Genomic DNA, 71,008 nt, shown 5'->3' with positions numbered 1-71,008 from the left:
AGCAAAAATCTGAAATTCTCCAATTCACTCAAAAATGGTGCTAAACTGTTGCAAATACTCCCCTGAAAGGTTTGGTGGTGGAAACAGAAGGCTTTTTATCATAGGCCAAGAAATCAACCCTCGACAACTTAACCTGTGAAAAAAAAAAATTCTAAGCCCCGGGGTCACAACTTCAGCAAAAATCTGAAATTCTCCAATTCACTCAAAAATGGTGCTAAACTGTTGTAAATTCTCCCCTGAAAGGTTTGGCGGTGGAAACAGAAGGCTTTTTATCATAGGCCAAGAAATCAACCCTCGACAACTTAACCTGTGAAAAAAAAAAATTCTAAGCCCTGGGGTCACAACTTCAGCAAAAATCTGAAATTCTCCAATTCACTCAAAAATGGTGCCAAAGTTTTGCAAATACTCCCCTGAAAGGTTTGGCGGTGGAAACAGAAGGCTTTTTATCATAGGACATGAAATCAACCCTCGACAACTTAACCTGTGGAAAAAAAAAATTTCTAAGCCCCGGGGTCACAACTTCAGCAAAAATCTGAAATTCTCCAATTCACTCAAAGATGGTGCCAAAGTTTTGCAAATACTCCCCTGAAAGGTTTGGCGGTGGAAACAGAAGGCTTCTTATCATAGGACATGAAATCAGCCCTCGACAACCTAACCTCTGAAAAAAAAAATTTCTAAGCCCCGGGGTCACAACTTCAACAAAAATCTGAAATTCTCCAATTCACTCAAAAATGGTGCTAAACTGTTGCAAATTCTTCCCGGAAAGGTTTGTCGGTGGAAACAGAAGGCTTTTTATCATAGGCCAAGAAATCAGCCCTCGACAACTTAACCTGTGAAAAAAAAAATTTCTAAGCCCCGGGGTCACAACTTCAGCAAAAATCTTAAATTCTCCAATTCACTCAAAGATGGTGCCAACGTGTTGCAAATACTCCCCTGAAAGGTTTGGCGGTGGAAACAGAAGGCTTTTTATCATAGGACATGAAATCAGCCCTCGACAACTTAACCTGTGGGAAAAAAAATTTTCTAAGCCCCGGGGTCACAATTTCAGCAAAAATCTGAAATTCTCCAATTCACTCAAAAATGGTGCTAAACTGTTGTAAATTCTACCCTGAAAGGTTTGGCGGGGAAAACAGAAGGCTTTTTATCATAGGACATGAAATCAGCCCTCGACAACTTAACCTGTGGGAAAAAAAAATTTCTGAGCCCCGGGGTCACAATTTCAGCAAAAATCTGAAATTCTCCAATTCACTCAAAAATGGTGCTAAACTGTTGTAAATTCTCCCCTGAAAGGTTTGGCGGTGGAAACAGAAGGCTGTTTATCATAGGCCATGAAATCAACCCTCGACAACTTAACCTGTGAAAAAAAAAATTCTAAGCCCCGGGGTGACAACTTCAGCAAAAATCTGAAATTCTCCTATTCACTCAGAAATGGTGCTAAACTGTTGTAAATTCTACCCTGAAAGGTTTGGCGGGGGAAACAGAAGGCTTTTTATCATAGGACATGAAATCAGCCCTCGACAACTTAACCTGTGGAAAAAAAAATTTCTAAGCCCCGGGGTCACAATTTCAGCAAAAATCTGAAATTCTCCAATTCACTCAAAAATGGTGCTAAACTGTTGCAAATACTCCCCTGAAAGGTTTGGCGGTGGAAACAGAAGGCTTTTTATCATAGGCCAAGAAATCAACCCTCGACAACTTAACCTGTGAAAAAAAAAAATTCTAAGCCCCGGGGTCACAACTTCAGCAAAAATCTGAAATTCTCCAATTCACTCAACGATGGTGCCAAAGTTTTGCAAATACTCCCCTGAAAGGTTTGGCGGTGGAAACAGAAGGCTTTTTATCATAGGCCAAGAAATCAACCCTCGACAACTTAACCTGTGAAAAAAAAAAATTCTAAGCCCCGGGGTCACAACTTCAGCAAAAATCTGAAATTCTCCAATTCACTCAAAGATGGTGCCAACGTGTTGCAAATACTCCCCTGAAAGGTTTGGCGGTGGAAACAGAAGGCTTTTTATCATAGGACATGAAATCAGCCCTCGACAACTTAACCTGTGGAAAAAAAATTTTCTAAGCCCCGGGGTCACAATTTCAGCAAAAATCTGAAATTCTCCAATTCACTCAAAAATGGTGCTAAACTGTTGTAAATTCTACCCTGAAAGGTTTGGCGGGGGAAACAGAAGGCTTTTTATCATAGGACATGAAATCAGCCCTCGACAACTTAACCTGTGGGGGAAAAAAATTTCTAAGCCCCGGGGTCACAATTTCAGCAAAAATCTGAAATTCTCCAATTCACTCAAAAATGGTGCTAAACTGTTGTAAATTCCCCCCTGAAAGGTTTGGCGGTGGAAACAGAAGGCTGTTTATCATAGGCCATGAAATCAACCCTCGACAACTTAACCTGTGAAAAAAAAAAATTCTAAGCCCCGGGGTCACAACTTCAGCAAAAATCTGAAATTCTCCTATTCACTCAAAAATGGTGCTAAACTGTTGTAAATTCTACCCTGAAAGGTTTGGCGGGGGAAACAGAAGGCTTTTTATCATAGGACATGAAATCAGCCCTCGACAACTTAACCTGTGGAAAAAAAAAAAATTCTAAGCCCCGGGGTCACAATTTCAGCAAAAATCTGAAATTCTCCAATTCACTCAAAAATGGTGCTAAACTGTTGCAAATACTCCCCTGAAAGTTTTGGTGGTGGAAACAGAAGGCTTTTTATCATAGGCCAAGAAATCAACCCTCGACAACTTAACCTGTGAAAAAAAAAAATTCTAAGCCCCGGGGTCACAACTTCAGCAAAAATCTGAAATTCTCCAATTCACTCAAAAATGGTGCTAAACTGTTGTAAATTCTCCCCTGAAAGGTTTGGCGGTGGAAACAGAAGGCTTTTTATCATAGGCCAAGAAATCAACCCTCGACAACTTAACCTGTGAAAAAAAAAATTCTAAGCCCTGGGGTCACAACTTCAGCAAAAATCTGAAATTCTCCAATTCACTCAAAAATGGTGCCAAAGTTTTGCAAATACTCCCCTGAAAGGTTTGGCGGTGGAAACAGAAGGCTTTTTATCATAGGACATGAAATCAACCCTCGACAACTTAACCTGTGAAAAAAAAAAATTTCTAAGCCCCGGGGTCACAACTTCAGCAAAAATCTGAAATTCTCCAATTCACTCAAAGATGGTGCCAAAGTTTTGCAAATACTCCCCTGAAAGGTTTGGCGGTGGAAACAGAAGGCTTCTTATCATAGGACATGAAATCAGCCCTCGACAACCTAACCTGTGAAAAAAAAAATTTCTAAGCCCCGGGGTCACAACTTCAACAAAAATCTGAAATTCTCCAATTCACTCAAAAATGGTGCTAAACTGTTGCAAATTCTTCCCGGAAAGGTTTGTCGGTGGAAACAGAAGGCTTTTTATCATAGGCCAAGAAATCAGCCCTCGACAACTTAACCTGTGAAAAAAAAAATTTCTAAGCCCCGGGGTCACAACTTCAGCAAAAATCTTAAATTCTCCAATTCACTCAAAGATGGTGCCAACGTGTTGCAAATACTCCCCTGAAAGGTTTGGCGGTGGAAACAGAAGGCTTTTTATCATAGGACATGAAATCAGCCCTCGACAACTTAACCTGTGGGAAAAAAAATTTTCTAAGCCCCGGGGTCACAATTTCAGCAAAAATCTGAAATTCTCCAATTCACTCAAAAATGGTGCTAAACTGTTGTAAATTCTACCCTGAAAGGTTTGGCGGGGAAAACAGAAGGCTTTTTATCATAGGACATGAAATCAGCCCTCGACAACTTAACCTGTGGGGAAAAAAAATTTCTGAGCCCCGGGGTCACAATTTCAGCAAAAATCTGAAATTCTCCAATTCACTCAAAAATGGTGCTAAACTGTTGTAAATTCTCCCCTGAAAGGTTTGGCGGTGGAAACAGAAGGCTGTTTATCATAGGCCATGAAATCAACCCTCGACAACTTAACCTGTGAAAAAAAAAATTCTAAGCCCCGGGGTCACAACTTCAGCAAAAATCTGAAATTCTCCTATTCACTCAAAAATGGTGCTAAACTGTTGTAAATTCTACCCTGAAAGGTTTGGCGGGGGAAACAGAAGGCTTTTTATCATAGGACATGAAATCAGCCCTCGACAACTTAACCTGTGGAAAAAAAAAATTCTAAGCCCCGGGGTCACAATTTCAGCAAAAATCTGAAATTCTCCAATTCACTCAAAAATGGTGCTAAACTGTTGCAAATACTCCACTGAAAGGTTTGGCGGTGGAAACAGAAGGCTTTTTATCATAGGCCAAGAAATCAACCCTCGACAACTTAACCTGTGGAAAAAAAAAATTCTAAGCCCCGGGGTCACAACTTCAGCAAAAATCTGAAATTCTCCAATTCACTCAACGATGGTGCCAAAGTTTTGCAAATACTCCCCTGAAAGGTTTGGCGGTGGAAACAGAAGGCTTTTTATCATAGGCCAAGAAATCAACCCTCGACAACTTAACCTGTGAAAAAAAAAAATTCTAAGCCCCGGGGTCACAACTTCAGCAAAAATCTGAAATTCTCCAATTCACTCAAAGATGGTGCCAACGTGTTTCAAATACTCCCCTGAAAGGTTTGGCGGTGGAAACAGAAGGCTTTTTATCATAGGACATGAAATCAGCCCTCGACAACTTAACCTGTGGGAAAAAAAATTTCTAAGCCCCGGGGTCACAACTTCAGCAAAAATCTGAAATTCTCCAATTCACTCAAAGATGGTGCCAAAGTTTTGCAAATACTCCCCTGAAAGGTTTGGCGGTGGAAACAGAAGGCTTTTTATCATAGGCCAAGAAATCAGCCCTCGACAACTTAACCTGTGAAAAAAAAAATTTCTAAGCCCCGGGGTCACAACTTCAGCAAAAATCTGAAATTCTCCAATTCACTCAAAGATGGTGCCAACGTGTTGCAAATACTCCCCTGAAAGGTTTGGCGGTGGAAACAGAAGGCTTTTTATCATAGGACATGAAATCAGCCCTCGACAACTTAACCTGTGGAAAAAAAATTTTCTAAGCCACGGGGTCACAATTTCAGCAAAAATCTGAAATTCTCCAATTCACTCAAAAATGGTGCTAAACTGTTGTAAATTCTACCCTGAAAGGTTTGGCGGGGGAAACAGAAGGCTTTTTATCATAGGACATGAAATCAGCCCTCGACAACTTAACCTGTGGGGAAAAAAAATTTCTAAGCCCCGGGGTCACAATTTCAGCAAAAATCTGAAATTCTCCAATTCACTCAAAAATGGTGCTAAACTGTTGTAAATTCCCCCCTGAAAGGTTTGGCGGTGGAAACAGAAGGCTGTTTATCATAGGCCATGAAATCAACCCTCGACAACTTAACCTGTGAAAAAAGAAAATTCTAAGCCCCGGGGTCACAACTTCAGCAAAAATCTGAAATTCTCCAATTCACTCAAAGATGGTGCCAAAGTTTTGCAAATACTCCCCTGAAAGGTTTGGCGGTGGAAACAGAAGGCTTTTTATCATAGGCCAAGAAATCAACCCTCGACAACTTAACCTGTGAAAAAAAAAAATTCTAAGCCCTGGGGTCACAACTTCAGCAAAAATCTGAAATTCTCCAATTCACTCAAAAATGGTGCCAAAGTTTTGCAAATACTCCCCTGAAAGGTTTGGCGGTGGAAACAGAAGGCTTTTTATCATAGGACATGAAATGAACCCTCGACAACTTAACCTGTGAAAAAAAAAAAATTCTAAGCCCCGGGGTCACAACTTCAGCAAAAATCTGAAATTCTCCAATTCACTCGAAAATGGTGCTAAACTGTTGCACATTCTTCCTGGAAAGGTTTGGCGGTGGAAACAGAAGGCTTTTTATCATAGGACATGAAATCAGCCCTCGACAACTTAACCTGTGAAAAAAAAAATTTCTGAGCCCCGGGGTCACAACTTCAGCAAAAATCTGAAATTCTCCAATTCACTCAAAAATGGTGCTAAACTGTTGCAAATACTCCCCTGAAAGGTTTGGCGGTGGAAACAGAAGGCTTTTTATCATAGGACATGAAATCAGCCCTCGACAACTTAACCTGTGAAAAAAAAAATTCTAAGCCCCGGGGTCACAATTTCAGCAAAAATCTGAAATTCTCCAATTCACTCAAAAATGGTGCTAAACTGTTGTAAATTCTCCCCTGAAAGGTTTGGCGGGGGAAACAGAAGGCTTTTTATCATAGGACATGAAATCAGCCCTCGACAACTTATCCTGTGGGGAAAAAAAAATTCTAAGCCCCGGGGTCACAATTTCAGCAAAAATCTGACGTTCTGCAAATCTGCGGAAACAGATGGGTTTTTATCACCGGAAACAGAATTAGCCCTCTACGTCTGGACACCTTTTTTTCACAATTTCAGCAAAAATCTGACGTTCTGAAATTCACTCAAAAACGTTGGCAAACTGTTGCAAACGATCCCCTGAAAGGTTTTTTGGTGGAAACACATAGGTTTTTATCACTGGAAACAGAATTAGCCCTCGACGTTTGAATAATTTTTTTTCACAATTCCAGCAAAAATCTGACGTTCTGCAATTCACTCAAAAATGGTGCCAAACTGTTGCAAACGAACCCCTGAAATGTTTTCGGTGGAATCAGATAGGTTTTTATCATGGGAAACAGAATTTGCCCTCGACGTCTGAAGAACTTTTTTTGAAAAAATCCCTAAGCGGTCACAATTTCAGCAAAAATCTGACGTTCTGCAATTCACTCAAAAATGTTGGCAAACTGTTGCAAACCATCCCTTGAAATGTTTTTCGGTGGTATCAGACGGCATTTTATCATCAGAAACAGAATAAGCCCTCGACGTCTGAACAACATTTTTTGAGAAAATCCCTAAGCCGCGCGGTCACAATTTCAGCAAAAATCTGACGTTCTGAAATTCACTCAAAAATGGTGCTAAACTGTTGCAAACGATCCCCTGAAATGTTTTTCGGTGGAATCAGATGGGTTTTTATCATCGGAAACAGAATTAGCCCTCGACGTCTGAACAACTTTTTTTGAAAAAATCCCTAAGCCGCGCGGTCACAATTTCAGCAAAAATCTGACGTTCTGAAATTCACTCAAAAATGGTGCTAAACTGTTGCAAACGATCCCCTGAAATGTTTTTCGGTGGAATCAGATAGGTTTTTATCATGGGAAACAGAATTTGCCCTCGACGTCTGAAGAACTTTTTTTGAAAAAATCCCTAAGCGGTCACAATTTCAGCAAAAATCTGACGTTCTGCAATTCACTCAAAAATGTTGGCAAACTGTTGCAAACGATCCCCTGAAAGGTTTTTTGGTGGAAACAGATAGGTTTTTATCACTGGAAACAGAATTAGCCCTCGACGTTTGAATAATTTTTTTTCACAATTCCAGCAAAAATCTGACGTTCTGCAATTCACTCAAAAATGGTGCCAAACTGTTGCAAACGAACCCCTGAAATGTTTTTCGGTGGAATCAGATAGGTTTTTATCATGGGAAACAGAATTTGCCCTCGACGTCTGAAGAACTTTTTTTGAAGAAATCCCTAAGCCGCGCGGTCACAATTTCAGCAAAAATCTGACGTTCTGCAATTCACTCAAAAATGTTGGCAAACTGTTGCAAACGATCCCCTGAAAGGTTTTTTGGTGGAAACAGATAGGTTTTTATCATGGGAAACAGAATTAGCCCTCGACGTCTGAACAACATTTTTTGAAAAAATCCCTAAGCCGGGCGGTCACAATTCCAGCAAAAATCTGACGTTCTGCAATTCACTCAAAAATGGTGCCAAACTGTTGCAAACCATCCCTTGCAATGTTTTTCTGTGGAATCAGATGGCATTTTATCATCAGAAAGAGAATAAGCCCTCGACGTCTGAACAACATTTTTTGAGAAAATCCCTAAGCCGCGTGGTCACAATTTCAGCAAAAATCTGACATTCTGAATTTCACTGAAAAATGTTGGCAAACTGTTGCAAACGATCCCCTGAAAGGTTTTTTGGTGGAAACAGATAGGTTTTTATCATGGGAAACAGAATTAGCCCTCGACGTCTGAACAACCTTTTTTGAAAAAATCCCTAAGCCGCGCGGTCACAATTTCAATAAAAATCTGACGTTCTGAAATTCACTCAAAAATGGTGCTAAACTGTTGCAAACGATCCCCTGAAAGGTTTTTTGGTGGAAACAGATAGGTTTTTATCATCGGAAACAGAATTAGTCCTCGACGTCTGGACACCTTTTTTTCACAATTTCAGCAAAAATCTGACATTCTGAAATTCACTCAAAAATGTTGGCAAACTGTTACAAACGATCGCCTGAAAGGTATTTTGGTGGAAACAGATAGGTTTTTATCATCGGAAACAGAATTAGTCCTCGACGTCTGGACACCTTTTTTTTACAATTTCAGCAAAAATCTGACGTTCTGCAATTCAATCAAAAATGTTGGCAGACTGTTACTAACGATCCCCTGAAAGGTTTTTTTGTGGAAACAGATAGGTTTTTATCATGGGAAACAGAATTAGCCCTCGACGTCTCAACAAGTTTTTTTGAAAAAATCCCTAAGCCGCGCGGTCACAATTTCAGCAAAAATCTGACGTTCTGAAATTCACTCAAAAATGGTGCTAAACTATTGCAAACGATCCCCTGAAAGGTTTTTTGGTGGGAACAGATGGGTTTTTATCACCGGAAACAGAATTAGCCCTCGACGTCTGGACACCTTTTTTTCACAATTTCAGCAAAAATCTGACGTTCTGAAATTCACTCAAAAACGTTGGCAAACTGTTGCAAACGATCCCCTGAAAGGTTTTTTGGTGGAAACACATAGGTTTTTATCACTGGAAACAGAATTAGCCCTCGACGTTTGAATAATTTTTTTCCACAATTCCAGCAAAAATCTGACGTTCTGCAATTCACTCAAAAATGGTGCCAAACTGTTGCAAACGAACCCCTGAAATGTTTTTCGGTGGAATCAGATAGGTTTTTATCATGGGAAACAGAATTTGCCCTCGACGTCTGAAGAACTTTTTTTGAAAAAATCCCTAAGCGGTCACAATTTCAGCAAAAATCTGACGTTCTGCAATTCACTCAAAAATGTTGGCAAACTGTTGCAAACCATCCCTTGAAATGTTTTTCGGTGGTATCAGACGGCATTTTATCATCAGAAACAGAATAAGCCCTCGACGTCTGAACAACATTTTTTGAGAAAATCCCTAAGCCGCGCGGTCACAATTTCAGCAAAAATCTGACGTTCTGAAATTCACTCAAAAATGGTGCTAAACTGTTGCAAACGATCCCCTGAAATGTTTTTCGGTGGAATCAGATGGGTTTTTATCATCGGAAACAGAATTAGCCCTCGACGTCTGAACAACTTTTTTTCAAAAAAATCCCTAAGCCGCGCGGTCACAATTTCAGCAAAAATCTGACGTTCTGAAATTCACTCAAAAATGGTGCTAAACTGTTGCAAACGATCCCCTGAAATGTTTTTCGGTGGAATCAGATAGGTTTTTATCATGGGAAACAGAATTTGCCCTCGACGTCTGAACAACATTTTTTGAAAAAATCCCTAAGCGGTCACAATTTCAGCAAAAATCTGACGTTCTGCAATTCACTCAAAAATGTTGGCAAACTGTTGCAAACCATCCCTTGAAATGTTTTTCGGTGGTATCAGACGGCATTTTATCATCAGAAACAGAATAAGCCCTCGACGTCTGAACAACTTTTTTTGAAAAAATCCCTAAGCCGCGTGGTCACAATTTCAGCAAAAATCTGACATTCTGAATTTCACTGAAAAATGTTGGCAAACTGTTGCAAACGATCCCCTGAAAGGTTTTTTGGTGGAAACAGATAGGTTTTTATCATGGGAAACAGAATTAGCCCTCGACGTCTGAACAACCTTTTTTGAAAAAATCCCTAAGCCGCGCGGTCACAATTTCAATAAAAATCTGACGTTCTGAAATTCACTCAAAAATGGTGCTAAACTGTTGCAAACGATCCCCTGAAAGGTTTTTTGGTGGAAACAGATAGGTTTTTATCATCGGAAACAGAATTAGTCCTCGACGTCTGGACACCTTTTTTTCACAATTTCAGCAAAAATGTGACATTCTGAAATTCACTCAAAAATGTTGGCAAACTGTTACAAACGATCGCCTGAAAGGTATTTTGGTGGAAACAGATAGGTTTTTATCATCGGAAACAGAATTAGTCCTCGACGTCTGGACACCTTTTTTTTACAATTTCAGCAAAAATCTGACGTTCTGCAATTCAATCAAAAATGTTGGCAGACTGTTACTAACGATCCCCTGAAAGGTTTTTTTGTGGAAACAGATAGGTTTTTATCATGGGAAACAGAATTAGCCCTCGACGTCTCAACAAGTTTTTTTGAAAAAATCCCTAAGCCGCGCGGTCACAATTTCAGCAAAAATCTGACGTTCTGAAATTCACTCAAAAATGGTGCTAAACTATTGCAAACGATCCCCTGAAAGGTTTTTTGGTGGAAACACATAGGTTTTTATCACTGGAAACAGAATTAGCCCTCGACGTTTGAATAATTTTTTTTCACAATTCCAGCAAAAATCTGACGTTCTGCAATTCACTCAAAAATGGTGCCAAACTGTTGCAAACCATCCCTTGAAATGTTTTTCTGTGGAATCAGATAGCATTTTATCATCAGAAAGAGAATAAGCCCTCGACGTCTGAACAACATTTTTTGAGAAAATCCCTAAGCCGCGTGGTCACAATTTCAGCAAAAATCTGACATTCTGAATTTCACTGAAAAATGTTGGCAAACTGTTGCAAACGATCCCCTGAAAGGTTTTTTGGTGGAAACAGATAGGTTTTTATCATCGGAAACAGAATTAGCCCTCGACGCCTGGACACCTTTTTTTCACACTTTCAGCAAAAATCTGACGTTCTGCAATTCAATCAAAAATGTTGGCAGACTGTTACTAACGATCCCCTGAAAGGTATTTTGGTGGAAACAGATGGGTTTTTATCACCGGAAACAGAATTAGCCCTCGACGTCTGAACAACTTTTTTTGAAAAAATCCCTAAGCCGCGCGGTCTCAATTTCAGCAAAAATCTGACGTTCTGAAATTCACTCAAAAATGTTGGCAAACTGTTGCAAACGATCCCCTGAAAGGTTTTTTGGTGGAAACAGATAGGTTTTTATCACTGGAAACAGAATTAGCCCTCGACGTTTGAATAATTTTTTTTCACAATTCCAGCAAAAATCTGACGTTCTGCAATTCACTCAAAAATGGTGCCAAACTGTTGCAAACGAACCCCTGAAATGTTTTTCGGTGGAATCAGATAGGTTTTTATCATGGGAAACAGAATTTGCCCTCGACGTCTGAAGAACTTTTTTTGAAGAAATCCCTAAGCCGCGCGGTCACAATTTCAGCAAAAATCTGACGTTCTGCAATTCACTCAAAAATGTTGGCAAACTGTTGCAAACGATCCCCTGAAAGGTTTTTTGGTGGAAACAGATAGGTTTTTATCATGGGAAACAGAATTAGCCCTCGACGTCTGAACAACATTTTTTGAAAAAATCCCTAAGCCGGGCGGTCACAATTCCAGCAAAAATCTGACGTTCTGCAATTCACTCAAAAATGGTGCCAAACTGTTGCAAACCATCCCTTGCAATGTTTTTCTGTGGAATCAGATGGCATTTTATCATCAGAAAGAGAATAAGCCCTCGACGTCTGAACAACATTTTTTGAGAAAATCCCTAAGCCGCGTGGTCACAATTTCAGCAAAAATCTGACATTCTGAATTTCACTGAAAAATGTTGGCAAACTGTTGCAAACGATCCCCTGAAAGGTTTTTTGGTGGAAACAGATAGGTTTTTATCATGGGAAACAGAATTAGCCCTCGACGTCTGAACAACCTTTTTTGAAAAAATCCCTAAGCCGCGCGGTCACAATTTCAATAAAAATCTGACGTTCTGAAATTCACTCAAAAATGGTGCTAAACTGTTGCAAACGATCCCCTGAAAGGTTTTTTGGTGGAAACAGATAGGTTTTTATCATCGGAAACAGAATTAGTCCTCGACGTCTGGACACCTTTTTTTTACAATTTCAGCAAAAATCTGACGTTCTGCAATTCAATCAAAAATGTTGGCAGACTGTTACTAACGATCCCCTGAAAGGTTTTTTTGTGGAAACAGATAGGTTTTTATCATGGGAAACAGAATTAGCCCTCGACGTCTCAACAAGTTTTTTTGAAAAAATCCCTAAGCCGCGCGGTCACAATTTCAGCAAAAATCTGACGTTCTGAAATTCACTCAAAAATGGTGCTAAACTATTGCAAACGATCCCCTGAAAGGTTTTTTGGTGGGAACAGATGGGTTTTTATCACCGGAAACAGAATTAGCCCTCGACGTCTGGACACCTTTTTTTCACAATTTCAGCAAAAATCTGACGTTCTGAAATTCACTCAAAAACGTTGGCAAACTGTTGCAAACGATCCCCTGAAAGGTTTTTTGGTGGAAACACATAGGTTTTTATCACTGGAAACAGAATTAGCCCTCGACGTTTGAATAATTTTTTTTCACAATTCCAGCAAAAATCTGACGTTCTGCAATTCACTCAAAAATGGTGCCAAACTGTTGCAAACGAACCCCTGAAATGTTTTTCGGTGGAATCAGATAGGTTTTTATCATGGGAAACAGAATTTGCCCTCGACGTCTGAAGAACTTTTTTTGAAAAAATCCCTAAGCGGTCACAATTTCAGCAAAAATCTGACGTTCTGCAATTCACTCAAAAATGTTGGCAAACTGTTGCAAACCATCCCTTGAAATGTTTTTCGGTGGTATCAGACGGCATTTTATCATCAGAAACAGAATAAGCCCTCGACGTCTGAACAACATTTTTTGAGAAAATCCCTAAGCCGCGCGGTCACAATTTCAGCAAAAATCTGACGTTCTGAAATTCACTCAAAAATGGTGCTAAACTGTTGCAAACGATCCCCTGAAATGTTTTTCGGTGGAATCAGATGGGTTTTTATCATCGGAAACAGAATTAGCCCTCGACGTCTGAACAACTTTTTTTCAAAAAAATCCCTAAGCCGCGCGGTCACAATTTCAGCAAAAATCTGACGTTCTGAAATTCACTCAAAAATGGTGCTAAACTGTTGCAAACGATCCCCTGAAATGTTTTTCGGTGGAATCAGATAGGTTTTTATCATGGGAAACAGAATTTGCCCTCGACGTCTGAACAACATTTTTTGAAAAAATCCCTAAGCGGTCACAATTTCAGCAAAAATCTGACGTTCTGCAATTCACTCAAAAATGTTGGCAAACTGTTGCAAACCATCCCTTGAAATGTTTTTCGGTGGTATCAGACGGCATTTTATCATCAGAAACAGAATAAGCCCTCGACGTCTGAACAACTTTTTTTGAAAAAATCCCTAAGCCGCGCGGTCACAATTTCAGCAAAAATCTGACGTTCTGAAATTCACTCAAAAATGGTGCTAAACTGTTGCAAACAATCCCCTGAAAGGTTTTTTGGTGGAAACAGATAGGTTTTTATCATCGGAAACAGAATTAGCCCTCGACGCCTGGACACCTTTTTTTCACACTTTCAGCAAAAATCTGACGTTCTGCAATTCAATCAAAAATGTTGGCAGACTGTTACTAACGATCCCCTGAAAGGTTTTTTGGTGGAAACAGATAGGTTTTTATCACTGGAAACAGAATTAGCCCTCGACGTTTGAATAATTTTTTTTCACAATTCCAGCAAAAATCTGACGTTCTGCAATTCACTCAAAAATGGTGCCAAACTGTTGCAAACCATCCCTTGAAATGTTTTTCTGTGGAATCAGATAGCATTTTATCATCAGAAAGAGAATAAGCCCTCGACGTCTGAACAACATTTTTTGAGAAAATCCCTAAGCCGCGTGGTCACAATTTCAGCAAAAATCTGACATTCTGAATTTCACTCAAAAATGTTGGCAAACTGTTGCAAACGATCCCCTGAAAGGTTTTTTGGTGGAAACAGATAGGTTTTTATCATCGGAAACAGAATTAGCCCTCGACGCCTGGACACCTTTTTTTCACACTTTCAGCAAAAATCTGACGTTCTGCAATTCAATCAAAAATGTTGGCAGACTGTTACTAACGATCCCCTGAAAGGTATTTTGGTGGAAACAGATGGGTTTTTATCACCGGAAACAGAATTAGCCCTCGACGTCTGAACAACTTTTTTTGAAAAAATCCCTAAGCCGCGCGGTCTCAATTTCAGCAAAAATCTGACGTTCTGAAATTCACTCAAAAATGTTGGCAAACTGTTGCAAACGATCCCCTGAAAGGTTTTTTGGTGGAAACAGATAGGTTTTTATCACTGGAAACAGAATTAGCCCTCGACGTTTGAATAATTTTTTTTCACAATTCCAGCAAAAATCTGACGTTCTGCAATTCACTCAAAAATGGTGCCAAACTGTTGCAAACGAACCCCTGAAATGTTTTTCGGTGGAATCAGATAGGTTTTTATCATGGGAAACAGAATTTGCCCTCGACGTCTGAAGAACTTTTTTTGAAGAAATCCCTAAGCCGCGCGGTCACAATTTCAGCAAAAATCTGACGTTCTGCAATTCACTCAAAAATGTTGGCAAACTGTTGCAAACGATCCCCTGAAAGGTTTTTTGGTGGAAACAGATAGGTTTTTATCATGGGAAACAGAATTAGCCCTCGACGTCTGAACAACATTTTTTGAAAAAATCCCTAAGCCGGGCGGTCACAATTCCAGCAAAAATCTGACGTTCTGCAATTCACTCAAAAATGGTGCCAAACTGTTGCAAACCATCCCTTGCAATGTTTTTCTGTGGAATCAGATGGCATTTTATCATCAGAAAGAGAATAAGCCCTCGACGTCTGAACAACATTTTTTGAGAAAATCCCTAAGCCGCGTGGTCACAATTTCAGCAAAAATCTGACATTCTGAATTTCACTGAAAAATGTTGGCAAACTGTTGCAAACGATCCCCTGAAAGGTTTTTTGGTGGAAACAGATAGGTTTTTATCATGGGAAACAGAATTAGCCCTCGACGTCTGAACAACCTTTTTTGAAAAAATCCCTAAGCCGCGCGGTCACAATTTCAATAAAAATCTGACGTTCTGAAATTCACTCAAAAATGGTGCTAAACTGTTGCAAACGATCCCCTGAAAGGTTTTTTGGTGGAAACAGATAGGTTTTTATCATCGGAAACAGAATTAGTCCTCGACGTCTGGACACCTTTTTTTCACAATTTCAGCAAAAATCTGACATTCTGAAATTCACTCAAAAATGTTGGCAAACTGTTACAAACGATCGCCTGAAAGGTATTTTGGTGGAAACAGATAGGTTTTTATCATCGGAAACAGAATTAGTCCTCGACGTCTGGACACCTTTTTTTTACAATTTCAGCAAAAATCTGACGTTCTGCAATTCACTCAAAAATGTTGGCAAACTGTTGCAAACCATCCCTTGAAATGTTTTTCGGTGGTATCAGACGGCATTTTATCATCAGAAACAGAATAAGCCCTCGACGTCTGAACAACATTTTTTGAGAAAATCCCTAAGCCGCGCGGTCACAATTTCAGCAAAAATCTGACGTTCTGAAATTCACTCAAAAATGGTGCTAAACTGTTGCAAACAATCCCCTGAAAGGTTTTTTGGTGGAAACAGATAGGTTTTTATCATCGGAAACAGAATTAGCCCTCGACGCCTGGACACCTTTTTTTCACACTTTCAGCAAAAATCTGACGTTCTGCAATTCAATCAAAAATGTTGGCAGACTGTTACTAACGATCCCCTGAAAGGTATTTTGGTGGAAACAGATGGGTTTTTATCACCGGAAACAGAATTAGCCCTCGACGTCTGAACAACTTTTTTTGAAAAAATCCCTAAGCCGCGCGGTCTCAATTTCAGCAAAAATCTGACGTTCTGAAATTCACTCAAAAATGTTGGCAAACTGTTGCAAACGATCCCCTGAAAGGTTTTTTGGTGGAAACAGATAGGTTTTTATCACTGGAAACAGAATTAGCCCTCGACGTTTGAATAATTTTTTTTCACAATTCCAGCAAAAATCTGACGTTCTGCAATTCACTCAAAAATGGTGCCAAACTGTTGCAAACCATCCCTTGAAATGTTTTTCTGTGGAATCAGATGGCATTTTATCATCAGAAAGAGAATAAGCCCTCGACGTCTGAACAACATTTTTTGAGAAAACCCCTAAGCCGCGTGGTCACAATTTCAGCAAAAATCTGACATTCTGAATTTCACTGAAAAATGTTGGCAAACTGTTGCAAACGATCCCCTGAAAGGTTTTTTGGTGGAAACAGATAGGTTTTTATCATGGGAAACAGAATTAGCCCTCGACGTCTGAACAACTTTTTTTGAAAAAATCCCTAAGCCGCGCGGTCACAATTTCAATAAAAATCTGACGTTCTGAAATTCACTCAAAAATGGTGCTAAACTGTTGCAAACGATCCCCTCAAAGGTTTTTTGGTGGAAACAGATAGGTTTTTATCATCGGAAACAGAATTAGTCCTCGACGTCTGGACACCTTTTTTTCACAATTTCAGCAAAAATCTGACATTCTGAAATTCACTCAAAAATGTTGGCAAACTGTTACAAACGATCGCCTGAAAGGTATTTTGGTGGAAACAGATAGGTTTTTATCATCGGAAACAGAATTAGTCCTCGACGTCTGGACACCTTTTTTTTACAATTTCAGCAAAAATCTGACGTTCTGCAATTCAATCAAAAATGTTGGCAGACTGTTACTAACGATCCCCTGAAATGTTTTACGGTGGAATCAGATGGCATTTTATCATCAGAAACAGAATAAGCCCTCGACGTCTGAACAACAATTTTTGAGAAAATCCCTAAGCCGCACGGTCACAATTTCAGCAAAAATCTGACATTCTGAATTTCACTGAAAAATGTTGGCAAACTGTTGCAAACGATCCCCTGAAAGGTTTTTTGGTGGAAACAGATAGGTTTTTATCATCGGAAACAGAATTAGTCCTCGACGTCTGGACACCTTTTTTTTACAATTTCAGCAAAAATCTGACGTTCTGCAATTCACTCAAAAGTGTTGGCAAGCTGTTGGAAACGATCCCCTGAAAGGTTTTTCGGTGGAAACAGATGGGTTTTTATCACCGGAAACAGAATTAGCCTTCGACGTCTGGACACCTTTTTTTCACGATTTCAGCAAAAATCTGACGTTCTGAAATTCACTCAAAAATGTTGGCAAACTGTTACAAACGATCGCCTGAAAGGTATTTTGGTGGAAACAGATAGGTTTTTTATCATGGGAAACAGAATTAGCCCTCGACGTCTGAACAACTTTTTTTGAAAAAATCCCTAAGCCGCGCGGTCACAATTTCAATAAAAATCTGACGTTCTGAAATTCACTCAAAAATGTTGGCCAACTGTTGCAAACGATCCCCTGAAAGGTTTTTTGGTGGAAACAGATAGGTTTTTATCATGGGAAACAGAATTAGCCCTCGACGTCTGAACAACTTTTTTTGAAAAAATCCCTAAGCCGCGCGGTCACAATTTCAATAAAAATCTGACGTTCTGAAATTCACTCAAAAATGGTGCTAAACTGTTGCAAACGATCCCCTGAAAGGTTTTTTGGTGGAAACAGATAGGTTTTTATCATCGGAAACAGAATTAGTCCTCGACGTCTGGACACCTTTTTTTTACAATTTCAGCAAAAATCTGACGTTCTGCAATTCACTCAAAAATGTTGGCAAGCTGTTGGAAACGATCCCCTGAAAGGTTTTTCGGTGGAAACAGATGGGTTTTTATCACCGGAAACAGAATTAGCCCTCGACGTCTGGACACCTTTTTTTCACAATTTCAGCAAAAATCTGACGTTCTGCAATTCAATCAAAAATGTTGGCAGACTGTTACTAACGATCCCCTGAAATGTTTTACGGTGGAATCAGATGGCATTTTATCATCAGAAACAGAATAAGCCCTCGACGTCTGAACAACATTTTTTGAGAAAATCCCTAAGCCGCACGGTCACAATTTCAGCAAAAATCTGACGTTCTGAAAGTCACTCAAAAATGTTGGCAAACTGTTACAAACGATCCCCTGAAAGGTATTTTGGTGGAAACAGATAGGTTTTTTATCATGGGAAACAGAATTTGCCCTCGACGTCTGAAGAACTTTTTTTGAAGAAATCCCTAAGCCGCGCGGTCACAATTTCAGCAAAAATCTGACGTTCTGCAATTCACTCAAAAATGTTGGCAAACTGTTGCAAACGATCCCCTGAAAGGTTTTTTGGTGGAAACAGATAGGTTTTTATCATGGGAAACAGAATTAGCCCTCGACGTCTGAACAACATTTTTTGAAAAAATCCCTAAGCCGGGCGGTCACAATTCCAGCAAAAATCTGACGTTCTGCAATTCACTCAAAAATGGTGCCAAACTGTTGCAAACCATCCCTTGAAATGTTTTTCTGTGGAATCAGATGGCATTTTATCATCAGAAAGAGAATAAGCCCTCGACGTCTGAACAACATTTTTTGAGAAAATCCCTAAGCCGCGTGGTCACAATTTCAGCAAAAATCTGACATTCTGAATTTCACTCAAAAATGTTGGCAAACTGTTGCAAACGATCCCCTGAAAGGTTTTTTGGTGGAAACAGATAGGTTTTTATCATCGGAAACAGAATTAGTCCTCGACGTCTGGACACCTTTTTTTTACAATTTCAGCAAAAATCTGACGTTCTGCAATTCAATCAAAAATGTTGGCAGACTGTTACTAACGATCCCCTGAAAGGTTTTTTGGTGGAAACAGATAGGTTTTTATCATGGGAAACAGAATTAGCCCTCGACGTCTCAACAAGTTTTTTTGAAAAAATCCCTAAGCCGCGCGGTCACAATTTCAGCAAAAATCTGACGTTCTGAAATTCACTCAAAAATGGTGCTAAACTATTGCAAACGATCCCCTGAAAGGTTTTTTGGTGGGAACAGATGGGTTTTTATCACCGGAAACAGAATTAGCCCTCGACGTCTGGACACCTTTTTTTCACAATTTCAGCAAAAATCTGACGTTCTGAAATTCACTCAAAAACGTTGGCAAACTGTTGCAAACGATCCCCTGAAAGGTTTTTTGGTGGAAACACATAGGTTTTTATCACTGGAAACAGAATTAGCCCTCGACGTTTGAATAATTTTTTTTCACAATTCCAGCAAAAATCTGACGTTCTGCAATTCACTCAAAAATGGTGCCAAACTGTTGCAAACGAACCCCTGAAATGTTTTTCGGTGGAATCAGATAGGTTTTTATCATGGGAAACAGAATTTGCCCTCGACGTCTGAAGAACTTTTTTTGAAAAAATCCCTAAGCGGTCACAATTTCAGCAAAAATCTGACGTTCTGCAATTCACTCAAAAATGTTGGCAAACTGTTGCAAACCATCCCTTGAAATGTTTTTCGGTGGTATCAGACGGCATTTTATCATCAGAAACAGAATAAGCCCTCGACGTCTGAACAACATTTTTTGAGAAAATCCCTAAGCCGCGCGGTCACAATTTCAGCAAAAATCTGACGTTCTGAAATTCACTCAAAAATGGTGCTAAACTGTTCCAAACGATCCCCTGAAATGTTTTTCGGTGGAATCAGATGGGTTTTTATCATCGGAAACAGAATTAGCCCTCGACGTCTGAACAACTTTTTTTGAAAAAATCCCTAAGCCGCGCGGTCACAATTTCAGCAAAAATCTGACGTTCTGAAATTCACTCAAAAATGGTGCTAAACTGTTGCAAACGATCCCCTGAAATGTTTTTCGGTGGAATCAGATAGGTTTTTATCATGGGAAACAGAATTTGCCCTCGACGTCTGAAGAACTTTTTTTGAAAAAATCCCTAAGCGGTCACAATTTCAGCAAAAATCTGACGTTCTGCAATTCACTCAAAAATGTTGGCAAACTGTTGCAAACCATCCCTTGAAATGTTTTTCGGTGGTATCAGACGGCATTTTATCATCAGAAACAGAATAAGCCCTCGACGTCTGAACAACTTTTTTTGAAAAAATCCCTAAGCCGCGCGGTCACAATTTCAGCAAAAATCTGACGTTCTGAAATTCACTCAAAAATGGTGCTAAACTGTTGCAAACAATCCCCTGAAAGGTTTTTCGGTGGAATCAGATAGGTTTTTATCATGGGAAACAGAATTTGCCCTCGACGTCTGAAGAACTTTTTTTGAAAAAATCCCTAAGCGGTCACAATTTCAGCAAAAATCTGACGTTCTGCAATTCACTCAAAAATGTTGGCAAACTGTTGCAAACCATCCCTTGAAATGTTTTTCGGTGGTATCAGACGGCATTTTATCATCAGAAACAGAATAAGCCCTCGACGTCTGAACAACTTTTTTTGAAAAAATCCCTAAGCCGCGCGGTCACAATTTCAGCAAAAATCTGACGTTCTGAAATTCACTCAAAAATGGTGCTAAACTGTTGCAAACAATCCCCTGAAAGGTTTTTTGGTGGAAACAGATAGGTTTTTATCATCGGAAACAGAATTAGCCCTCGACGCCTGGACACCTTTTTTTCACACTTTCAGCAAAAATCTGACGTTCTGCAATTCAATCAAAAATGTTGGCAGACTGTTACTAACGATCCCCTGAAAGGTATTTTGGTGGAAACAGATGGGTTTTTATCACCGGAAACAGAATTAGCCCTCGACGTCTGAACAACTTTTTTTGAAAAAATCCCTAAGCCGCGCGGTCTCAATTTCAGCAAAAATCTGACGTTCTGAAATTCACTCAAAAATGTTGGCAAACTGTTGCAAACGATCCCCTGAAAGGTTTTTTGGTGGAAACAGATAGGTTTTTATCACTGGAAACAGAATTAGCCCTCGACGTTTGAATAATTTTTTTTCACAATTCCAGCAAAAATCTGACGTTCTGCAATTCACTCAAAAATGGTGCCAAACTGTTGCAAACGAACCCCTGAAATGTTTTTCGGTGGAATCAGATAGGTTTTTATCATGGGAAACAGAATTTGCCCTCGACGTCTGAAGAACTTTTTTTGAAGAAATCCCTAAGCCGCGCGGTCACAATTTCAGCAAAAATCTGACGTTCTGCAATTCACTCAAAAATGTTGGCAAACTGTTGCAAACGATCCCCTGAAAGGTTTTTTGGTGGAAACAGATAGGTTTTTATCATGGGAAACAGAATTAGCCCTCGACGTCTGAACAACATTTTTTGAAAAAATCCCTAAGCCGGGCGGTCACAATTCCAGCAAAAATCTGACGTTCTGCAATTCACTCAAAAATGGTGCCAAACTGTTGCAAACCATCCCTTGAAATGTTTTTCCGTGGAATCAGATGGCATTTTATCATCAGAAAGAGAATAAGCCCTCGACGTCTGAACAACATTTTTTGAGAAAATCCCTAAGCCGCGTGGTCACAATTTCAGCAAAAATCTGACATTCTGAATTTCACTGAAAAATGTTGGCAAACTGTTGCAAACGATCCCCTGAAAGGTTTTTTGGTGGAAACAGATAGGTTTTTATCATGGGAAACAGAATTAGCCCTCGACGTCTGAACAACTTTTTTTGAAAAAATCCCTAAGCCGCGCAGTCACAATTTCAGCAAAAATCTGACGTTCTGAAATTCACTCAAAAATGTTGGCAAACTGTTACAAACGATCCCCTGAAAGGTTTTTTGGTGGAATCAGATGGCATTTTATCATCGGAAGCAGAATTAGCCCTCGACGTTTGAACAATTTTTTTTCACAATTCCAGCAAAAATCTGATGTTCTGCAATTCACTCAAAAATGGTGCCAAAGTGTTGCAAACGAACCCCTAAAATGTTTTTCGGTAGAATAAGATGGGTTTTTATCATCGGAAACAGAATTAGCCCTCGACGTCTGAACAACTTTTTTTGAAAAAATCCCTAAGCCGCGCGGTCACAATTTCAGCAAAAATCTGACATTCTGCAATTCACTTAAAAATGTTGGCAAACTGTTACAAACCATCCCCTGAAATGTTTTTCGGTGGAATCAGATGGCATTTTATCATCAGAAACAGAATTAGCCCTCGACGTCTGAACACCTTTTTTTCACAATTTCAGCAAAAATCTGAGGTTCTGCAATTCACTCAAAAATGTTGGCAGACTGTTACTAACGATCCCCTGAAATGTTTTACGGTGGAATCAGATGGCATTTTATCATCAGAAACAGAATAAGCCCTCGACGTCTGAACAACATTTTTTGAGAAAATCCCTAAGCCGCGCGGTCACAATTTCAGCAAAAATCTGAGGTTCTGAAATTCACCCCAAAATGGTGCTAAACTGTTGCAAACGATCCCCTGAAAGGTTTTTTGGTGGAAACAGATAGGTTTTTATCATCGGAAACAGAATTAGTCCTCAACGTCTGGACACCTTTTTTTCACAATTTCAGCAAAAATCTGACGTTCTGAAATTCACTCAAAAATGTTGGCAAACTCTTACAAACGATTGCCTGAAAGGTATTTTGGTGGAAACAGATAGGTTTTTTATCATGGGAAACAGAATTAGCCCTCGACGTCTGGACACCTTTTTTTCACGATTTCAGCAAAAATCTGACGTTCTGAAATTCACTCAAAAATGTTGGCAAACTGTTACAAACGATCGCCTGAAAGGTATTTTGGTGGAAACAGATAGGTTTTTTATCATGGGAAACAGAATTAGCCCTCGACGTCTGAACAACTTTTTTTGAGAAAATCCCTAAGCCGCGCGGTCACAATTTCAGCAAAAATCTGACGTTCTGAAATTCACTCAAAAATGTTGGCAAACTGTTACAAATGATCCCCTGAAAGGTTTTTTAGTGGAAACAGATAGCTTTTTATCTTCGTAAGCAGAATTAGCCCTCGACGTTTGAACAATTTTTTTTCACAATTCCAGCAAAAATCTGATGTTCTGCAATTCACTCAAAAATGGTGCCAAAGTGTTGCAAACGAACCCCTGAAAGGTTTTTCGGTGGAAACAGATGGGTTTTTATCACCGGAAACAGAATTAGCCCTCGACGTCTGGACACCTTTTTTTGAGAAAATCCCTTAGCCGCGCGGTCACAATCTCAGCAAAAATCTGACGTTCTGCAATTCACTCAAAAATGGTGCCAAACTGTTGCAAACCATCCCCTGAAATGTTTTTCGGTGGAATCAGATGGCATTTTATCATCAGAAACAGAATAAGTCCTCGACGTCTGAACAACATTTTTTGAGAAAATCCCTAAGCCGCGCGGTCACAATTTCAGCAAAAATCTGACGTTCTGAAATTCACTCAAAAATGTTGGCAAACTGTTGCAAACGATCCCCTGAAATGTTTTCGGTGGAAACAGATAGGTTTTTATCACTGGAAACAGAATTAGCCCTCGACGTTTGAACAATTTTTTTTCACAATTCCAGCAAAAATCTGACGTTCTGCAATTCACTCAAAAATGGTGCCAAACTGTTGCAAACGAACCCCTGAAATGTTTTTCGGTGGAAACACATGGGGTTTTATCATCGGAAACAGAATTAGCCCTCGACGTCTGAACAAGTTTTTTTGAAAAAATCCCTACGCCGCGCGGTCACAATTTCAGCAAAAATCTGACGTTCTGAATTTCACTGAAAAATGTTGGCCACCTGTTGCAAACGATCCCCTGAAAGGTTTTTTGGTGGAAACAGATAGGTTTTTATCATGGGAAACAGAATTAGCCCTCGACGTCTGAACAACTTTTTTTGAAAAAATCCCTAAGCCGCGCGGTCACAATTTCAATAAAAATCTGACGTTCTGCAATTCACTCAAAAATGTTGGCAAACTGTTGCAAAGCATCCCTTTAAATGTTTTTCGGTGGAATCAGATGGCATTTTATCATCAGAAAGAGAATAAGCCCTCGACGTCTGAACAACATTTTTTGAGAAAATCCCTAAGCCGCGCGGTCACAATTTCAGCAAAAATCTGAGGTTCTGAAATTCACCCCAAAATGGTGCTAAACTGTTGCAAACGATCCCCTGAAATGTTTTTCGGTGGAATCAGATGGGTTTTTATCATCAGAAACAGAATTAGTCCTCGACGTTTGAATAATTTTTTTTCACAATTCCAGCAAAAATCTGACGTTCTGCAATTCACTCAAAAATGGTGCCAAACTGTTGCAAACCATCCCTTGAAATGTTTTTCTGTGGTATCAGACGGCATTTTATCATCACAAACAGAATTAGCCCTCGACGTCTGAACAACTTTTTTTGAAAAAATCCCTAAGCCGCGCGGTCTCAATTTCAGCAAAAATCTGACGTTCTGAAATTCACTCAAAAACGTTGGCAAACTGTTGCAAACGATCCCCTGAAAGGTTTTTTGGTGGAAACAGATAGGTTTTTTATCATGGGAAACAGAATTAGCCCTCGACGTCTGAACAACTTTTTTTGAGAAAATCCCTAAGCCGCGCGGTCACAATTTCAGCAAAAATCTGACGTTCTGAAATTCACTCAAAAATGTTGGCAAACTGTTACAAACGATCCCCTGAAAGGTTTTTTAGTGGAAACAGATGGGTTTTTATCACCGGAAACAGAATTAGCCCTCGACGTTTGAACAATTTTTTTTCACAATTCCAGCAAAAATCTGATGTTCTGCAATTCACTCAAAAATGGTGCCAAAGTGTTGCAAACGAACCCCTGAAAGGTTTTTCGGTGGAAACAGATGGGTTTTTATCACCGGAAACAGAATTAGCCTTCGACGTCTGGACACCTTTTTTTCACGATTTCAGCAAAAATCTGACGTTCTGAAATTCACTCAAAAATGTTGGCAAACTGTTACAAACGATCGCCTGAAAGGTATTTTGGTGGAAACAGATAGGTTTTTTATCATGGGAAACAGAATTAGCCCTCGATGTCTGAACAAATTTTTTTGAGAAAATCCCTAAGCCGCGCGGTCACAATTTCAGCAAAAATCTGACGTTCTAAAATTCACTCAAAAATGTTGGCAAACTGTTACAAACGATCCCCTGAAAGGTTTTTTAGTGGAAACAGATAGGTTTTTATCATCGGAAGCAGAATTAGCCCTCGACGTTTGAACAATTTTTTTTCACAATTCCAGCAAAAATCTGATGTTCTGCAATTCACTCAAAAATGGTGCCAAAGTGTTGCAAACGAACCCCTGAAAGGTTTTTCGGTGGAAACAGATGGGTTTTTATCACCGGAAACAGAATTAGCCCTCGACGTCTGGACACCTTTTTTTGAGAAAATCCCTTAGCCGCGCGGTCACAATCTCAGCAAAAATCTGACGTTCTGCAATTCACTCAAAAATGGTGCCAAACTGTTGCAAACCATCCCCTGAAATGTTTTTCGGTGGAATCAGATGGCATTTTATCATCAGAAACAGAATAAGTCCTCGACGTCTGAACAACATTTTTTGAGAAAATCCCTAAGCCGCGCGGTCACAATTTCAGCAAAAATCTGACGTTCTGAAATTCACTCAAAAATGTTGGCAAACTGTTGCAAACGATCCCCTGAAATGTTTTCGGTGGAAACAGATAGGTTTTTATCACTGGAAACAGAATTAGCCCTCGACGTTTGAACAATTTTTTTTCACAATTCCAGCAAAAATCTGACGTTCTGCAATTCACTCAAAAATGGTGCCAAACTGTTGCAAACGAACCCCTGAAATGTTTTTCGGTGGAAACACATGGGGTTTTATCATCGGAAACAGAATTAGCCCTCGACGTCTGAACAAGTTTTTTTGAAAAAATCCCTACGCCGCGCGGTCACAATTTCAGCAAAAATCTGACGTTCTGAATTTCACTGAAAAATGTTGGCCACCTGTTGCAAACGATCCCCTGAAAGGTTTTTTGGTGGAAACAGATAGGTTTTTATCATGGGAAACAGAATTAGCCCTCGACGTCTGAACAACTTTTTTTGAAAAAATCCCTAAGCCGCGCGGTCACAAGTTCAATAAAAATCTGACGTTCTGCAATTCACTCAAAAATGTTGGCAAACTGTTGCAAAGCATCCCTTGAAATGTTTTTCGGTGGAATCAGATGGCATTTTATCATCAGAAAGAGAATAAGCCCTCGACGTCTGAACAACATTTTTTGAGAAAATCCCTAAGCCGCGCGGTCACAATTTCAGCAAAAATCTGAGGTTCTGAAATTCACCCCAAAATGGTGCTAAACTGTTGCAAACGATCCCCTGAAATGTTTTTCGGTGGAATCAGATGGGTTTTTATCATCAGAAACAGAATTAGTCCTCGACGTTTGAATAATTTTTTTTCACAATTCCAGCAAAAATCTGACGTTCTGCAATTCACTCAAAAATGGTGCCAAACTGTTGCAAACCATCCCTTGAAATGTTTTTCTGTGGTATCAGACGGCATTTTATCATCAGAAACAGAATTAGCCCTCGACGTCTGAACAACTTTTTTTGAAAAAATCCCTAAGCCGCGCGGTCTCAATTTCAGCAAAAATCTGACGTTCTGAAATTCACTCAAAAACGTTGGCAAACTGTTGCAAACGATCCCCTGAAAGGTTTTTTGGTGGAAACACATAGGTTTTTATCACTGGAAACAGAATTAGCCCTCGACGTTTGAATAATTTTTTTTCACAATTTCAGCAAAAATCTGACGTTCTGAATTTCACTGAAAAATGTTGGCCAACTGTTGCAAACGATCCCCTGAAAGGTTTTTTGGTGGAAACAGATAGGTTTTTATCATGGGAAACAGAATTAGCCCTCGACGTCTGAACAACTTTTTTTGAAAAAATCCCTAAGCCGCGCAGTCACAATTTCAGCAAAAATCTGACGTTCTGAATTTCACTGAAAAATGTTGGCCAACTGTTGCAAACGATCCCCTGAAAGGTTTTTTGGTGGAAACAGATAGGTTTTTATCATGGGAAACAGAATTAGCCCTCGACGTCTGAACAACTTTTTTTGAAAAAATCCCTAAGCCGCGCGGTCACAATTTCAATAAAAATCTGACGTTCTGAAATTCACTCAAAAATGGTGCTAAACTGTTGCAAACGATCCCCTGAAAGGTTTTTTGGTGGAAACAAATAGGTTTTTATCATCGGAAACAGAATTAGTCCTCGACGTCTGGACACCTTTTTTTCACAATTCCAGCAAAAATGTGACATTCTGAAATTCACTCAAAAATGTTGGCAAACTGTTACAAACGATCGCCTGAAAGGTTTTTTGGTGGAAACAGATAGGTTTTTATCATGGGAAACAGAATTAGCCCTCGACGTCTGAACAACTTTTTTTGAAAAAATCCCTAAGCCGCGCGGTCACAATTTCAGCAAAAATCTGACGTTCTGAAATTCACTCAAAAATGGTGCTAAACTGTTGCAAACGATCCCCTGAAAGGTTTTTTGGTGGAAACAGATAGGTTTTTATCATCGGAAACAGAATTAGTCCTCGACGTCTGGACACCTTTTTTTTACAATTTCAGCAAAAATCTGACGTTCTGCAATTCAATCAAAAATGTTGGCAGACTGTTACTAACGATCCCCTGAAATGTTTTACGGTGGAATCAGATGGCATTTTATCATCAGAAACAGAATAAGCCCTCGACGTCTGAACAACAATTTTTGAGAAAATCCCTAAGCCGCACGGTCACAATTTCAGCAAAAACTGACGTTCTGAAATTCACTCAAAAATGTTGGCAAACTGTTACAAACGATCCCCTGAAAGGTTTTTTAGTGGAAACAGATAGGTTTTTATCATCGGAAACAGAATTAGCCCTCGACGTTTGAACAATTTTTTTTCACAATTCCAGCAAAAATCTGATGTTCTGCAATTCACTCAAAAATGGTGCCAAAGTGTTGCAAACGAACCCCTGAAAGGTTTTTCGGTGGAAACAGATGGGTTTTTATCACCGGAAACAGAATTAGCCCTCGACGTCTGGACACCTTTTTTTGAGAAAATCCCTTAGCCGCGCGGTCACAATCTCAGCAAAAATCTGACGTTCTGCAATTCACTCAAAAATGGTGCCAAACTGTTGCAAACCATCCCCTGAAATGTTTTTCGGTGGAATCAGATGGCATTTTATCATCAGAAACAGAATAAGTCCTCGACGTCTGAACAACATTTTTTGAGAAAATCCCTAAGCCGCGCGGTCACAATTTCAGCAAAAATCTGACGTTCTGAAATTCACTCAAAAATGTTGGCAAACTGTTGCAAACGATCCCCTGAAATGTTTTTGGTGGAAACAGATAGGTTTTTATCACTGGAAACAGAATTAGCCCTCGACGTTTGAACAATTTTTTTTCACAATTCCAGCAAAAATCTGACGTTCTGCAATTCACTCAAAAATGGTGCCAAACTGTTGCAAACGAACCCCTGAAATGTTTTTCGGTGGAAACACATGGGGTTTTATCATCGGAAACAGAATTAGCCCTCGACGTCTGAACAAGTTTTTTTGAAAAAATCCCTACGCCGCGCGGTCACAATTTCAGCAAAAATCTGACGTTCTGCAATTCACTCAAAAATGTTGGCAAACTGATACAAACGATCCCCTGAAATTTTTCTCGGTGGAATCAGATGGGTTTTTATCATCGGAAACAGAATTAGCCCTCGACGTCTGAACAAGTTTTTTTGAAAAAATCCCTAAGCCGCGCGGTCACAATTTCAGCAAAAATCTGACGTTCTGCAATTCACTCAAAAATGTTGGCAAACTGATTCAAACGATCCCCTGATATGTTCTCGGTGGAATCAGATGGGTTTTTATCATCGGAAACAGAATTAGCCCTCTATGTCTGAACAACTTTTTTTGAAAAAATCCCTAAGCCGCGCGGTCACGATTTCAGCAAAAATCTGACGTTCTGAAATCCACTCAAAAATGTTGGCATACTGTTGCAAACGATCCCGTGAAATGTTTTTCGGTGGAATCAGATAGGTTTTTATCATGGGAAACAGAATTTGCCCTCGACGTCTGAAGAACTTTTTTTGAGAAAATCCCTAAGCCGCGCGGTCACAATTTCAGCAAAAATCTGACGTTCTGAAATTCACTCAAAAATGTTGGCAAACTGTTACAAACGATCCCCTGAAAGGTTATTTGGTGGAAACAGATAGGTTTTTATCATCGGAAACAGAATTAGCCCTCGACGTTTGAACAATTTTTTTTCACACTTCCAGCAAAAATCTGACGTTCTGCAATTCACTCAAAAATGTTGGCAAACTGTTGCAAACCATCCCCTGAAATGTTTTTCAGTGGAATCAGATAGGTTTTTATCACTGGAAACAGAATTAGCCCTCGACGTTTGAACAATTCTTTTTTCACCATTCCAGCAAAAATCTGACGTTCTGCAATTGACTCAAAAATGGTGCCAAACTGTTGCAAACGATCCCCTGAAAGGTTTTTCGGTGGAAACAGATGGGTTTCTATCATCGGAAACAGAATTAGCCCTCAACGTCTGCACAACGTTTTTTTCAAAAAATCCCTAAGTCGCGCGGTCACAATTTCAGCAAAAATCTGACCTTCTGTAATTCACTCAAAAATGGTGCCAAACTCGCCAATTCTACATCATCTTCCAACAGTAGAATGCTCCCAATCCTTTATCACTCTTTAATACATTTATGTCCCATAAATCTTAATTGTATGCTAAGGACCTCAACTTTGAGCCACAATCGTAACAAGGTCGATATGAAGGCTACTGAATTCTGTAGGATTTACTTCCAAACATACATGGATTTTTGGCCTGATTCTGAGTGGTGGTACTTTGTGCACACTGCTGTGTTGGGTGTAGTGAAGGGTTAACCTTCTGTGTCTTGGGGCTGAGAGGAGGCGCATACAGGGAAAGTACGCCAGGACCTGATGAAAGCAGCTTGGAATGCTGTGAGCTGATTGAAAAGTGAAAGCAGTTTTGTTGCGCAGCTGCAAACTGAGAGAAGCACGCAGAGAAAATGCAGCTTGAATCTGATGGTGTTATTAATTGTAAATATGCTACCTTTGAGCAAATAAAGGGATATTAGGACAGAAGAAACGTGTGGAACTTGATTACTGCTTTATCAACACACACCGATGCGTAAGTCTGCTAATTGCTTTACGACCGCTAAAAAGCCACCCTGCGTAAACAGAAGCCACAGAGGCTCGCAGGGGAAGCGTGGCTGGGCGCCGAACAATAAAGCAATAAATCTACCTAACAAAGGTTATGGGTCAACGTGAAGCATGTGAGAAAGGGCTTTGAAGCTTTATTTGCTGAACGTCAGTTTGATTGACTGCCGAGACTTCAAAGGGCAGATCGGAGGAGGCTGACGGAGAGGGAGCTGAGAGCCTAGTTTGGCTGCAGAGTGAGTATTATCGGCTGCTTTTGGAAAAGCCAACAGCAGGGAGGCAATGGCTCAGCCCCGTGAACATGGCTTTGAGTTTAAACTGCCATGTTAGAAACTGTCTAGCCAAAGTTGGCTGCAGTGGAGCTTTCAAGCAGAGCTTTTGCTGGTGGGGGAGCAGCTTTGGGACGTAGTCCAGCCCCCGCAGAATGCAGCTGGGAAAGCAGAGGCTAAGAGGGCTGCAGAGCAAAGTGAAGTTGAGAAGCGTGTGCTTGCTTTTTTGGCAGAAAGTGTGGATGCTCAACTGGTGCCAGTTGTCCTGGGTGCAAGAAGGCCAGAGGCCGCTTGGCTAGCACTCTGAGAAGCTTGTGGAGCTGGGGTGGGAAGCAAGGGCCGAGAAGTGGCTGCATCCGAAAGGGAGAGGCAAGATGGCGCCGCCCGCATTCTTGAGAGCCGATACACAGCTGGGAGGAGCTGGGAGCCCCCACAGGGGCCGAAGGGACTGTTGCTGTTGCTAGCAATGCTGCTGGTGCTTTTGCTGAGCCCGGGAGCTGTGTGGATGCTGCAACGTGTCTGTGTGAGGAACCTGGAGAGAGGCCAAGTGTTGTGAGCCCTTTACCCATCAAAGGGGGTGCAGGAAAACGTCCTGGAGGCCCCATGAGCAGTGGGGGGGGGCAGTGAGCAGTGAAAGCTCAGAGACGCCTCTTTCTCCAAAAGCTGCCAAGAGTTGTTTACGTCGTGAGTCGGAGCCTGGGAAGCTGAAAAGAGCTGGAGGCTTCAAGGCTAGCCACCTGCAGCAAGTAGAGATAAGAGCTTCAGAGTTGTGTGGGAACGCCGAGACAAGTCCAGTCTCCATGGCAACTGAGAGAGTTGCATCTACGGAAGCTGTGAAGGTCGTGGGCAAGTCTTCCTGCCGGGGGGAGTCTGTTGCTGTGACAACCAGAGAGGACATCTGCAGAAGCCCAAAGGAGGGGGCTAGCAAGGAGATTGTTGCCATGGCGACCCAGGCATGTCAACAACAAAACTTTCTCACTGTAATAATCGACAGTGGTGCCTCAAACTCGTTGGTGCCATCTCCTGGTCTTTTGAGGAATTGCAGGACAGTAAAAACTGAGAAATTTGTGATGATTGCAGATGGAAGCAGAAAAAGACTAACAGAGACAGGCCTTTTCTTCTGTCCTTTCCTTAAGCATGAAGTCAAAGCTTATGCAGTGCCCAGTTTAACTAACTGTTTGTTAAGTGTGTATGATCTACTTATTGATGGTTTTCATATCTCTTTTGCAGGTGACAAATGTGAATTCTCCAAGGATGGGGAACACGTGTACACAGTGCAGTCTAAAGATAATTTGTTTGCTGTAAATGTGCCTTTTTCCATAGGAGAGGATGACATCGAAGATGCGAAGGGTCAATGTGTGAATGTAGCGCCCCACCATGGTTGTTCACATATTTGGCACCGACGCTTCGCCCATTTGAATTGGAGATATCTCCAGAAAGCACTAGAGCTGACACAAGCGTGCAAATTTAATGTTTGTGACAAATTTTTAGATTGCAATGCATGTAAACAGGCGGAAATTGTGACATGCTCATATCCAAAATCAGAGAGGCAGACCACACAACCCTTTGAATTAATTCATGCAGATTTGTGTGGACCCATGTCAGTTGAGTCACTGGGAGGTTCGAAGTATTCTCTGCTTTTGATTGATGATTTTTCGAGGTCTGCTTGGACCTTCTCTCTGAAAACGAAAGGGGAGGCGGCTAAAATGATCAGGGATTGGATCACCGCAGTTGAGGTAACCTTTTCCACCAAAGTTCGTGGTTTTAAAAGTGACAGAGGTTCTGAATTCACTGGTTCTGCTTTACAGGATTTTAGGGAGAAGGGGATTAGCCACAGACTGACCGCTCCTTACTCTCCGCAACAGAATGGGCTGGCAGAGAGAAGGAACAGGACGGGTGCAGGAAGCTGTGTCTGCGATCCTGTGGGATGCAGGGCTACCCCAGAAATATTGGTCTGAAGCTTGGAGATTTGTGGTCCATACGCAGAATAGAGTGTACAACTCTAGTGTAGGAAACACACCGCATTTCTTACTGCATGGAAAGAAGCCTAAGGTACACTACCTCCGTGTGTTTGGTTGTGAGGCTTGGGTGCTTATTCCAAAGGCTCTACGCAAGAAAGGTGAGCCAAGATCTAAAAGAATGATCTTTGTAGGGTATGAGCCTGGCTCAAAGGCCTGGCGGTTTGCGTACCCAAGTGGAGACCAGTCTAGATTGGTTATCAGCAATAGCGCTGAGTTCTGTGAGCAAGCCGGTTGGAAGCATCTGCACGCTAATCCAGACGTGATTCCATAGCAGTTCTATGACTCAGACGTTGAGGAGGAAGAGGAACTTGGTGCTGGGGACCATGGTCCAGAGCAACAGGGTCCACCACAGGGACAGAGTCCAAGGCAGGGACAGCTCAGGATCCCTCAGAGGGGGGAACCTAGAACACCTCCTCAGGCAAGTGTCAAGTTTGAGCCAAAGAGTGAGCCTTCTTCACCTGCTGGACCAGCTGTAAGGCCCAAGAGGCACAGCAGGTCAGAGGGGGAAGACACTGAAGTTGAGGATGATTTAGCTGGACCCAGTGAAGCAGCAGGGTCACCAGGATTCACACTGAGATCAGCGAGGACAAGGAGGCCTCCTGATCGGTATGAAGCCACCAGCGTCTGGGTAGGTGTGGCTAGATGTGAACCTGAATCCTTTGAGGATATTCAGAGTTTACCTGAGGAAGAAGCAGGCAAGTGGCACAGGGCAATGGACAAAGAGATGGAGTCTATGAAAGATCTAGGTGTGTTCTTACTCAGAGTTGCCACCGGGCAAGCAAGCTGTGAGTTGCAGGTGGGTTTACCGCTTGAAACCCACTGACGCTGGAGAGCCGCAATATAAAGCCAGGTTAGTTGCTCGAGGATTTACCCAGAGGAAGGGAATACACTTCACGGAGGTGTATTCGCCAACGTCACGAGCAGAGACTCTGAGAATGCTTTTAGCTTGTGCAGCACAGAAGAAGAAGAAGAGAAGAGTTTGGATTTGATATCCCGCCTTTCACTCCCTTTAAGGAGTCTCAAAGCGGCTAACAATCTCCTTTCCCTTCCTCCCCCACAACAAACACTCTGTGAGGTGAGTGGGGCTGAGAGACTTCAAAGAAGTGTGACTGGCCCAAGGTCACCCAGCAGCTGCATGTGGAGGAGCGGAGACGCGAACCCGGTTCCCCAGATTACGAGACTACCGCTCTTAACCACTACACCACACTGGCTCCAGAGAGGCTGGAAAGTAAACCACTTTGATGTGGATGTTGCCTACCTTAACTCAGATCTCCAGGAGGAGCTGTACATGATTCCTCCTCCGGGGTTTGAGAACTTAAGGCAGGATGTTGTGTGGAGATTGCACAAATCCATCTATGGATTACGTCAATCTGCTAGAAACTGGAACATGTGCCTGAATGAAGCCTTAGAAGAGCTAGGTTTCAGGAGAAGTGTTGCTGATAGTTGCTTTTATTTGAGAGGATCAGGAGCAACACAAGAGTATTTTCAGATTTGGGTTGATGACGTGCTGTTTTTCTCAGAAACAGATGAACAGGTGGAGAAGTTTGCCAAAGAGCTAGGTAAACGATTCAAGCTTAAACAGCTTGGTGCTGTCAAAACCTATCTAGGTGTCATTGTTGAGCGTACACAGGATGGAAGCTTTTTGCTCAGCCAAAGAGGTAGAATTGAGCAATTGCTTCAGAAAATGAGGATGAGTGATTGTGCAGGAGTGAGAAGTCCTATGGAGACTAGTTTTGTGAAGGACAGCCAGCAAGTAGAACGCGCTGCGTTCAAAAATACTGAAGTGTTTCAGTCAGCCCTAGGGAGTTTGTTGTACTTGTCCCAGTGGAGCAGACCTGATATAGCGTTTGCTGTCAATCTGCTCAGCAGGGAAGCTTCAAACCCTCGTGTGCAAGCCTGGAATGGCATCAAGAGAGTTCTGAGGTATTTGCAGGAGACCAAAGACTCTTGTCTTAGGTTGCCAGCACAAGAAGTCAAACTGACTTGCTTTGTGGACTCGGATTGGGCTAATCTTGAGGATCGCAAGTCTGTGTCTGGCCTAGTGGTGAAGTTTGGGAACTCAGTAGTCGGATGGAGGTCCAAGAAGCAAAGTCTTAAAGCGCTCTCGTCCACTGAGGCTGAATTTAGTGCTCTTTCAGAGGTGTGCAGAGAAGCAGAGTTCTATGCTTGCTTGGTGCAGGAACTCTGCGAGGTGGATTCTCAGCCAATACGTGTTTTCGAGGACAATCAACCATGCCTGCGTTTGGCATTCAGGTCAGTTCAAGGCTAGAACTAAACACCTAGACATTCGCTTTTGGAATGTGTGCCAGAGTGTTCAGGAGGGATTAGTTGCACTGAAGTATTGTCCCTCTGCCAAGAACCTAGCTGATGGGTTCATGAAGCCACTCACCTTCCAAAGACATGGGGAATTTTGCAAAGGTCTGGGTTTGGGACGACCAAGGGTCGATTCACCCCTCAGGCGCGAGACAAGAGGGGGTGTTGGGTGTAGCGACGGGTTAACCTTCTGCGTCTCGGGGCTGAGAGGAGGCGCGTACAGGGGAAGTACGCCAGGACATGATGAAAGCAGCTTGGAATGCTGTGAGCTGAGTGAAAAGTGAAAGCAGTTTTGTTACGCAGCTGCAAACTGAGGGAAGCACGCAGAGAAAATGCAGCTTGAATCTGATGGTGTTATTAATTGTAAATATGCTACTTTTGAGCAAATAAAGGGATATTAGGACAGAAGAAACGTGTGGGACTTGATTACTGCTCTTTTGACACACACCGATGCGTAATTCTGCTAATTGCTTTATGACCGCTACAAAGCCACCCTGCGTAAACAGAAGCCACAGAGGCTCGCAGGGGAAGCATGGCTGGGCGCCAAACAATAAAGCAATAAATCTACCTAACATGCTGGCACTGTGATCATCAGTTTCCAGGTGGAATGACAGCACTGATTAAAGCAGCCTCAGAATTTGATCTTTCATCTCTTTGCATCTTATTTGTAGAATGTTTTCATGACAGTGTTTGCACCATACACATAAAGATGTACTTGCTTTATTTATGCCTTATCCCATACAAAACAGCAACTGTTTTAGTAAAAAGTCTATAGCTTTACATTATGAAAAAAATAAGTCAACAGTCTCCAAAGTTCTGTTCATTAATTCTTCTTTAAAAGTTTGTGAAGTTCTGCACACAACTATTTACAAGCATCAATTCAGAATAAACTTGAGAGCTGACACCATAAGGTGGACCTGGAAACTGGGTCAAAGCCTTTTATCATAAAGAGCCTGTTCACACTCATTACCTTGTTATTGCACACATGTTGTCAATATCTGGACACAAAGGTTCGAGAGGCATAAAATGCCACCGCCTTGTGCTATCAACAAGTGGTCCTTTGCAATATGAATTATAGGACAGACTGGAGAACTACTACTTGCTGCCTATCATATTCTTTGTCTATGGACAAGAGCCAGTAGCTCAGCACCGATGCTGAAGTTCTCCTTCTAATGTGTCAAGTGTTCAAGCTCTTCAAGTGTGTCAACATTGTTTGGGCTGGTTTATCTTCTGGACTATAATTAAACTGTTTATAAAGCTACCTCCTGAGTATACATAAAATTAGGCAATCACTCAATTACATATAACTCAAGTTTTATGCTTTGTATAAAAAAAAGTAGTCAGGCGAAAACATTGATTGCAATTTCACCGCTGCCATACTCCAGTTCTCCAGATTGTTAGATAAGACAGTTTCAGGTGTATGTGTCTTCTGAGTAAGACATTCTTTTCTCAAAAAGCAGCCAGTAGAATGCATGCTTTGCAGTCATAAAGTATGTCAAAACCTAACATGTCTCCAGCTCAAATTCATCTTCCACCAGGTGGTCAATGCTTCTCACTTTAGTGGGTGTGCCTGTACAGTTTTCCTAAAACAAATGGAAAACTCGATTAACAAACAAGAAAAATAGATAAACTATTATTTATTTATTTGAACAATTCATATACTGCTTAGCTACAATTGTCTCTAAGTGGGGTACGGAAAATCTCACTCCTGAGTATTCATTCTTAGTGCAATTTTTTTCCAAAGTACAGTGGAACCTCAGGTTACATACCGTCCTCCTTACAAATGCTTCGGGTAACGAGCTCCACTAACCCAGAAGTAGATGCCCCTAGTTGCAAACTTTGCCCCGGGATGTGAGCGGAAGTCGCATGCCAGCAGTGCGGCAGCAGCAGGAAGCCCCATTAGCGAAAGCACACCTCATGTTAAGAACGGTTTCGGCTTAAGAACAGACCTCCGGAACGTATTAAGTTCGTAACCAGAGGTACCACTGTAAAGAATTGTATCTTGCCAAGGGAATCCAATAGCACATAAGGGCAACTAGATGGCTTTAATTTTTCCCAAGTTCTGAATACCTCTCCCTCACACCATTAGGGTTTTTCTCAGGAAGAAAAAGGCAGATCTGTGAAAATTTAAGACATTTTCCCTTCCTGTTCAACATTCACCCTCTATCTACTACTCACTCACTCACTCAAACCTCATTTTTTATGCCATCATTGCATCACACCTTCACTTATAACTTAATTACTGAAATTATTCTCTTTTCACTGCACTTTTCACAAAAAGCCACAACCTCTACACCTCCAGGTCTTTCGTAAAGAAAATCTTAGCAATTGTAATATTGAATCATTCATGACATCACAGCAGCAGTCAATGGCAATAAGATTTTGAACCACCACCTTTGTTTATCTCAGCTTTTGTAAATTTCCTATGACTGTGCAAATCATCCTTTTCCCCTTTTGTTAATTTCCTATGACTGTGCAAATCATCCTTTCTCCCCTGTAAACCTTTACGTTCTATACTGTAATGTGACACTTCAATTATTCCTCTGAAGACACAGAACAACTTAAAATAATGTCCATGCTATGTGGGAATGGAAAAGGAAAACTGATCATCAACTTCCTGTTGTTTGTGAAACCTCTTCCTCTACAATTGCTAAAGCGCTGCGATGCCATAATAGTTAAAATTATTCTAACTTATGGTGGGAGGTCACTCTGAAAAATGTTCATAATGCAACTTTTGTCAGATATGTCAATCTGGTTAAGGAAAATGTATCACCTAGCAAAGCAAGGGCTGTATACTAAAGGCAGAAAATGTTGGCGGGGTGGGAGGAGAGAAATGACAAATGCAAGTATGTGAGGTGGTGGGAAAAGCATACACAAACATACTAAAGGAAGGGGAAACACATTCTGTACCGGGTGGGCAGATAAAAGAGGGACCGAAGAGGTATGGGAAGGTGGAGAACACAAGGGAAGAAGAGTTTTACAATGCCTATGGAAAAAATAGAGGTGCTATGTACCCTGATGAGGTAGTTTTGGAGACAAAAATAAGCAGATACTGGGTAGTTCAACATCAACAAACCCAGCAGTGCATCAGCTGTTGGCAGTCCACTAGCTTTTGGCAAGCAGCTGGTACCTTTCAGACTTTGTTGCAAGATTGGGTTAATCAGTGATCTAGCACCCTAACAGTAATGGATACTGAAGCAGGACTAACAAAATATTTATTCCAGGGTTCAAAGTACTTACATCATTATCCTGAGAGCTTCCTTGTGACCCAGCAGAATTGCTTCCTATAGATTCTGTTTCCATGTCACCAAGATCAACAGGACTACTATGAGGGGAGAAAAGCAATTATCAGTTATTCATTTTTGACAGTTATATATTGCCCAAGCAATGTCTACGAGTGATCAGAACCAAGATTCCAGGCCTATGGTTTCCAAGTTTATACATCTGGCCCCATAGCTGTATTTTGATAGCTACTTAAGCTTGGCAATGCTGGTTTTTAAAACCTTTAACAGTTCACATACTTCTGGGAGTTAAGGCAGTCTTAGTTCTGAGTCACACAGTTATATGTGTATAAATGCTATTGAAAATCAATATTCTTAAGCTCACCCGTTACACAGATTGTATGCTAAACTTTGCTATAAAACGAAGTCTAAACTGAATAACTCTCTTAAACCTAGCTATATTAAGGAGAAGATCACTATAACTGAAATTCTTAAGATCTAAACAGACAGTCCCTCATTCTTTTAAGTTATTAGTTTCTATTCACTCTAAAGATACCTGGTACTTACATTACTTGCATGTCACAACTTCTCTCACCAGGAGGGTCCCAAAAATGAAGTGCAACTTTCCACAGTCTGATTTGTTGGTCCCAGGATCTTCGGCTATATTTCTTAAATTTATTGGGAGTCCTTGGATGAACCCCTGGAACTCGTAGACACCTGGAACAAAAATTAAAAACTGTTTACATGGCATTTTAATCCAAGCCATGCTTTTATTCCAAATGAAAGAGCAAGTATTAATTACAGTAATTTTTAATTAATCAAAATCTCACTTCATTAGTGTCATTCTTTGTGCTTACTATTGCCTTTAGCAATTTAGCCAAACAGTTGCTTAATTTAACACATATCTGAATGCTTCAATTTAGAACATTATCTGCCTGTATACTTCAAAAGACAACTGACCTGTTCAAGTGAGTAATCACAGAAATGCTAAAACATATTCAAAAATTTAACTAAAATAAGACTATGGGTGAAAAATAGCTATATTCTTTAACGAAGGCAGTATATTAGAATCAAGCCATACTTTATGCTTGCCATAAGTGTCTGCAATGAAACCAGTAGCAAGTTATAAAAAAAACCCCAAATGTTCCTGGTAAACAAGAAAACATACTTTGGAACTTCTCGAATATATCTGTCATATGCCAGTGTGTTCTTCCCATAATTTATTTGCTTCTGTCTCCTCATCAGAACAGCCTCATCCGTCTCAAGTTCCACTGCTGCTGTGGACTCCTTGGAGTCAGAACTGAAAATATAATGTTGATTTTAATTTTTTTAATCTACCTTTTTCATGACAGGTTAACAGCACTATATAAATACTAACGAAGCTGTAACACAATATGGTATAGGTGTCCCCCGAGTTACACAGGGGTTATGTTCCAGGCCCCTACACTCATAAAGTGTAATTACGTAAAATGGGGAGCACCCCACTTTTAAGGAAGGCACACAGGGAGGAGAGACTCAGCCTGGAAATTGCTCAGGGTTGCTGCCCAGCCTGTCTGCCTGCAAGGAACCAGTGCAAGAAGGGCGCCACCAGAACTGGTGCCAGGAGGGGGGTGCAGGCACGCAATGGAGGAGAAGCAGAGAGAAGGCACCTCCCACCCTGCACTGCTGGTTGATCGCAGGCAGCCATCCCTCACTCAGGCAGAAGCCCTGAACAAGGGGAGGCCAAACTATTTATTTAGTAGTGGCCAACATAAATGCAGATGCGCATAGATGGTGGTGGGATGCTGTACTGCCCTCCTAAACCCTCCACCCACTCTGCTATATAGAAGAAGAAGAAGAAGAAGAAGAAGAAGAAGAAGAAGAAGAGGAGGAGGAGGAGGACGACGACGACGACGACGACTTTGGATTTGATATCCTGCTTTGTCACTACCCTAAGGAGTCTCAAAGCGGCTAACAATCTCCTTTCCCTTCCTCCCCCACAACAAACACTCTGTGAGGTGAGGCTGAGATACTTCAGAGAAGTGTGACTAGCCCAAGGTCACCCAGCAGTACCATGTGGAGGAGCAGGGAAGCGAACCCGGTTCACCAGATTATGAGTCCACCGCTCTTAACCACTACATCACACTGGCATGCTCTGGTGGTACCCTTTAGATTGGACTACTGTAATGCACTTTACACAAAGGCTGCCTTTGAAGGTGTTTGTAAACCCCAATTAGTTCAAAGCACGGTTACTGGGGCTATGTGTTATGATCATACTAAACCAGTGGCTCCCAATTCTAACTAGACCCCAATCAATATCCTGGGCTCAGTTCAAGGTGTTTGCTTTTAAGCGCTTCTCAGCTTAGGACTGGGGTACCTATCTTACATGTGCATGTCTGTACAGTAAAATCTTAAGCAAAGGTCATTCTTTTGCCATCCGGGGCAGTGGGTCATCACCTCTCAGTAATGGTATCCTAGCTTTGCAATACTCTGTCCTGAGAAGCTTTCCTAAAAATGAAAAAGTTCTCATTTTGGTGCCAGGCAAATACCTTTTTTTATTTTTCTAGGCTTTTAAAACTAAAATTGTGTTACATTTGGTTTGAGATTTATGCAACTTCTAGAACGAAAGATTTTGGATATTTGGGTGTAGTATTTTATATTGTTATTTTGTAAGCCACCTCCAAAGCATGCTGAAGGGTAGAGTAAAAGCACTCACTAGTGAAGGACTGATAATGAGGGCTAAACAGACGATACATTAAAGAACAGGAAAGCTCTAGCTTTTTCATAGCTAACCAGAAAAACAGTACAGTTCAAAATAAGCATTTCACCACACCCAACAGATGAGTTTTTGACTCTTACCTTCCAGAAGACAGCTTCCTCTCTCTTCCATATTCATTTATCAAGAGTTTTCTTTTGTATCTACAAAATGTACTTTTATTTTAGCACACATTTCCACTATTTTAATATCATAGCCACTCTATTACAGTATGAAGATGCAGGACCTTTACATAAGGCTACTAACTGCTGAAACGTTAAATCTTGGTCACCTGATATTGAGGCTTATTTAATAAAGACTCAGTTGAGTAGGACCCATTCAATCTCTTCATAATCAGAACAGTTTCTCCAAGTTAAGAAACTGGAAGCTTCTCCCAAAAACCTTTACATCTGACGTCATTACTGCATTCAGCTTTAGGCTATGTTGCCCGTGTAATAGCTACAGCGTTATCCTTTTCCCAAGCACTTAACAGCGTAGGTGCATTTCTTTCCAGTTTAACAATCCCACTCATAACAGTGATTTACCAACTTTACAACTTTAACATTACAATGATACCATGTGGCTCAGAGGTGGCAAATTACTGGCCCACATGCTAGGTGGGAGCCCCCTCACCTCTGTATCATTTAGACTTCAAAAAGTATTCCCCTTTTCTTAATTAAGAAAATTACTACACATAACGTTAATATCTTTAAAATATTAGAAAACAAGATGTAAATCCTTCAATCATAATTACAATAAATAAATAGCTTTAATTGTTTTATTCAAGCAGACCATAATAATCATTTCCTAATTTATTTTCCCTACTTGAGCTATACTCCCCAAATGTTAAGCATCCCTCAACAAAGAAGACAGATTCACTCAGTCTTGCAATAGAAAGCAAGCATTTCAGTGCAGGAGGCCTGGAGATATTACTGCTGGAAAGCCATGGCCCTTCCTTTCCCATGCACAGCTAGAACCCCTTCCCCACCTCCATTTAGGATTGAAAACAGCCTTTTAACTGTTGTGGATATTTTGCAAGCATAAATTCCTGTGCAGGTGAAGAGGTGATCTTTAGGGATATTGTGGTTGGGGAAGATTAACCCTCCCCTCCCTAGCTGCAATGCTCATGAAGATCTAAGACAAGAACAAAAAGCAATCAACTAATATAGCTTACTAGGTCGCTTCTCAGGCTGCTCGCATACCAATACACTTATCCAAAATGGGTAGTTTTATCATTACATAATTGTTTTACTATATTTTATCCCACTTTACAGACCAATTATCGTCTCTCAAAGACTTACAATAATAAAGTTATAGTTATATTATAACTTTGTACAGTATAACATAATCAATAATTGTTTTTGTTGCCAAATGAAAAAGACCAAAATGTTCTCTTTTTCGGAATATGGGAGTTTTCAATATTATTATTCTCAACTCACTGCTCAGAGGAATAAATCACAATGCTCCCACATTCAGAATAAGATCTACTTCCAGCATCCAAGTAAGACAGTTAAAATTTGGCCATCTCATCAGTACTAAAACACGTAAATGTAATAGGCTGTATGATAACAATTACAAAGTTATTTATTAGAAACTACATCTCAAAAATTAGATACAGCTTCTCATACTGTCAAAATCAACATCATGACATAATTTTAATATATTATTTCACAATGTTGATTTTGACACAATGAGAAGCTGTATCTAATTTCTGAGAAGTAGTTTCTAGTAGATACCGTATTTTTCGCTCCATAGGGCGCACCTGACCATAGGGCGCACCTAGTTTTTAGAGGAAAATACGGAAAAAAATATTCTGAATCAAATGTTGCACTAAACTATTTAAAGCAGCAAAGCGGGCAGCTCCTGTCCACTTTGCTGCTTTAAATTGAGCCTCAGAGGAAGGTAGGAAGGGGAACCATGGCTTATCTAAGTCCAGTTAATAACGTTGAGCCTGACTTATGGCCATCGAGATTAGCCTGGCCGTCTCAGTGGAAATCTGGGGAGGCTGGGGTGGACTTTCAGTGGTCAAAGTGTGGTTGTGTCTTCCTGCCCGGCATCTATTTCCTGCCGTCTTTCCCCCTGCACCCTGCTTCGAGGGAAGGAAGCGGAGCCATGGATCCTCTGCTCGCAACTGCAGTGGATTCCCTCCACTTTGAAGCAGGAAAGTGGGAGAGGAGCTGCTTACACGAGTGTAAGCTGCTCCCCTCCCACTTTGCTGCTTCAAAGGGAGCCCAGGAGGAGGGAATCCTCTGCAGCCGCAAGCAGTGGAGGATCCATGGTCCCCTTCCTTCCCTCCTCCGTAGTTGATTTGAAGCAGGAAAGTGGGAGAGGAGCTGCTTACATGAGTGCAAGCTGCTCCCCTCCCACACTGCCGCTTCAAAGGGAGCCCGGGAGGAGGGAATCTGCTGCAGCTTCCCCCACCTCCCGCAGAAGCCGTGCACTCTTTAAAGGGGCTGTGCGGCTTCTCCTGGCTTTTCTGGGAGGTGGGGGGCTTCCCCCACCTCGTAGAAAAGCCTGCAGGGGCCGCACAGCCTTTAAAGAGGGCGCCGCTCTTGGGGGCTTTTCCCCCAGGAGGGAGAAGGGACTGATGCGGCCAGTCAGTCCCTTCTCCCTCCTGGAGAAAAGCCCGCAAGAGCGCACGAAGCTTGTGTGCGGCTCTTGAGGGCTTTTCCCGCGTGCCTCCCCCCTGCATTCGCTCCATAGGACGCACACACATTTTCCCTTGCTTTTTAGGAGGGAAAAAGTGCGTCCTATGGTGCGAAAAATACGGTAACTTTGTAATTGTTATCATACAGCCTATTACATTTTTTTTCAATTGGATTTGCGTAATATAGGCACTCTGGTGGTTTTGATCTCATCAGTAGTAGGCAGCCACTGAATATTTCTACATCCCAACAAATATTTTTAATGAATTATGCAGCCATACCTTGCCATTTCTTTATTAACATTAGTCCGCATTTCATCTTCTTCAACTGCACTTCCCCAGTCTGAACATCGTGAACGGGGTTTATGGCCTTCTGGTGTTGTGAAACTATAAACCAAATCCCAATAAATATAGAATTGCAGCTTTAAAACAATATTTTTAAAAGTACAATAAAATGTGTCCTGTACCAGTAGGCCCACAAATTAAACAATTCAATTTGAATTTTTGCATTTAACGTCCTCTAAAAGTGTAGTATACACCTAGTATGCTGCAAGTGCATAATCAGTTGTCAAAAATTGCTGCATATCATCTATGCATTAAAAGTTAACTTTAATTGTGCTTTAAGTTCAGCATACTTTATATACATACCTATCTGGCCTACTGTCTGACAAACTGCATGTATTTTTATCATCAGAATTGGACATGCTTGGATCATGTGTGCTTCTGTGTTTGCCATCTGCTCCACGCTTCCTTCCTTGAGTCCAACGAGCTGGTGGTCTGTGAGGAAGCAATCAGAAAGTGAAACTGTAAACAATTTTGTATATGTAGACTATAAAGTTGCTAGAAAATGCTTGTTGGGGAGGGTTGTGGGGTTGTTATTGGGCTGCCATTCTCGTTTTTATTTTGATTATGCATTTTGTGTTTTTATATTGTGATTTTATTCTGTGAACCACATTGAGACTTGCAGGTATAGCCAGTATACAAATTTTATATATACATAAACAATGAATTATTATTATATTATATTAGCGATTATAATAAACGATGGCTGAACTATTATCAATAAAAAATAACTTAAAATTATGAAATTTGGGGGGGGGGGCGTTACTCGCATAAACAAATATTTCTCCTTTCTTCTTGGTTCCCTCATTTGCCTTACCAGGGTCTCCTTCCTTCTCGGTGACCTACTTCACAGAAACCATAAAAGGCAGATTTTGGGAATGGGGGTGTTGGGGTGGGAAGGAGTTTCAAGGCCCTCTCGGCCCCCTCACGGCGCCCTCCCTTCGCCTCGCCGGCTGAGGCACGAAAGGCGGCCCTCGACACAAAGCGGGGCCTGGGTCGCCTCTAGACCCCTCCCCGCCCCCACCCCCATCCCAATTCCCCTCAGGAGGCGGCAGAGGACACGCACCTACTGTGAGCGCGGCCACCGAGCGGGCTCCGCTGACGCGACGACATGGCTGAGCCGGATAAAAACAGAAAATAGCCGCTCTTTTCTCCCTCAGCGCCTCGCTCCCGCCGCCTTCCTTCCCTCCCGCCAAACAAGAAACGACTGCGCTCCCCTCCCTCAAGCGAGCCTCTAGAGACAGAGAGCGCCTGCGCGGACACCGGCTGGGCAGCTCCTACCATTAGGGGCGCGCGGCGGGGGGGGGGGTTGTCCTTGTCACACGGTTTCGCCTTCGCGGAGAGCAAACCGCTTTGGCGAGATATGCGTGTATGTGATGTGTGTATAACCCAGTTTAGCAAGGGGGAGGGGCAAAAGCGGCAGTCTCGATTCCCCCCCTCTCCCCTCATAGATTAGTTACCCCCACTCAGCGATGAAGATGGTACGTCCCCCAAGGGCTGCGCCAATGGGAGCTTCTTCTGAGCTGCCTGCTCCTCCCCCGCCCCCGCCCCGCACATAAGCGCGCGCTTCCCTTTGTCTGCCTATTTTGCCTCGCTTTTCAAAGGCTCCGCCCACTCGGAGGGATCAGTTGGCGGGAAGGTCTGAAATGCAAATGCAGACATACGACAAATGGCAAAAAGAGGCAATGCCCCTGCCAGAACTGGATTTACGTATAAGCTAAATAAGCTATAGCTTAATAATAATAATAATAATTTTTATTTATACCCCGCCCTCCCTAGCCAAGGCCAGGCTCAGGGTGGCTAACAAGCAATAATAAAAACAAGTTGAATGAATACAACTTAAAAACAAGATTAAGAAACAACATTAAAATATTGAAACATTAAAATATTAAAATGCAGCCTCATCACAGGAGGAGAAAGGAAAAAGAAAAATGAAAGGGGGAGGGAATCAAATTGGCTCCAAGCCAAAGGCCAGGCAGAACAACTCTGTCATAATAATAATAATAATAATAATAATAATAATATTTATTTATACCCCGCCCTCCCCAGCCAAGGCCGGGCTCAGGGCGGCTAACAAGCAATAATAAAAACAAGTTGAATGAATACAACTTAAAAACAAGATTAAAATACAACATTAAAATATTGAAACATTAAAATATTAAAATGCAGCCTCATCACAGGAGAAAAGAAAAAGAAAAAAGAAAGGGGGGGGGGAATCAAATTGGCTCCAAGCCAAAGGCCAGGCGGAACGACTCTGTCTTACAGGCCCTGCGGAAAGAAATCAGATCCTGCAGGGCCCTGGTCTCATGAGACAGAGCGTTCCACCAGGCCGGAGCCAGTGTTGAAAAGGCCCTGGCTCTGGTTGAAGCTAATCTAACTTCCTTAGGGCCCGGGACCACTAGGGTGTTGCTATTTATGGACCTTAAGGTCTTCCGTGGGGCATACCGGGAGAGGCGGTCCCGTAGGTACGAGGGTCCTAGGCTGTGAAGGGCTTTAAAGGTCAAAAGCAGCACCTTAAATCTGACCCTGTACTCCACCGGGAGCCAGTGCAGCTGGAAAAGCACTGGGTGAATATGCTCCCATGGCAGAGACCCCGTGAGGAGCCTCGCTGCAGCATTCTGCACCCGCTGGAGTTTCTGGGACAGCTTCAAGGGCAGCCCCGCATAGAGCGAATTACAGTAGTCAAGCCTGGAGGTTGCACAGATCACTGTGGCCAGGTCAGGGTGGGAAAGGGAAAGGGCACCACTCTCTTGCCCCCCCCCCCAATTTAAAGGAAAAAAACCTGGATGTACATTTCCAAAATATAAATAAAACCTACATACAGCAACAGTGTTTTGTGTTGTGTAGGCTCTGATGATGTACATCTTTTGTTACGTGTAAATGACTTTAGATACCTATTAGGTCCATAAGTTACCATATAATACTAATAATAATAATTTTTATTTATACCCCATCCTCCCCAGCCAAGGCCAGGCTCAGGGCGGATAACAAGCAATAATAAAAACAAGTTGAATGAATACAACTTAAAAACATTATAGCATAACAATATAGCAATACATAGCACACAGTCAACACAAAAAACAGCCACAATTTGTTGTTGGCAAAGGACAGTGGACATATAAAGGGCCCTTCAGTAGCTTAAAAGGTAAAGGGACCCCCGACCATTCGGTCTAGTCGTGGCCAACTCTGGGGTTGCGGTGCTCATCTCACTTTATTGGCCGAGGGAGCCGGTGTACAGCTTCCGGGTCATGTGGCCAGCATGACTAAGCCGCTTCTGGCGAACCAGAGCAGCGCATGGAAACGCTGTTAACCTTCCCGCCAAAGCGGTACCTATTTATCTACTTGCACTTTGACGTGCTTTCAAACTGCTAGGTGGGCAGGAGCAGGGACCGAGAAACGCGAGCTCACCCCATCGCGGGGATTCAAACCGCCAACCTTCTGATCGGCAAGTCCTGGGCTTCGTGGTTTAACCCACAGCAGCACCCGCGTCCCACTACTGAGCATACTTAGTCCTTATTGAGTTGGGGGTTTTTGTTCCCCTCCCCTTAAAATTCCCATTTATTTAAAAAAAGTACTCCTGCAATCCTTGACAATCACCCCAGTGATGGTTGCACTGTCTTTGTACATGGATAGTACAATTCTGGCAATATTACTGGCACGAGGATAATTTCCTCGTTTCCATGGGACCACAGCCATGTGATTACCAAATCATGTCCTTACATTGAGGCAATAAGCAGTACAGGCAAGTCAGGCAAGGAGAGTAACTGCAGCGCAGCTGACTCAAGTCACAGAAATGCCAGGGAGACGAGAGTTGGTGGCATTGTCAAAAGGCACCCAGCAAGCAAGGGATAAGAGGAGCTCTGCAATCCTTAAGTGATTCATCTAAACCAGAAAGAACGTTAAGTCCCAGGAAGCCCAAAGAGAATTGTTTTGATTACATCAGTGCAACTAAGGGACCATAAATATACAGAAGGAAAGAACACTGGTGTTCTCTCTCTCTCTCTCACACACACACACACAGAGAGAGAGAGAGAGAGAGAGAGAGAAACGGTGTAAAGGACCCCTGGACGATTTATGCTTGGTCAAAGGAAACTGTGGTTGCGGCGCTCATCTCGCTTTCAGGCCAAGGAAGTCGGCGTTCGTCCACAGACGGCTTTCCAAGTCATGTGGCCAGCAGGATTTAAACAGCTTCTGGCGCAACAGGACACCATGACGGAAACCAGAGCGCACAGAAACGCCGTTGACCTTCCCGCTGCAGCAGTACCTATTTATCTACTTGCATTAGTATGCTTTCGAACTGCTAGGTTGGCAGGAGCTGGGACAGATATACACACACTCTCTCTCTCTCTCTCTTCTGCCCGGAGGGTTTGTGCATTGCTAATTATCCATAAGCAAATACAGAAGCAACAAAAATGAGTTCATGTATACTAAGGAAGTGAAAAAACATGGAAGGTTGCAATACATCGGGGGGACGGGGGACAAAGAAGGTAGTATTACAGAGGACCCTGGAAATGATCTTTTATTTCATACAAGAAAGAGATGTTGGAGAAATGTTTACAGTGCGTCCCTTCCAATCATTCAGAGTGGAGCCTCTTTCAGAGCACCCTCAAAGACCCACTAAAAGATCGCAACATGAGTTACTTCCTGGAGTGAAGGATCAATAATGAGGAAACAGGCAGTTGCCCCATGGCAGTTACCCATAACAGTTGAGAACTAGAATTGCATGTCTCTTCACAGTGCAGAGTCTTTGCCCAATTTCCATGGGGGTAGCTGGAGAAATAGCGTACAATGGCAAAATAACAGAACACAAAACAATTCTTGAGCAATCCTCCAGCAAAACTACAGGGTGACCCCACAAGCAAGAGCTGGATAATCCTCCAATTTAAATCACTGCCAAGCGAGTGGGAGACAAAAGAGTTGAAACTGCAGATCAATGCCTGCTTCTGGTTCCCCTCCAGTGGGTTGCTCTACAAGACGCACAGATACTTGTAAGGCACCTGGGCAGAGGCATCTATCAAAGGAAATATTCAGGGCATAGACCAACAAAATAGCAATGCAGATGCAACCCATGTTTTCGCAACCTTGATAACCACTGTGACCTTGTCTATCGAGGCAATACATAGCTGTAATCCATAGGGACCTGTCCCTCTGTTTCTGTACAAATGCATTAGAGGCAGATAGCAGCTCCAGTCTAATGGTGTACACCCAGATGGCAACCGGGTGCTAGTAAAAGTAAAGGGACCCCTGACCGTTAGGTCCAGTCGCGGATGACTTTGGGGGTTGCGGGGCTCATCTCACTTTATTGGCCGAGGGAGCCGGCGTACAGCTTCCAGGTCATGTGGCCAGCATGACTGAGGCGCTTCTGGCGAACCAGAGCAGCGCACAGAAACGCCGTTTACCTTCCCGCCGGAGTGGTACCTATTTATCTACTTGCACTTTGACGTGCTTTCGAACTGCTAGGTTGGCAGGAGCAGGGACCGAGCAACGGGAGCTCACCCCATCGCTGGGATTCGAACCGCTGACCTTCTGATTGGCAAGCCCTAGGCTCTGTGGTTTAACCCACAGAGTCACCCACATCCCAACTGGGTGCTATTGGAGTTCAAAATGCTCAGGGAAACCTGCCCCTTGTATGATGAGACCACAAGGCTCTGCCTTAATATGAGCAACAGATCAGAATTATGTTTCAATTTATGAGACAGTGGTCAAGCCTTCTTGTTTCCTGGAACTGAATGTAAACAGACTTACTATGGCTTGTTGTATTTTCCCACATCATAGTAGTAGGAAGAATAGTAACTGCATGTCAGCTAGACTAGCCTCAAGGTTAGTAAGGTTAAGAACATATCTCATACATGTGAAAACAAGTTACGGAGGGGGGATAGGGGAAATCCAATCAGCAGGCATTTTAAATAAGTGAAGTTCAATTTCATACAAATTAAGGGTAAGTGAAGTGTCATCCTTCTCATTTAATAATGGGAGGCCTCTGAAGATCAAGGAAAAGCAAGTGCAGAGATTCCATAAAGATTAATATTGATTTACAAAGTAATATGATTGCATTTTAAGATACTAATCTATTTACAATAGTTTGTATCTCATGCACAATTGGTCTATTCGGTGTCTCATCTGAATCCCAAGCTTTAGAAGCTGGGGCAGCAACAAGCATTAAAAAGTTCTGACCTAAAGATTTTCTGATACATATTCCATGACTAACAGAAATTGTCCCATATTTCCCAGAATCCCAGCCAACTATGGTACTTATACATCTTATTTAATAAACTTTAAAAGGGGGAAAGCCCATAGAACATTTACTCTTGCAAAATCAGATGTTCTATTCCAGGGCAAGTATTTGAGACTTCTGTTTCAAGAGAGAAAGCATCCATGTAATACTAGATTCCTGAAACCTTAACACATGTACTTTTATACTGCGACTTTTATTCTGATTTCAGGCATAATACAATTGTGATCAGTTCACCAGCCCAGATGAGACTGGTTATGTATTGTTTAATAGGCAAGCCCCCAACCACTACTGAGCAGATGGGCTCCTCCTCCTCCTTCTTCTAATATGCTATGTAGCCAAGAGCTGAACTGATTGGCTGTATTGCTCAAAAAAGTTAAATTGATGATCACCCCATTTTGTGCTACGTATTTCAACCTGAACAGGTCTCGTGACGATAGTGGCCAGAACTGTTCCCTCCACTGCTAGGTTATGTGGGGAGACTATTTCTGGCAACCCACCCCCTCACCCCTGTGTTTCTCCCAACCCTCCAAAGCGGATGGGAGGAGGCAGCGTAATCAATGGAAATTGCCTCTTCCCTGTTCCACTAGTGGAAAGGACAGCTTTGAAGGCCACAGGGTTCCCTAATTCTGCTTCAGTAGAGGTCTGATGCGATTCTAAACTATCACTCAATATTTAATGTAACCAAAGGGAGTAGCCAAAGCTGGTGAAAATAATCATTTTCCGTTGTTTGGTTGCAGCAATTAAAAAACTGAACCAATAGAAAAATAATTAGAAAGACAACAAAGAGAAAGTCCCCATGAACAGAATAATAAAAAGTAAACAGCAGGTGGATTCATCCACCTTTGAAGTACATTCAGATTAAAGGAGTGTTCCGGGACCTGTTCATCGTATAACACAAACATCTAAAATGCAGAATTTGGCTCTGCAGGTTGGGCAAGGCACGCGGCTTGAAAGCCAGGTTTCTGGGTGCTGCTGGTCTTGCCGGCTGGCAAACCATTTGCCCATGCAAGTCAGGCACCACATGGGACGACAGTAGCATTGTTGGCACTCGCCTTCATTTGGCTCTTGACAATTCTTCAGAAGCTTGACATTTGCAGTAGTTTGCATACACCCAATGCATGGGTCTAGCTCCTGCAGACAGAGAGAGGAAAAAATACGTCACAATATAATTATTATGTTTTATTTAATATATAGTGCCATCAATGTACATGACACTTGACAGGATGTCATAAGCACACAAAAAGTGGGGGGGGGGGGGGGAAGAAAGAAACTAATGATCTGTCTGAAGTAACCAACTATTTTTTTCGGTCACTGTTAACACAAATGATTGCCACAAATTTAAACGCCACCTAGTGACATGATTTTGGGGTGTTCTCACCTTAGGCTGTTACTGGGTAAAAGTCATCTGCACCTGGGTTCTGCCACTCATGAGAAAATGTATACGCATGGTGTATTTTAAATTCATGACATCTAGCTAGCTGTTGTCCATGGAGTTTTCTTGGCAGGGATACTGGAGTGGCTTGCCGGTTCCTGCTCCAGGTGGATCACGTTTAGTCAAAACAACCACTATGACCTGTCCATCTTGGGTGGCCCTGCTCATAGCTTCTCCGAGTTATTCAAGCCCCTTCGCCACAACAAGGCATTGGGAAAGGAGTACGACAAGGCTGTATATTGTCTGCCTGCTTGTTTAACTTATATGCAGAATTCATCATGCGAAAGGCTGGGCTGGATGAATCCCAAGCCGGAATTAAGATTGCTGGAAGAAATATCAACAACCTCAGATATGCAGATGACACAACCTTGATGGCAGAAAGCGAGGAGGAATTAAAGAACCATTTAATGAGGGAGAAAGAGGAGAGTTCAAAATATGGTCTGAAGCTCAACATCAAAAAAACAAAGATAATGGCCACTGGTCCCATCACCTCCTGACAAATAGAAGAGGAAGAAATGGAGGCAGTGAGAGATTTTACTTTCTTGGGCTCCATGATCACTGCAGATGGTGACAGCAGCCACGAAATTAAAAGACGCCTGCTTCTTGGGAGAAAAGCAATGGCAAACCTAGACAGCATCTTAAAAAGCAGAGACATCACCTTGCCAACAAAGGTCTGTATAGTTAAAGCTATGGTTTTCCCAGTAGTGATGTATGGAAGTGTGAGCTGGACCATAAAGAAGGCTGATCGCTGAAGAATTGATGCTTTTGAATTATGGTGCTGGAGGAGACTCTTGAGAGTCCCATAGACTGCAAGAAGATCAAACCTCTCCATTCTTAAGGAAATCAGCCCTGAGTGCTCACTGGAAGGACAGATCCTGAAGCTGAGGCTCCAAGACTTTGGCCACCTCATGAGAAGAGAAGACTCCCTGGAAAAGATCCTGATGTTGGGAAAGATGGAGGGCACAAGGAGAAGGGGACGACAGAGGACGAGATGGTTGGACAGTGTTCTTGAAGCTACCAGCATGAGTTTGACCAAACTGTGGGAGGCAGTGGAAGACAGGAGTGCCTGGTGTGCTCTGGTCCATGGGGTCATAAAGAGTCGGACACGACTAAATGACAAAACAACAACAACAAAGCTAGCTGTTCCTTGGAAAAAGCTGTTATTCTATTTAGAGGTGAGTCTTTCTTACCAATCTGTCTACTTAGCTATAAGCTCCCCACCCCCTGAACATTTTCAGTAAAAGTTTTAAAGCTTTTTGACACCCACTGAAGGAGAACTCCTCCCATCAGCTGAATTTCCAGCAAGTGTTTTTCAAAATGACTTTGAAAATATTTTTAATGCGTTAAAAACCACAATCCAAGATACATTTCCTTGGAAGTAAATCCCAATGAAGCCGCTTGGACTTTCATTTGAGTAAACAGTTGGCTCACGTAGAAGATGCATAATTTTACAAGCCTAGCTATGCATACAGTGAAGGAAAAAAGTATTTGATCCCCTGCTAAATTTGCCCGTTTGCCCTCTGACGAAGAAATGACCAGTCCATAATTTTAATGGTAGGTTTATTGTAGCTGTGAGAGACAGAACAACAACAGGAAAACCCCCCAGAAACCCAGAAGATATAAGTCAGAGATTGATGTGATTTATAATGAGTAAAATAAGTATTTGATCCCCTATACCAGGCTACCTGGTATCTTCACTGTATGTAATGAGCTGAGATTAGAAGCACCTGCTGTAAGGGAAAGATCTTACCTGTAATCCCAGCTTATTACAGTACCTGTACAAAAGACACCTGTCGACAGAAGCAATCTTTCCAGCAGTACTAGAACATTTCTTTAAAAAGCTAAAGGGAAATACATGGGGGTTTTTTTTGCTTGTGGTAACTTTGGAGGAACTATTCTGTCTCCTTTCTGCTTCCAAAATGCTTCCAAAGCAGGCCTTTGCAACTGAAAACCCTGAAGCTCCCTGAACTGTCAATGCCCAAAGAACCAGTCATAACAAAGCACACACATCTAGATAAAGGATTGGATCCAAAAATAAACAATCTTGAAGTTCCTGGAAGGAAATCTTCTACAGTCTCCTCAAAAGCCAATCAGTTCTTTAGATTAATTAGCAATTCACCAATGGTTAGATAGCAGAACAATAACTCAGATTTGTTAAAATAAAAAAAATTCCTTCCAGTAGCACCTTAAAGACCAACTAAGTTAGTTCTTGGTATGAGCTTTCGTGTGCATGCACACTTCTTCAGATACACTTCTTCAGATTTGTTAGGAGACTTGACAGCTGAATCCTGTTTATCAGAGGGGCCTTGAAGATTAAAGCATTCCCACAGACAACCAGATTCTTTGAGTTGTAAATTAACCAGATAACCCATTCACACTGAATCCACCAGGACAGCTAGGTGTCAAGAAGCACAAATCAACTAGAAACCCCCTTTCCTACTGAGAAAGGAGACACCCAATTTACACTTCTGAAGACACTTTCCCAGAATTCTATAGTGTTTGGCTCTCCCATAATGCTCTCCTTTGGCATGAGCCAAAGTTTTAACTTGCTAAAAGTTCCCAACTTCACTACAGCCTGTTTCAGTCACTCACACAGGGATACTAAAAACTTATAGTAGATGGAATTCAACTGAACAGTTCTGCTTGCACTTTTGGCTCTGCAGCAGAAATTCCTCTCCTTTCCTTGCACATTCACCAAATAGGTTCTGAGCTTGCCCCAGTCAAATTTAGGGGATACTTGAGAAGAGGGGAGGAATGTTCTGCTGTGCAGCAAGAAGTGCTCGCATTAGTGGAACTGTGTAGTTTAGTTGGATATTGTCCCCATTGCTGAACTTGCTATATGCAAAATATTGGTTTTTAAATGGCCAAGTGCATGCTTAAGATATACCATATTTTTCGCTCTATAGGACACACTTTTTCCCCTCCAAAAATGAAGGGGAAATGTGTGTGCGTCCTATGGAGCGAATGCAGGCTCCTTGGCTTCAGCGATAGCAACGCAAAGCCTCGAAAGCACAGAGGGAGCGCTCCCTCCGCACTCCGGAGGCTTCGCATTGCTTTTGCTGAAGCCTGGAGAGCGAGAGGGGTCAGTGCGAGTTCCTGCTGCATTCTGGAGGCTTCATGTTCCTTTCGCTGAAGCCAGGAGAGCAAGACTCTCCTGGCTTCAGCAGAGAGGGAGAGCTTCAGCTGCTTCGCTGAAGGGGCGCTGAGCAGAGAGGGGGAGAATTTTTTTTTCTTGTTCTCCCCCTCTAAAACAAGGTGCGTCCTATGGTCGGGTGCATCCTATAGAGCGAAAAATACGGTACTTCAGAAGATATGAAGCAGATCCTGTCACCTGAGGCTATTTTTTTAAAATAACTTTTATTTTGCTTTTAACAGGTACATATAAACAGGTACATATAAATATAGACAACCAACATTACAAAGGAAAATTCCTTAATAGTAATGGGGGAAAAACTACAAAAACTACAAAAAATATCAAAGTACATAACACAGAACATAAGCAACTATGGGAAAGATAAAAGAAAAGAAAAAAGAAAAAGAAAAAGGAAGATGAGCCAAAGCAGGAAAGCTCATCTTTTGTACACTTCCGTCAAGCTCACAACAGATCATTATTCTTATCAATTAACTCTTATCAATTAACCTCTTATCAATTAATTCTTATCAATTAACCTGAGGCTATTTATATTCAACAGGGAAGCTGGTATTTGGCAACATACTCTAGGTTTAGTCATAATCTACCAGCTTGCCCACACTCCACCAACTGTGAAATAAAGGCAACTCGAAAAAATAAGTTATAATCTCCAATCTTGAACCTACCTGATTGCTTGAAACACTGTATGCCTGATTAGTCTCTACCAAAGAGGTAAAGGTTTCCAGAAACAAGTCACTGAGGCTCTGATGTATGACCACATTAGCAGCATTACGGATGGGAGCATGGAGCTTTTCTCTCAGTTCGCCATATTCTGTTGAATTCAGCCTAAGACAGATAGAGTTTCATATCAGCCATTTGCAAGTGTAAAAGAAATTGTACTTTGTATTTTATATGTGAGCTTTACAGAAAGGAGACACAGTCTCAAATACCAAGCCTACTTTTATCTCATTTTAATTACAGACTAGGAACAAACAAATCCATACTGTTTTTGCAGCATATTATATAAAAAAATCACAACCAAATTTCAACTTTTGTTTTTCAGTGTGTTATTTAAATGTCTTAGATGACTGAAAACTCTCACTAGCATCAAATGAGTTTGCATATGACTCACAACGTTTTATGCATTCATTTGTGCCTCCACAAACTGGAGGGAAATGTTTTGTTAAAGTCTCCTCCATTGATTTGAAAAGCACTTTTAAAATGACTAGGTTGAACACTGATATCCTGCCATTAAGTGGTTCAAGCTATGCTAGGGAAAACACTCAGGTGTCTAACACTCGGGCAAACACTCAGGTGTCCAACGTAATATACCAGTGTTAAAAGTACAGTATCTGCATTGGTTAAGTTCAAGGTTTTGTGGCTATTTAAAGCCCAAAACAACTTGGGACCAGGATGCTTAGCAGCCCACCTCCCACAAGTACAAACCAAGCCAATCTTTATGATCAGAGGAGATCCTATTGGCTGTTTCACAGCCACCAGATTGTCACTTGATGGAAACAGGCCTTCTTGGCGATAGCACCCATCCTCTGGAATGCCCTCACTTGAGTAACTTGTGAGCAACAGGCAACACAGACCTTTAAAACCTCTGAAACTCTTATGATTACCCAAGTTTTCCTGAGCTCTGAATATATTTAATTGAAACAAATTGTACCAAATTATCACATTTAGGCAATCTTGCTTTAAAAAAACAGCTCTAACCAAGAGATAGTGGAATATTGTATTGAGATCACATTCCCCTTGACAAAACTAAAAAAAAAAATATGCCCATTTTACCGGATAGTAAAAGGTTTCACATGAGGATTAATACTGGCAACACGAATTGTGAGGAACTGTGCAGGCATGTTTGAGTCCGGCAAGAGTTCATGCTGTCTGGAGTCCACCACAGTTAGAAAGATATCTCGCTGCTGCGCAATATGTAGACAGTATGTGGTCACTTTCATGATCCAGGTGTCTGTAACAATGACTCGGGCTCCCGGGGCTCCCGTAGCAAACTTGTCAATCCTCCTGAATTCGATGTTGATAGAGGAAGCCACTGCCCTCCAGCCTGACTGTGGGAGGGCATAAAGGGAAAGGGTCTTGACTAATGGGTGGTTATTCCAGCCATTTCGTGACCAGTAATATATTAGGATACCGGCAATGGTTGGGGCAAGAACAGCCAGCAATAAAAAGACTCTCCAGCCTTCTGGAGCCTGATAAAAATTGCAAAGTTGTTTCTCGGGCGCTGCAAAGCACATGCCAACATAGTAACCTGCAAGGGAGAAAAAAAGTACTTTTAGGAGAGAGAGAAAATAACCTGACATACATGTAGGTGTTACTTATGAAATAATGGGTTTCTGTGCAGTCAGTCTGAAACGGGACCCAAAATCCCCATTTTTCCTCCTCCAAGGGAGCATTTCTAAAATGCATTAACTTGAGCTCTTGAGTCAATGTATAAACAGAAAGCCAGCTGTATAAACAAGTGCTCAAAGCCCTCTCCTTTATCAGTCCGTGACGGCAATGGATGGCCTTGCCAGTTCCGAGTGGAGCAGGGATGGCACGTCTGGATCTTATCTTACATCCTGACCACAAAGACACACAGACCTTGTCAGGTCTGACAAGAGACCCGGGAACGGCGCCAGGAGTGCTCTTAGAGTTGGTGACCTCCTGCCCCAAGATAAGAGCATAGGAACAAGAACAACCTTTTATGGTCAAGAGTACCGGAACAGGAATATCTGTTTATGGTCATGGATGTCAACTTACGTGTATAAGCTGACGTGGTTGGATTCCTGCGGAAGCGGGGAGAGGGTGCCTGGAGGATATATATACTGCATGAAATTTCTCATTTCTTTGGACTTGCTGTGAACTGACCACGCAAGTGCCTTCTGCTATCCGGAGAGCAGAATAAACTCTTTCTCTGAATCAACCTCGGTGTCATTTGACTTCCTTTCTCCCTCCTGGGCGCAACACAGACCCCACCAATCGGTATAGTCTAATAAGGCTACACTTAAAGCTTCCAACAAGAACCTAACATCTTGACAGTTCACATTTCAGACACTGAACTTCCACATATCCTTCTCTCATTGTAAACACTCTTCCCCCTGCTGCACTTTCATCCCCGGAGACACAGAGAACCCTACTTGAACTTCCCTTCCAACCATCTCTTTTACATGCGTCTCAAAGCAAACGAGCAAAGTGAAACCTTACATGGCAGGCTTAGTTTTTCTAGGGATACAGGTGTAGAACGGTGAAGAGAGAGCAGGAAAGGAGAAACAGAAAAAAAGGGAGCAACCGCTTAGGAACTTTTCCCCAGCGCACATGTTCGTGGGGCCCTCTCCCCAGGCCTCTAGATAGGGAATGCCTTCGCAAAGGCAAAAACATTCCTCCTTTCCCAGGCCTTTGGCTTGATTCAACCATCTCTGGACTTTCCAATTGTGGAGGGCATTGTTTTTGTTTGTTACTATTTTTATTTCATTTCTTGAATTTACATCTATACCCAGAGGTCTCAAGGACGTTCACAGAATGTCCTGCGTTTTTGCGCTTTTAATATTGCAAACCACCCTGTGATCCTGGGGTGACGGCAGGGCCGGATTTAGGTTTGATGAGGCCCTGTGCTACTGAAGGTAATGGGGTCCTTAATCTGTCCAGCTGTCCTTTGTCAACAACAAATTGCAGCTGTTTTTTACGTATGCTATATGGTAATTTATAGACTGAATAGGTATCTAAAGCCATTTGCACATAACAAAATATGTAATTTATCAAAGTAATGGTTGAACTGAAATACAGTTAAGAAGAAATTTTTTAATAGTTCTAGTCACAGGTAGGTAGCCAAGTTGGTCTGCTGTAGTCAAAACAAAATAAAAAAATTGTTTCGACTACGGCAGACCAACACGGCTCTACCTGTAACTAGAACTATGGAAGACACCACATTGGCATCTGAAGAAGTGTGCATGCACACGAAAGCTCATGCCAATAACAAACTTAGTTGGTCTCTAAGGTGCTACGCGGATTGCAGGAGTACTTTTTTAAATAAATGGGAATTTTAAGGGGAGGGGAACAAAAAACAACTCAATAAGGACTAAGTATGCTCAGTAGTGGGTGGCGCTGTGGGCTAAACCATGGAGCCTAGGACTTGCTGATCAGAAGGTTGGCAGTTCGAATCCCCACGACGGGGTGAGCTCCCATTGCTCGGTCTCTGCTCCTGCCAACCTAGCAGTTCGAAAGCACGTCAAAGTGCAAGTAGATAAATAGGTACCACTCTGGCGGGAAGATAAACGGCGTTTCCTGCGCTGCTCTGGTTCGCCAGAAGCGGCTTAGTCATGCTGGACACATGACCCGGAAGCTGTACGCCGGCTCCCTCGGCCAATAAAGCGAGATGAGCGCCGCAACCCCAGTCAGTCACGACTGGACCTAATGGTCAGGGGTCCCTTTACCTTTACTAAGGTGCTACTGGAAGGAATTTTTTTATAGTGAAATACAGTGGTACCTCTAGATACGAACAGGATCCGTTCCGGAGCCCCGTTCACATGTAGAAGTAAACGTAAGTAGCGATGGCACATCTGCGCGCACGCGCGTCGCTTTTTGCCGCTTCTGCGCAAGCGTGTGACGTCATTTCGAGCGCCTGCACAAGCGGCAAAACCCGGAAGCCACGCGCTCCGTTACTTCCGGGCTGCCGAGGAGCGCAACTCGAACGCGCTCAAATCGAAGCGCATTCAACCCGAGGTATGACTGTACAATTTTTTTGCCTTTTAAAAATTTTAGGGGCCCCCAAGAGAGTGGGGCCCTAAGCTATAGCTTCTGTGGCATATACACTGGCACTGGACCGTGAGGGGCAGTATACAAAGATGATGATTATAATAATAATAATAATAATAATAATAATAATAATAATCCAAAGAAATAAAAATTAATAATGATCCAAATAAATAATAATAATAATAATAATCCAAAGAAATTAATAATAGTAATAATAGTAATTCAAAGAAATAAGGCAAATGGTAAGGGGCCCGCCCTTCCCCTCCTCCCCCCGCAGCCCCCTCTCCCTGCCTCCCGCTCACGCACCGAGGGGCAGCAGGGCGTGGGCCAGGAGAGTGGCGGCGCCGCGCCGGAGGTGGTACTGGACGAAGGCCGCGTCCTCGCTGCCCAGCCAGCCGCCCAGCAGGTTCTGCACCGTCAGCCCGGCCAGGTGGAACTCGTTGGGCGGGAAGACGAAGCAGACGGCCAGCACCACGTAGGCCAGGCTGAAGGTGGCGGCGGGGCTCTCCATGCGGGCGGGCGGGCAAGGCCGCTGGAGGCCCCGGGAGGCGGCGAAGGCCCGGTCCGAGCTCCAGGCCGGGCTTCTCCCCGCGCGCGGTGCACTCTGGGAAGTGTAGTCCAGGGGGCAGCGCTCAACCAGCCTCTGTCGGAGCGGAGCTGGAAAGGACACTCTGCCCGCGGGGAAAGTGTCCGATGGTCCCAGAGACGGGCACTCGAAGCACGGAGGGCAGGAGCCCCCAGAACCCCAGGGCCGGATTTCCTTATGAGCTAAGCAAGCTATAGTTTAGATGAACCCAAAGAAAATTAAAGGGGGGGGGGAATCTGGATGTACACTTCCAAAATATAAGATAAAATGCAAATAAAATAAAACCTACATGCAGCAACAGTGTTTTGGGTTGTGTAGCTTGCTCCATAAAATATCACTGGTTTGCTCATTTCTATACATAGGGTGCCTACATTCTGCATGGACTGATTAATGTTAATAAAGCTATTGATAATTATTAGTAGTTTGTACCATATATTTACACCTATTGCTATTTCATGTTTCTAGAGACTAAATTATGAGTCTTTGTAAATTGTGTTTCTAAAGGGACTTTTGTTATTGCCAAATGCCAATGTGTTTGCATTATTAAGTTTGATATGAATAAAAAAATCATTTTAAGTTAGAGCTTCATAATTATTTCACTATTAATATGCTTCTTCTTAATTGTATTTCACTATTAATATACTTCTTCTTAACTACATTTCAGTTCAACCATTACTTTGATAAAATACATCTTTTGTTATGTGCAAATGGCTTTAGATACCTATTAGGTCCATCAATTCCCATATAGCATATTTCTAGTTACAGGCAGGCAGCCGTGTTGGTCTGCCCTAGTCGAAACAAAATAAAAAGGACGAAATTTTAAAATTCTGTTTAGACATTTAGCATATGTTCAGCACACAAAACAGCGGCGATTTGCTGTTGACAAAGGACAGCTGGACGTATAAAGCACCTTATTCCCTGCACTTAGCTTAGGAAATTGCACGGCAGGCGGTTGTGCGCATGCGTTAATAATATTAGGCAAGCTCCGCCTCCCCCGCCCACTGGGCTCGCTTTTCGTGCCTGCCACCGCCGCCTGCTCTCTTGGTTGGCCGGCGACAGGCCACGTGGCCTCTGACGCAACGCGGCGATGGGCTTTTTTTATTGGCGGAGGCGGGCCGACGCTGAAAATTTGAACGCGGCGGCGGCGGTTCCCTCAGTTGGTGAATAGGCGTCTCTCGGGTCGGCGAGTGCTTTGGAAGGGAGGCAGGTGAGCGGAGTCGGGCGGCGGTTTCTCCCTCAGGGAAGGCGGGGGAGGGGTGTTGGGGGGGCGGGAAAAGCCCCCCTTCGGTCTCCTAACCCTCCCGCTGGTTTTTGGGAGGAGGCTCCGGCCCCTGGTCCAGGCCCTCAGCGGAAAGAGGGAGGGCCGTGAGGAACGGGAAAGCGGCTGGAGGGGGTCGCGCCCCCCCAAAGGAGGAGGAACCTGTCTGCCTTGGTCCGTCTTGGGCTATTAGGCCTTAGCGTCGTCCCGTTTTTATTGCCTGCATTTTTTACCTCAAGGTGGCTTACAGAGAAAAGGAAGGCAGCTAAAAAGGCGGGGGGCAACATGTCTCTCTCTTTCTAGCCAGTTAAACATTAATGCAGTGGTACCTCGGGTTCCGCTAACCCAGAAATAGTGCTTCAGGTTAAGAACTTTGCTTCAGGATGAGAACAGAAATTGTGCTCTGGCGGTGCGGCGGCAGTAGGAGGCCCCATTAGCTAAAGTGGTGCTTCAGGTTAAGAACAGTTTCAGGTTAAGAACGGACCTCTAGAACGAATTAAGTACTTAACCCGAGGTACCACTGTACTTCGTATATGCATGCGTATATGTGCATAAAATATACCGTACAGATAATTGCAATGAGAACGGCCATGCTATAGTAATGAGGATAATGATTTATCCCCCACCCAGTGCCGGATTTACATAGAAGCTAAACAGGCTATAGCTTAGGGCCCCACTCTCTTGCGACCCCCCCCCAAAAAATGGATGTACATTTCCAAAATATAAGATAAGTTCAACAATTGTTGTTGTTGCAACAACAATTGTTGAACTTACCTTATATTTTGGAAATGTACATCCGGCCTTGGTCCGTCTTTGGCTATTAGGCCTTAACGTTGTCCAGTCCCCTGTCCCCCTCGCGCATTTTGACCTCAAGGTGACAGAGAAAAGGAAAGCAGCTAAAAACGGGGGGGATGGGCGGCATCTCTCTCTTTTTAACCAGTTAAACATTAATACTTCGTATATGTGCAAAAAATATACTGTACAGATAATGGGAATGAGAACGGCTATGCTATAGTAATGATTGTGGGAAAATGATTGCTTTAATTAATGATAATGATTTATACCCCACCTGGATTTACATAGAAGCTAAACAAGCTATAGTTAGGGCCCCACTCTCTTGCTCCCCCCCCCCAAAAAAAAATACAGGGGGGGAAACTGGTTGTACATTTCCAAAATATAAGTTCAACAATTACTATGGTAAAATACATGTTTTGTTTAGATACCTATTAGCTCCATAAATTACTATATAGCATATATTCAGCACCAAAAACAATGACAATTGGTTGTTGACAAAGTACAGCTGGACATATAAAGGGCCCCATTACCTTCAGTAGCTATGGGCCTCATCAAACCTAACTCTGGCCCTGACCCCACCCATTGGCTGGGTTTCCCCAGGCACTATGGGTGGCTCCCAATAGAATATTAAAAACTTGATAAATACATCAAACATTAAAAGCTTCCCTAAACAGGGCTGGCTTCAGATGTCTTCTAAAAGTCAGATAGTTGTTTTATTTTCTTAACATCTGAAGGGAGGACGTTCCACAGGGCTGGCGCCACTCCCCAGAAGACCCTCTGCCTGGTTCCCTGTAACCTCACTTCTAACAGTGAGGGAACCGCCAGAAGGCACTCGGAGCTGGACCTCAGTGTTCGGGCTGAATGGGGGTAGAGACGCTCCTTCAGGTATACGGTGGTGCCTCGCAAGACGAAAAGAATCCGTTCTGTGATTCTCTTCGTCTAGCGGTTTTTTCGTCTTGCGAAGCAAGCCCATTGAAGGATTAGCAGCTTTTAGCAGCTTATCTGCTGATCGGATCAGCTGATAAGCTGCTTAGCGGCTTAGAAAAAAAGGGGGGGGAATCCAGCAGGAACTCGCAAGACATTGTCGTCTTGCGAAGCAAGCCCATAGGAAATTCGTTTTGCGAAACACCTCCAAAACGGAAAACTCTTTCGTCTAGCAAGTTTTCCGTATTGCGAGGCATTCGTCTTGCGGGGCACCACTGTACTGGGCCGAGGCCATTTAGGGCTTTAAAGGTCAGCACCAACATTTTGACTTGTGCTCGGTAATGTACTGGGAGCAGTCTGTTCCCAAAAACCTGTTGGAACAAGGTGGTCTTCCCTTGGATATGCCGGCAGAAGGACAACAAGGAGGGAGCCAGTTTAGCTTCTCCTGGGGTGGCGTTTGAAAGCCATGTGGAGGCTAAGTGCCCTTTCAAACCACCACTTTCTTTTTTGTTCTTGTACGCCCGTACAGTGGTGCCTCGCAAGACGAAAAGAATCCGTTCTGTGATTCTCTTCGTCTAGCAGTTTTTTCGTCAAGCGGCTTAGAAGGGGGGGGGGGACCAGCAGGAACTCGCAAGACATTTTCATCTTGCGAAGCAAGCCCATAGGAAATTCGTTTTGCGAAGCACCTCCAAAACGGAAAACTCTTTCGTCTAGTGAGTTTTCCGTCTTGCGAGGCATTCGTCTTGCGGGGCACCACTGTAGTGACACCCTTGAAATGCTCCTGATCCAGGATCTAAGTTTCCTCTACTACAACTTGTAAGCCCAAAACACTGTACTGTAACTGGCTATTAGTTGGTTAACTTACTTTTTTTTATGGAGGGGGACGCCAGGATGTTCCTTTTTTTGTTTTGTTTTTTTTGTTTGTTTGTTTATTCACTTGTAAGGGATATCTATATATGTCCTTGATTTTTTTAAGAAAAGCCCTTCCACACCCACAGTCTCAAAACACCCTAAACTTACAGCCACAGCACCAAGTGAGAACATCCTACATTTGAAGAGATGCTTAATCTTGTTTTTGCAGTATTGCTTTTGGCAGCACAGCTTATACTTCATTGTGGCTTAGAATAGTGTCAATGGTAACCTGAGTGACACTGAATTTTGTTTACAAGAGCTCTACACTTTAGAGAACGGATGAGAAACTGGATTTCTGAGTACTTGCAGGACTACAACTCCCATCATCTCTGTCCATAGGAGTTGAGTCCAATAACTTGGAGAGCCACAGGGTTTGACATTGAGACCACAGGTTTCCTCCTAGAAGTATCCAGTTGCATTAAAACAACATTGTCAGCCTGGCTATGGTTGTTAACACCTTTGCTTTCATTTCTAGAATGAGTCTGCATACCTTAAGTGGAGATAACGGTAGCAACGACATAGCTGCTGAAAGCTGTGCCATACTTTTCACATCTCCAGAAGTTGTAGGCAGACCTTCTATTCTTCGCCCATCACAGAAAGAAAATGTGCCACCAAAGGGGATGGTGAAGCCTATGAAGGTATGTCTGCTGTTACTGTCCAGCATAATTTTCTGTGTTAAAGGCCTAGTTCAACGGGTTTCTTTGGTGACAAATACCGTATTTTTCGCTCTATTGGACGCAGTTTTCCCCCTCCAAGAATTGAGGGGAAGTGTGTGTGCGTCCTATGGAGCAAATGCAGGCTTGTTCCATAGCTGCGCGCAACCCGTCCGGCAGGGAGAGGCTGCGTGGGGCTAAAGAGGAAGCCAAAACAGCGAGCGGGATCCATCTCGCTCACTGCCTTGGCTTGTTCCATAGCTGCGCGCAACCCCTCCAGCAAGGAGAGGCTGCACGGGGCTATGGCTTCTTTAGCCCCACACAGCCTCTCCCGGCTGGGAGAGGCTGCATGGGGCTAAAGGGGAAGCCAAAACAGCGAGCGGGATCCATCCTGCTCGCTGCCTTGGCTTGTTCCATAGCTGCGCACAACCCCTCCAGCAAGGAGAGGCTGCACGGGGCTATGGCTTCTTTAGCCCCACACAGCCTCTCCCGGCTGGGAGAGGCTGCATGGGGCTAAAGGGGAAGCCAAAACAGCGAGCGGGATCCATCCTGCTCGCTGCCTTGGCTTGTGCCATAGCTGCGCACAACCCCTCCGGCAGGGAGAGGTTGTGCGCAGTCTGTACGCTGCTCTTTGGGGCTGGGGGGGGGAGACTTTTTTTCTTGATTCCCCCCCCCCCCCAAAAAAAAAACTGGGTGCGCCCTGTTGTGCGAAAAATACGGTACTTGTTTCACCAAGTGCACTGACAACAGCGAGCTGGCTCTTCAAGGGTCATGGACCAGCAGCAAGTGTAATGTATACACTGGCAATGGTCTTCATTGTAGGTATGTGTAACATGGAACCATGGAGAGGCATTACATGGCCCAAGCGTTTGATATTCAGGTCTCACTTTATTATGGGATAACTATAGCGGACAGACTTTGTAACTCATACGCAGAATTTCCCCAATTGTTACCACCATGCCTGTTGGGCGGTTGTGTTCCTTTACAGTGATGGGAATGTGAGGGAGGACTTATTATAGAACTCCTTTGAAATGTACCCATCACTGTAAAGGAACACAGGATCTCTGTTGCTTAGTACTTGTATTAGTACTAGCTCTGTTTAGTTTTTAATACTTCTAGTTGCTTAATATCTGTTCTTTATTAATCATATTTATGGGCATCTTTATTGATTCCTTGAGGGGCCTCCTTAGTGGAAAGGAAGGGTATCAATGCCCATGGATGTGCATGCATGTGTTCTCTCAGGGGTTTTTGTGTGTGTGCGCGCTTGCTCAAGTGATCTGTGCGACTTTCTCTTCCAAGGTAACTTTTCATACTCCTATGCGGGATTCTCAGACTCACAGAATCCTAAGTCCAGATAAAAGGAAGATTCCTGAAACACCTGTTATAGGAGGTGACTGCACAGACATCCCAGAGGATTTTGTCTTGTCTGCATCCAGTGCTGTGTGAGTAAATCAGATCCTCTTGATGTATTTTTTAAAAATTAAAACTAGAAAAGATTGTATGATGGCCCCTGTTCTCTAGAATACTCTCTTGCAGCTGTCTTTTCTGATTCATTGAGAGAGGTGACTGACTTTTTCTTCCTAGAAGCTGACAATTGAGATTTTACGGGAAGTGTTCCTTTTGGTCCTTCAAAGCTAAGAGCAGCAGCATTGACTTAAATGCTGGAACAGATTGTTGCACCAGCCCATGATTTCTGAAGGAGTCTTCCATTTGGTGACATTTTGGGGCATTAGAAATATTGAGTGGATATGTGAAGAGTGGCCTAAGTCTGCAGAAGTCATTCTCAAGGGTGTCATCTACAAGGTGGCAGTGAGTAGTGTCTAGTCCCACACTTAATTTAGGTGCAAGATACTGTTGATGGTGTAAACCTATGCCTATAATAGCCCAGACAAAATCGCCCACCACAAGTCATATACCTACACAACCCAGGATGTGTAGATGTCATACACTTAGACTTTGTGTAAGCTACTGACAAGTGCATGGTTCCACACCAATAATTGCCAAAATATGTACAAACTGACTCCTGAGTGTTGTGGGCGTGCACACCTCCATTCCTTATTTAGAGATAGTTTGTCTAATTTTGGCTTGGGCTCATACTTGGCAGTGTATTGTGCCCAGAGAATGCATTGAGGCACTTACCTGTAAATCTGGGTGCAGCATTTGGGGCAGCACAAAGCCTTCTTTTAGGGTGCACATACAGTGTCTTGCAACCAAATGAAGCATTGGGCAGGCCACTACTTATTGCCTTCTCATAGAAGACTCTCTCCTGTAGGTGTGGATATAGCATTTGAGGTGGCCAAAAGCTTGTTTTGGGGTATACATTTCCAGTTCCACATTGAATACAATGTAGAAGACAAACATTGAAAAACCTAAGTTTGACATAAATTTTCCAGTTTTGTGCCAAACAGAAGTGGATAGTAAATGCCCTGTTCGTAAGCATTGGGCTGCACCTAACAAAAGCCTCTTTTCCTGTGTGCCAAATGCGGCTCTTTTATTTTAATTATTCTTCAAAGGCCGTATTAACTAGCTAGTGATGGGTCTACCTTTCAACAGGAGTCAACAAACAGTTACCCTAGATGCTGATATTGCAAGTGAGAAGATAGAGGTGGAAGGAAAGGTAAATCCTGATTCTTCAGATGATGTAATGTCAGCAAAAAGCAAAGGAGCAAATATCCCTGACTTGCCTACTGACGACTTTGTGAAAATATCGTCTTTGGCACTGTTTGCTGCAGCTGAGAAACAGGATGGCGGTTCTCTTGATGCAGTTTGCCTGCCTCAGACTGCTACAGAGAACAATCCATCTGATGAGGAAACAGGTTGCAAAACCCCATCGGCAAACAATGGTGTGACAAAGCAATTTCTAAGCTCCGATTTGGCAACAGTTTCTAACAGAGTCTGCAAAACTCAGCCGTCGTCAATATCCCACATACAAAATTCTCCCTCGCAACACGTGCAAGGATCCTGTAGCTCTGAGAATGTCAGCTGCGGTGAAATAAAACCTTTTCAGACTGAGGAATCAGAGTGGCAACATTCCACAGCAGTGAACAGCATCTTGCCGGAGTGTGGGGGGGAGGTTCACGTAACAAAACCTGAGTTCATAAAACTGGAACCAGATATGCTTGAAAAGGCAACTAATAAGGTATCTCCAAGGAAACCAGGCAAGGGTGCTGAAATGAAGGTTCCTTCTGGGAAACCAGCTTCAACTCACAAAGTGCTGGAGGAAGCTGAAGAGAGAACCAACACTGCAACAAAGAGTTCTGTCCACAAAGCATCTTATAGCCTGGACTGCAATAAATTTGATGATCCTGACTTCAATCCATTAGGAGGTGTTTCAAAAATGCAAAATTCCCTTGAGTGTCCTATGCCCAGAACTAAAACAACAGATACCCAGGAGGATAGTATTTTGTCCAAAATACTTCAAGCACAGTTGCACAATCAACCGGATGACTTTGGAGCTGCAGAACTATTAAGTGAGAAATTGTAAGTATTTTAACACTAAATCTGGAGCAAATCCTGGGCTTGGGAAATGAAGTAGTACAAATTGAAAAAGCTTGCAACTTTATATCAATCCCAAAAACTAACAAGTTAGAGAACCCAAGACAGGTAGGGGAAGAAAACAGCATATATTGGAACTATTCAGGCTTCTCTTATCATTTCATGCTACTCAGTTCTGTGTAGTAGAACTAGCTAGAAACTGTTTAATAACATGCTTAAGGAAGATAGTGTTCATAAACAGTCTTGTTCTTCTCCAAGGACCTTAAGGTGGTGTGGTTAACATGTCACCCCCACAACTCTGTGGGGTATGCTAGACTGAGAGGCAGTGGCTGCCCCAAGGTCACCCAGTGTGCTTCAAGGCCAAGTGGGGATTTGAACCCTGGTTTTCCAGGTCTTAGTCTGACACTAGCGATTATCCCGCACATCAAAAGACAGGTTCTTGCTAAAAATGGTGGTGTTTTAAATATAGTACTATTGCATCTTGCATGGGCGTTGTGTTCTGTGGGTGGCATGTGTATATACAAAACTTCTATACTGTAACTACCCCCTTGGAACTGCCCCCACGACCATCCTTACCTTTCAAGGAAGGCAGGGAGCTTTTAAAATCTCCATCTTGCTTACTGGGCTCTGGGATGCTCCCATGTGATTTGCAGGACCATTTGAGCTCCTGCAAGAGCATCCCAGAACCCAGTGAGCAAGGCGGAGAGCTTAAAGCTCTTTCAGTGATGGGGAAAACCCAGGGGCACAAGAGGAGCTTTTTAGCTCTCTACCCTGCATGTGATTGATTTGTCGGATTGGGGTGCAAATAACCTGACTGCCTTTCTGCCATTCAAGATTGAAATTGTGCAAGTTATACTGTTTGTGCACAAAATTGAATTATAAAGTTATGGAAGGTAATTTATAAAGCACGTTGAACCAGGCTTTGTTAGCTGTCAGGTTCTATAACATATGCTGTCTTGTTCCCTATAGGAAAGAGAGTGATGAGCAGATTATAGCTGAAGATCAAGCTGTGGCTGAAGCAGAAACTCCAGCTGAACAGTCAGTGGATTTGATGGTATGATATGGCCCTGTGTACATTGTTATACTCAAAGCTGTGCATACTTGCCAAAATGGAAAACAAAACTGCACAAGCATTCAGTTTCAAAGCTGAATTCTGTCACCTGCATAGGCAAGTTTTGCATATGCTTGTAGTGGTTTTGAATCACCCCTGCTTGTTATGGTGAGTGAGAGGCACTATGCAGAGCAGGAAAGCCTATCTCAGTCTTGGTCGTTTGAAGTAAACACAAACATACTTCTGAGATTTCAACAGATGTACTACTTGGCCAATTTATTTTATTTAACAGATGTAAATACCACTTGATTGTAGTAAAACCTCTTCAGTGGTTTTAAAATAAACTTTGAAGTCCATGAAGCCTTAATGGCTAGAAATCCTGCCCTCTTTCTGGAAAGTTAAGATGCTCAGGATTCTGCACAGAATATCACATTCTGTACTTTTGGAATAATAAATGGTTCCTCTGTTTTTAACGGAGTATTGCATTTCCAAACAACAACAAAACCCCACCCTCTCCACTTCCCTCATTCAGATTCCAAAAGTAAAATTATTTGCTCTGGGAGGCATTAAAGTTATGTTAGTTTTATGCATTCTGTATGACTTCATGGAAAACGGAGCTTTGGCTACGTCTAACAATGCTGTCTACTTGGAAGTATGTTCCATTGCTTCCAGTGGGTCTAATTCCCAGGTAAATGGGTATAGGGTTGTAGTCACAGTCAGCAACAAAGTACTTTTAAGGCTCTCATAGGCAAATATTTGCCTTGCAAAATAGAATAATCCTGCTGCTACTGAGGTCTGTAGGTCATTTGTCTCATTTGATGCAGTGATATAATAGTCGTCACCATACTGCTATAGTAAAGTTTTTATTAATATTAGTTCATTCACCTTTTATAAGAAGACTTGTGGTATTTGAATAATAAATCCACGATCTTAAAGACCTTGTAATCAAGTTCCAGAATTCAAGGGAAAGCAATAATATTGCTAATATAACAACCTTGGGGAAGAAAAACACTTTTTAATGTAACACTACTTACATACAAAAAAGCAGCCGTCTGCAATGGCAAAATGACTTTAAAATGTGTTTATTGGTTTTTGAGAACTTGGTCCTCTGCCCCAAGCTACTCAGTAAAGTGAAGAGGAGCAATTACCCTACTGTGCGATTTATTTCATCTCTCCACTTTAAGGAATCTTTTCATTAAACTTTGCTTCTTAGGGTAACTTGTCTTTAAATGGAGAGATGCCTGGAGATGGCTTTTTGCTCCAGCCTTCTTGCGAAAAGCCTGCAACAGTAATGCATGAAAACAACCAGGTTGCAGATACAGAAAACGAAGAGTTCCGATCACCCTCAGAAGGTAAGAGTAGTTGGAACTATGGACCTTTTAGGCCCTTCTAATTATTGTGCAATTTTTTTTCTAGTTATACCTAATTTTGTTTCCCATGTTTGGGCAATTACATAGAGCACAAACAAACTGACATCATAAGTACAAATTACCAGATTTATTATAAAGATTTTGAGTGTCACCTAGCCCAACCCACTGCAAAGCAGGAATCTCAGCTAGATGACAGGTGGCCACCCAGCCTCTCCTTAAAAACCTCAAAGGAAGGGGAGTCCACCATCTTCCACTGTTGAACAGCTTTTACCTGATGTTCAGTAGGAATCTCCTTATAATCCATGGGTTTGCATCCTAACTACTAGAGCAGGAGAAAACAAGCTTGCTCCATCTTCCATGTGACAGCCCTTTAGATATTTGAAGATGGCTATCATATCTCCTCCTCCTATGAGGACCGCTTTGCAGGCGTTTGTCTTAAGGATCCGCCCCCCAAAAAATCAGTGTGCAAATATTTGTCGATAAAGCACTATTGTGGCTCTGTCTTCATGTGCTACCCTGATTGGAGGACAGACTACTGCCATTCTCAAAGTTCTGCAAATCACTTGGAGCATGCCTAGTATAGCTTTTTATTCATTTATATATAGCTTAATTCTAAAAATAATAAACTTCTAAATAGTTTACCAATATGTGCTTCTAGCTTTCACTGAAGTTCCAGGCACAGCCATGGATCCAGTAAATGTCTCCACCAAGCCAGGGGCTGGGAACCTGTAGCCTGTCAGATTCTGATAATTGACCACAGGCTCCCCATCCCTCATCTAGCCACATGTGACTCCAAAAGTTTTCAAAATAATGTTAGATCTGAACCTTTGACGAATTATCTGTTCCTTCATGATTAAATCATAAGTTAAATTAATTTAAATGAAAAGTAGAAAGAGCTCAACTGTGC

At 42.4% G+C, this 71,008-nt stretch overlaps 3 protein-coding genes across 7 annotated transcripts in view; 1 reads left to right on the top strand and 2 right to left on the bottom strand.

Annotated features, from left to right (window-relative positions):
- Nucleotides 1-35,271: 35,271 nt before the first annotated feature.
- On the bottom strand, nt 35,272-44,764 carry SLBP (stem-loop histone mRNA binding protein). Of its 2 annotated transcripts, none has more exons than XM_083502206.1 (8): nt 44,575-44,764; nt 43,815-43,943; nt 43,449-43,553; nt 40,627-40,686; nt 38,957-39,088; nt 38,356-38,505; nt 37,808-37,892; nt 35,272-36,150 (listed from the first exon to the last, which is right to left on the bottom strand). In XM_083502206.1, exons 1-8 carry the CDS (start codon nt 44,619-44,621, stop codon nt 36,070-36,072), a joined length of 789 nt encoding a protein of 262 aa, XP_083358332.1. In that variant the 5' UTR covers nt 44,622-44,764; the 3' UTR covers nt 35,272-36,069. The 2 variants fall into 2 exon arrangements, with proteins under 2 accessions (XP_083358332.1, XP_083358333.1); XM_083502207.1 differs by lacking the exon at nt 44,575-44,764 and adding an exon at nt 44,326-44,409.
- A 3,140-nt stretch (nt 44,765-47,904) lies between these two features.
- On the bottom strand, nt 47,905-59,667 carry TMEM129 (transmembrane protein 129, E3 ubiquitin ligase). Its single transcript, XM_083502208.1, has 4 exons — nt 59,364-59,667; nt 56,100-56,574; nt 54,992-55,151; nt 47,905-50,874 (listed from the first exon to the last, which is right to left on the bottom strand). Exons 1-4 carry the CDS (start codon nt 59,566-59,568, stop codon nt 50,626-50,628), a joined length of 1,089 nt encoding a protein of 362 aa, XP_083358334.1. The 5' UTR covers nt 59,569-59,667; the 3' UTR covers nt 47,905-50,625.
- Nucleotides 59,668-60,646: 979 nt separating this feature from the next.
- Nucleotides 60,647-71,008, top strand: part of TACC3 (transforming acidic coiled-coil containing protein 3) — a 19,607-nt gene continuing 9,245 nt past the window's right edge. The window contains exons 1-6 of one of the 4 annotated variants that reach the window (XM_083502183.1): nt 60,711-60,850; nt 64,008-64,170; nt 65,485-65,627; nt 66,739-67,665; nt 68,650-68,734; nt 69,945-70,083. In XM_083502183.1, coding sequence (XP_083358309.1) covers nt 64,009-64,170; nt 65,485-65,627; nt 66,739-67,665; nt 68,650-68,734; nt 69,945-70,083 — 1,456 coding nt within the window. In that variant the 5' untranslated portion in view covers nt 60,711-60,850; nt 64,008. Of the gene's footprint in view, nt 60,851-63,386; nt 63,437-64,007; nt 64,171-65,484; nt 65,628-66,738; nt 67,666-68,649; nt 68,735-69,944; nt 70,084-71,008 lie in introns of those variants that run through there. The other 3 variants (XM_083502182.1, XM_083502185.1, XM_083502184.1) reach the window with 3 other exon arrangements.

Source organism: Podarcis liolepis (assembly GCF_965112155.1).
Source record: "Podarcis liolepis genome assembly, chromosome: 5".
NCBI lineage: Eukaryota > Metazoa > Chordata > Lepidosauria > Squamata > Lacertidae > Podarcis > Podarcis liolepis.
Note: the sequence above shows the minus strand (reverse complement) of the source record. Positions and strands in the feature narration are given on the sequence as shown.

Excerpts from the sequence above, each read along its gene's own strand:
- SLBP (XM_083502206.1), bottom strand. The coding sequence starts at position 44,621 with ATGTCGTCGCGTCAGCGGAGCCCGCTCGGTGGCCGCGCTCACAGTAG. Across the intron at positions 43,554-43,814 it reads TCAGACAGTAGGCCAGATAG|TTTCACAACACCAGAAGGCC; the intron begins GTATGTATATAA and ends TTTGGTTTATAG. Across the intron at positions 40,687-43,448 it reads GTTAATAAAGAAATGGCAAG|ATACAAAAGAAAACTCTTGA; the intron begins GTATGGCTGCAT and ends TACATTTTGTAG.
- TMEM129 (XM_083502208.1), bottom strand. The coding sequence starts at position 59,568 with ATGGAGAGCCCCGCCGCCACCTTCAGCCTGGCCTACGTGGTGCTGGCC. Across the intron at positions 55,152-56,099 it reads GTGAAACCTTTTACTATCCG|GCTGAATTCAACAGAATATG; the intron begins GTAAAATGGGCA and ends TATCTGTCTTAG. Across the intron at positions 50,875-54,991 it reads ACAGTGTTTCAAGCAATCAG|GAGCTAGACCCATGCATTGG; the intron begins GTAGGTTCAAGA and ends CTCTGTCTGCAG.